The 69,327-nt window shown below is 34.0% G+C and overlaps 12 protein-coding genes across 13 annotated transcripts in view; 6 read left to right on the top strand and 6 right to left on the bottom strand.

The window, feature by feature from the left end:
• The window catches only part of LOC107185760 (T-box transcription factor TBX3-like), a 15,002-nt gene extending 11,801 nt beyond the window's left edge, over positions 1–3,201 (bottom strand). Inside the window, exons 1-2 of the mRNA XM_015573517.1 lie at positions 3,102–3,201; positions 734–884 (exon numbers count right to left, since the gene is read on the bottom strand). Coding sequence (XP_015429003.1) covers positions 734–884; positions 3,102–3,201 — 251 coding nt within the window. The remainder of the gene's footprint in view (positions 1–733; positions 885–3,101) is intronic.
• A 14,607-nt stretch (positions 3,202–17,808) lies between these two features.
• LOC107185841 (CDK5 and ABL1 enzyme substrate 2) lies at positions 17,809–22,608 on the bottom strand. Of its 2 annotated transcripts, XM_015573611.1 has the most exons (10): positions 22,010–22,608; positions 20,712–21,089; positions 20,483–20,606; positions 20,284–20,411; positions 20,013–20,051; positions 18,739–18,824; positions 18,559–18,665; positions 18,374–18,480; positions 18,090–18,294; positions 17,809–17,976 (listed from the first exon to the last, which is right to left on the bottom strand). In XM_015573611.1, the coding sequence occupies exons 1-10, from the start codon at positions 22,429–22,431 to the stop codon at positions 17,836–17,838; spliced, it is 1,737 nt and encodes a 578-aa protein (XP_015429097.1). In that variant the 5' UTR covers positions 22,432–22,608; the 3' UTR covers positions 17,809–17,835. The 2 variants fall into 2 exon arrangements, with proteins under 2 accessions (XP_015429097.1, XP_015429098.1); XM_015573612.1 differs by lacking the exon at positions 20,013–20,051.
• Positions 22,609–24,827: 2,219 nt separating this feature from the next.
• Positions 24,828–31,507, bottom strand: LOC107185791 (E3 ubiquitin-protein ligase UBR2). Its single transcript, XM_015573551.1, has 3 exons — positions 31,361–31,507; positions 30,629–30,856; positions 24,828–30,281 (listed from the first exon to the last, which is right to left on the bottom strand). Exon 3 carries the CDS (start codon positions 30,246–30,248, stop codon positions 24,984–24,986), a length of 5,265 nt encoding a protein of 1,754 aa, XP_015429037.1. The 5' UTR covers positions 30,249–30,281; positions 30,629–30,856; positions 31,361–31,507; the 3' UTR covers positions 24,828–24,983.
• Positions 31,508–32,201: 694 nt separating this feature from the next.
• LOC107185759 lies at positions 32,202–33,495 on the top strand. The gene is made up of 4 exons (XM_015573516.1): positions 32,202–32,261; positions 32,903–33,088; positions 33,162–33,323; positions 33,394–33,495. The coding sequence occupies exons 1-4, from the start codon at positions 32,202–32,204 to the stop codon at positions 33,493–33,495; spliced, it is 510 nt and encodes a 169-aa protein (XP_015429002.1).
• Positions 33,478–34,812, top strand: LOC107185793 (polycomb protein EED-like). The gene has a single exon (XM_015573552.1). It carries the CDS (start codon positions 33,529–33,531, stop codon positions 34,810–34,812), a length of 1,284 nt encoding a protein of 427 aa, XP_015429038.1. The 5' UTR covers positions 33,478–33,528.
• A 1,165-nt stretch (positions 34,813–35,977) lies between these two features.
• Positions 35,978–37,009, bottom strand: LOC107185794 (probable prefoldin subunit 2). The gene is made up of 3 exons (XM_015573553.1): positions 36,678–37,009; positions 36,316–36,439; positions 35,978–36,222 (listed from the first exon to the last, which is right to left on the bottom strand). Exons 1-3 carry the CDS (start codon positions 36,821–36,823, stop codon positions 36,040–36,042), a joined length of 453 nt encoding a protein of 150 aa, XP_015429039.1. The 5' UTR covers positions 36,824–37,009; the 3' UTR covers positions 35,978–36,039.
• A 2,799-nt stretch (positions 37,010–39,808) lies between these two features.
• Positions 39,809–41,974, bottom strand: LOC107185853 (vang-like protein 2). Its single transcript, XM_015573626.1, has 4 exons — positions 41,646–41,974; positions 40,963–41,554; positions 40,729–40,887; positions 39,809–40,645 (listed from the first exon to the last, which is right to left on the bottom strand). Exons 1-4 carry the CDS (start codon positions 41,774–41,776, stop codon positions 39,809–39,811), a joined length of 1,719 nt encoding a protein of 572 aa, XP_015429112.1. The 5' UTR covers positions 41,777–41,974.
• Positions 41,975–42,966: 992 nt separating this feature from the next.
• LOC107185858 (SWI/SNF-related matrix-associated actin-dependent regulator of chromatin subfamily B member 1) lies at positions 42,967–44,994 on the top strand. Its single transcript, XM_015573631.1, has 5 exons — positions 42,967–43,418; positions 43,545–43,672; positions 43,738–44,050; positions 44,516–44,692; positions 44,765–44,994. The coding sequence occupies exons 1-5, from the start codon at positions 42,967–42,969 to the stop codon at positions 44,802–44,804; spliced, it is 1,110 nt and encodes a 369-aa protein (XP_015429117.1). The 3' UTR covers positions 44,805–44,994.
• Positions 44,995–45,731: 737 nt separating this feature from the next.
• Positions 45,732–47,815, top strand: LOC107185758 (putative tricarboxylate transport protein, mitochondrial). Its single transcript, XM_015573515.1, has 4 exons — positions 45,732–46,015; positions 46,435–46,869; positions 47,329–47,549; positions 47,633–47,815. The coding sequence occupies exons 1-4, from the start codon at positions 45,868–45,870 to the stop codon at positions 47,813–47,815; spliced, it is 987 nt and encodes a 328-aa protein (XP_015429001.1). The 5' UTR covers positions 45,732–45,867.
• Positions 47,816–49,790: 1,975 nt separating this feature from the next.
• Positions 49,791–57,454, top strand: LOC107185909 (tetratricopeptide repeat protein 28). Its single transcript, XM_015573685.1, has 15 exons — positions 49,791–49,858; positions 50,266–50,523; positions 50,586–50,988; positions 51,073–51,630; positions 51,723–52,018; positions 52,101–52,566; positions 52,640–53,047; positions 53,133–53,510; positions 53,588–54,368; positions 54,453–55,120; positions 55,191–55,693; positions 55,766–56,128; positions 56,207–56,444; positions 56,518–56,736; positions 56,814–57,454. Exons 1-15 carry the CDS (start codon positions 49,835–49,837, stop codon positions 57,452–57,454), a joined length of 6,204 nt encoding a protein of 2,067 aa, XP_015429171.1. The 5' UTR covers positions 49,791–49,834.
• Positions 57,455–58,140: 686 nt separating this feature from the next.
• Positions 58,141–59,061, bottom strand: LOC107185910 (peptidyl-tRNA hydrolase 2, mitochondrial-like). The gene is made up of 4 exons (XM_015573686.1): positions 59,056–59,061; positions 58,757–58,937; positions 58,416–58,601; positions 58,141–58,323 (listed from the first exon to the last, which is right to left on the bottom strand). Exons 2-4 carry the CDS (start codon positions 58,928–58,930, stop codon positions 58,141–58,143), a joined length of 543 nt encoding a protein of 180 aa, XP_015429172.1. The 5' UTR covers positions 58,931–58,937; positions 59,056–59,061.
• Positions 59,062–60,018: 957 nt separating this feature from the next.
• Positions 60,019–68,785, top strand: LOC107185911 (myotubularin-related protein 13). The gene is made up of 21 exons (XM_015573687.1): positions 60,019–60,576; positions 60,963–61,048; positions 61,108–61,395; positions 61,646–61,865; positions 61,941–62,182; positions 62,268–62,573; positions 62,662–62,839; positions 62,933–63,137; positions 63,215–64,816; positions 64,893–65,086; positions 65,164–65,568; positions 65,641–65,857; positions 65,973–66,174; positions 66,248–66,393; positions 66,483–67,328; positions 67,388–67,535; positions 67,611–67,756; positions 67,841–68,067; positions 68,139–68,345; positions 68,536–68,618; positions 68,693–68,785. The coding sequence occupies exons 1-21, from the start codon at positions 60,477–60,479 to the stop codon at positions 68,783–68,785; spliced, it is 6,141 nt and encodes a 2,046-aa protein (XP_015429173.1). The 5' UTR covers positions 60,019–60,476.
• The last annotated feature ends 542 nt before the right edge of the window (positions 68,786–69,327 follow it).

The raw sequence follows: 69,327 nt of genomic DNA, 5'->3' as shown, positions 1-69,327 counted from the left end.
GTTTTTTTTCAAGAATATGAACCAATATTGAATATTGAATTTTCCCCTAAAATTATAGTGATATTTATAATAAATTGTATGAAATATTCAATATATTTAATAAACTAGAAGTTTAGGTAGAAATTGATTTGGTAAAATAAAGAGCTGCAACTATGTAAGTTGTTGCCAGATGATGTAAACGAGAAACAGGTATTTGTCGAGGAGGTAGAAACTATTGGAAAATGTAGAAACAATTCCAGAACAGGTCACATTTTTTTCAGGTGCAGACGTCTAAGGGTTCTCTACAGCGACAGAGGGTGTGGTCGCATGGCGCCTACTGGACTATTCCACCCCGATGGAATTCGAGGTAAGAAAAAAAATTTTCGGCAGCGACTCGTCAAAGGAACGATGATTCCCTTGCAAGTTACGGTCATTATGATTCTTCGAAAATTCACAGAGACAAAAATAAAAACTTGAAGATACGTTCCACCCATTAACAAAATGACGTTACCATTATATACAATACTTATTTTACTAAATTCAACAGGTAAATCTGTCGATTTGACAAATTGTGATGATACTAAAAGATTACATATGTTTAGTTTCTGTAACTTTCAAGTGAATTGATTTTCCAAACCCCTTTTTATGGTATAATTTATAGCTTTTGCTTCTGAAATCTTTAAGATCGTCTTGTAGCTAAGTTCCTAACAATGATTAGATTTACACGAGGATAAATTGTGATTGATGCACTCACCGGCCCAATTTCGTGATTATCATTTCCGTTGTTTCAGCGTGGAATTGCCGCCACAACTCTCGATTCTGCAGCTCAACCTTCACCTCAGGTGGTAGAGGAGGTCCTCCACCGGGGGTGGGTATTGACCACGTATTCGGATTCGGTATGTCTTCTGCAAATTATAGAAAGAAATTCCTAATAAATACAAGGAAATGTTATTCTACATTATTAAAATACCAGAAAATCATTGTATCTACTTTGTACATTAACACCTACAGTGACAACTTTCACTTTACTTTTACTGCAGCATTATATTTCTGTGTAAACGTGCATTAGTATATGTATATGTGTATTTGCACGCGCGCGCACATACTCGCGTGAATTTATGCATTATGTTAAGAATTAAGTATTAGTACTTCTACTTCTATTTTCTTTCTCTCTTCTTCTTTCCTTTAATTTTAACGTTAAATATCATTAAGTTTAATTCTCTTACAATAAGTTCTTTCTATTGTATGAATGTATATTGGGCTATTATTATTATTATTATTATTATTATTATTATTATTATTATTATTATCCCCAAAGACAGACGAAACGAGTAGCCCAAACAGTATCGTTGAAACAAGGGATCATGTTTTTTCACGACCCAGGAAAAGAACGATGAACGACAAGACTAGCCCCGCTGTTGTCGCAAGAAGAGTTTTGTCTCTTCCCTGATGGTTATCCCCCGTGGGGTGATTCACCTAGACACCGGCCGGATAAGCCAGAAGGAGGACAAGAAATTGCGCGGATGAGGTAACACGAATGCCGGGAAGAACACCTTTTGCAAGTGGATCTATAGGAGCCGGGCGTCGGTTCGTCGCATGAACGGATTCGTCCAGTGCACTTGTCTCGCGGTTCTGCGGTCGGAAGGTTGGGAGGGGGAGCATTATGTCCCGGGCTAGGATAATTGCGGGCATCGGCTCGTCTTCTTTCTCTTCCTGCCGAGAGGACACACCGGTGTATACCCCGAAGCAGCCATTCTATGGGGGCCCAGATAACGATTGTCCGCTCTCGACCCGAAAGTCGGCGCCTTTCATCTTCGACGGTTAGAAGAGGCTCGCGCGGATCTATGTCGCCTCCGCGGGAACTTGTCGCATATTACACCGCAACCCTCTTCTACTAGCCACCCCCACACACCCCCCTTCGTCACCCCTCCCCGTGGGAAAACAGAAAAATGGAAAGGTTTCCGTATATGAGCCTGACCAGAGACCAAAGTGACGGACTCCATTTTTTTTTAATTTTTTTCTAAGCTTCGCGCCAACATATTTGATTGGTGTTTGATTGGTTTAAATTTGAAATCAATTTTTAAGATAAATTTTGTGGAGTTAATCATTTTGTAAAATTAACTATCAGTCAGGGTAATCTTGTCCCAAGTCAGAAAATTATCATTTTCGATTTACAGCATATGAGTACATACTGTTTGCTGTTGTTACAATTTAGAAAGACAACTGTTCGAAGTGTTTTTCAAGCTAAAGATTGAATTTTGCACAATTAACACGAATTGCAATGGATGACTTATTCATTCATTAGAGTCTATGCTGCGGTGTATATGCATTCATGGCATACGCAAATGTATGAAACACCTAAGCAAATAACATTAACGAACAACCCTGAAGTTTTTGGTATAGTTTTTATATATTAACTCTTGAAACAAGATTTTCATCGATTTTGATCTTACTGAATTGATCTGTGGAATTGGATACTTGCATTAACATCAACAGGTGATAGATATAAATATTATGATTAGTCATACTGCTACATAAATTTAGTGATACAATAATTACCCAAAGGTAGAATTTCTAAGAAAAAGGTATCTACATATATTATACTCAAATATTGAATATCTTTTGCAGCATGTTTCAAAAACGTAGTTGTTGGAATTGAAATAAAATTTTATATTAATCGAGATACGAAACCAGTCTAAAATACCTTAGGCTAATTTTCTTTCTCTTCAAAAAGTGAGTCAAGATAATAAATATTGCATTCATCACAAAATGTATTGCTTCTTTTATGCTTTAAAATAAATGCAACACAAATGAGAATGAACGCACGTTAAAAAAATAATTAGACTAAATTTTCAGCATCACAAAAACAGTTTCCGAAATCTTCGGGTTCTATCACCATCTCTAAAACCTTTCAATTAATAATAATCATATAACAAAAGCATTCACCCTATCTCGCACAAAAGAATAGAAGTTAAAACTGTCAAGGACTGTCAAACAACAATAATTAAAAAATGAATTGAACCAAAACGTAATACTCCGGAACAAGATTTAAACAAAAATGTCTATGTTAAACTAAAGCAGAAAAAAGTTCAGAAAAAAGCTACGAAAGGAAAGATACAAACCTGGTCGGTGTCTTCGAAGAGCAATTTGCTGTTGACGGAAGAGCATTTGTTGGTGCAGTTGCAGCTGCAATTCCATCGGCATCGCCATCATCGTGTTCATCTTGGGAACGATGCACTGCGGGCGGTCCAGCAGTTTTGTGTCACTTTGTCACGCGATCTCACTGCAAAAACGTACGCGCGAAAATCCAGTGGAAATGTGTACCGGCCCCGACGTCTTCCGCGTAACAGTCTGGTCACGACTGAAGATGCGTTCGCGGAGTTGCAGGCACCGTCTCTGTTGCAAGCAATCCATCGCTGCACTTGAGGGACTCTCTCCTCATTGGTGGACGCCTCGTTCCCACCACTCGGACCGCCGCGCCCACGCCCGGCCCGATTGGTCGCTGCGATTCCGGTTCGCCGACAAGAAGCGGACTCCGAAGTTGCGCTCGATAACGATCGAGAGTAAACGAAAAAGAAAAAAAAATATCGGAAAATTAACAGGTCATTACAGACGCAGCTTGAGGCACCAAGAACCACGGGGTACATCTTCGGAAATTATTTACCGAAGAATGATTTCGAAAGAGGGTCGTTTAGATATCCGTTTCCCAAAATGGTGAAACGTGGAGTTTGCGTGATGCGAAGATCGTATTGTTTATTTCGTGAGATTTATTGTATTTTTAATGTTTTATTTGAGGTGGTAGGTTGTAGGAATATAGGGTTGGAGATTTTAACGATTGTTTGGCGATGACTGGTAGGGGTTGACGTTAACTTTAATTCAAATTCAGGAGGATTAATATAGGTGTTCATTTAATATCGTTTGCCAATGACTGACATGACAGTATTAATTTTTGTATAATATGTTGTGTTATATAACAATTTTTCTATTACATTTGTTTATAGCATGTACACTTCTGTTATATTGAACAAACCTTAAAATTCAACAAATAGGGTCCATACTTTCAAGGTTTGTTAATTTAAGATTCACGTGTCTAATTCATACTTTCTACACAAATGTTTCTTTAATTAAAATCTTCTTGAGTTATTATGACACAATATAATGTCGAAAGTGTTTCAACCCCCAATGGAATAAACGCTTCGAGCACTATAGACGACAACTACATCCCAGTATCTCTGACAATTTTAACGTTTTGATGTCGAGGAACCTTCAGACATCACATCAGTGCGAATTTACACCAGCGAAGCATCGTTTCGTCTGTAACATTCTATCTGGCTAGCATAACGGTTTCAAATTTTCATAGTTAAAAAATTATTTCTTCCTTTGCAACTACTACCATTAAATTTCTGAAAAAATTACATCCTAAAAAATACGTTATTAGTTCAACTTGTATTCTTTTCAAGTTCTTAATCGTTAAAATTAAAAATCCCAATTCGCACTAGTGCGGTGTTTCGGTATGCTGGGACGGGGTGTGGTGTGTGGGGGTCAAATTTCAAAGCGGTAACGTCCTAAAAAATATCCGTTCCAATAAAATTCTGGCCAACTGTGCCTCCACTACCCCACGTCCGCCAATCATGAGTCGCCTAAAGACCAGCCTAATACGATCCATCCCTGCCACGGTAACGCGATAAACGTTTCCTTCGCGCTAGAGTAGGAAAATCGCGTGACAAGATCATACAGATCGCGAGCCAGCTAGACGATCTGCCCGGATTTATTCGTCGGCGCATTTGACGTATGTCGCGACGCGGCACACGATCGCGTTAAAGGAACGTACCGCCACCGTTTAGAGAGAGCGTTGGGCATAGCAGTGGTACAAGAGTGGAGGAATCGTCACCATAAATTACGGAATCAGCCGAGGCAGACGGCCGTTAATAGTTTGTTCTCGAGTCGAGAGACGAGACGAGGCGAGAAGATAAAATCAAGAATCCGTCCGCGGTGCGTCGGCGGTCAAAGAGAGAACTCGTCGTCGTCGGACCGATGCGCAAACGGAGGAGATCGCAACCGAGGAGAAGCGCCGCGAGATACAAATCTACGCTTTTCTCAGCTCCCTTATATTCTTTTTCTCTCTTTCTCTTGTTACCACCACTCCAGTCGTCGCATCTTCTTCCTCCACCCTGCACCACCTCCACCTTTTTCTTTCTTTTTTTCTTTTCCAAGGGGGTAGTAAGCGTCCCCTAGCCGCCTACGACGGCCGGTCATCGCACCATTGTAGTGGGTTCCGGATTGCGGATTAACTGTAAGCGATACCCACAACAAAAGCGCGCGCGCTTTTACCTGACAGCTCCCTAGGACTACCTGTATTCTACTGCTTTACGGCGGCATCGCTAGGCAATGCCCACCCCCCTATGGATCGTGTCATCGTGACCGCTACTCGTCAGCATCGTCGAATTCTTAAAGGCACCACCATTGCGTCCCGTCGGTCTTATCGATCGATCGTTTCATTTGATCCGTAACGATAACACACCCCCGTTCCCATGACATGCCAGCCGGTTGTTTTTTTCACTCGATGGCTAATCGACACGCGTACGATGCTCCTTAACGAATGATGCTGCTTATTGGTTGCGGGTGAAAATTCGATTTGTAGATCGGTGTATGTGAAATGGCAGATTTTTTTACTTAACGGTGTCCTATACCGGTGAGGTTTTTCTTATCATAGTTTGGACTTTGACACTAGAATTAACAGCTTTGAATGTATACTAAATTAATAGCATAATATATTATAAATATACTATATATGTAATGTAGTATAGCACAATTTGTGTAATGTACAACATATAATAAGCTAAACCTTGTGTAGGCAACCAAAGTATTCATGGGTATTGAGGAATCGGGAACACTCCTGTTCTGACAGATTAGACAAACATAGACAATTTTACTTTCATACTTTTCCGAAACTCTAATATATCAAATGCTGTTTTAGACAAGAACATAAAAAATTGTATTTTTACATTGTACTTTTTTTACTCTGACAAATTTTTTTTATTCTGACAAATGTTTTCGGACAAAAACTTTTTGCTGTATCAATCGAATTGGGAATACTATTGATGTTATATTCAGTAATCAACGCCTGTACTAACATCGAAACACTTAATAATTATACCTGGAGGAAGTAGAATCTCAAAAATGGGTGGTCGAAAAAAAAATTCTAAAGCGACGCTCGAAAATTCGCCTGTATACGGCTACATAAAGTAAGCCTTCAAATAAGGAAAGCAAGGAAACACTTTCGTAAAGAGACACAGCTGTTTTTTAAAATGGGGCAGAATCTCAACATGACGGAATCTCCAGTTTACCTACCCCTAACAGAACAGCGTTCTCTCGCAAACCAAAAAACACAGACGAGACTTTTTTTTTCGTTTCCGTTTCTCTGGAAAGATAAACGCAAAAATTAGTTGATCTTCCACATTCGATAAGACTATTACCTACTTGTAAACACATAACAAAACAAAATTACGAATTACGCTCTTCATTTTGACTACAATATTCGTGTACATAAAGAATTTAAATCTGTTTTTTTTTGTTTATTTCTGTTTTAGAATAGTATAAATAGACATATTAACGAAAGGGCACATGATTTATTTTCAGGGTCACTGTTCGATTTTAAACAAAGTAGGGTTTGTGTTACAATGTTCCATATACTACAATTTCGAATTCGAGATTACACAGAAACATACATAATAATCCTATTTCAATTATTGTACTGCTAGACAGTAGGCATTGTTCCGTAAACTTAAATCGGTCTTAAACCGACGCTCGGTGCCCAAGGGAATTATTTAGGTAAACGATACCATTATTAATATCATCACGAAAAATACCATAATCTCTTTTCAATAATAAAGGCTCACGCCTGCTGGCAGATCGGTTTCAAGTTCCGTCGATGGGGGGTCCCAAAGAATTTCAGTGTCCGCCGCCGTCCAACCATTTACCCTCGACGATTAGACAGACTGTTAAGACTATTCTTAGTTGCCCTTCTAATCCTAAGTACCAATTAGGTGTCAAGCGTTATTACCCTAATGAAGAAGAGTTATGAGCGGTTTGCAAGCTGAAATGCGGTATGGATCTCCGTATTTTCTGTTCACGTACCCCGGTAAATATAGTACGAACAAATTTCATTTGCAATTCCTTTAGTTTTAATGTATTTCGACATCCTATCCTAGTCGATGAGCTCGCTTAAACTTCCAAACACCTGAACTAATTTCAAAGCGTGGAATGATAAGTTCCAAGAATCCCTATTCGACTGTCGTTTCATCGTTTTACAAAGCAATCGTGTAACCTAACACACCATAAATTTTCATTAAATGTAACATTCGAAATTCATATTAAGTGTACTTGCACGTAGATCACTATATTTTATCAAATTTCATACGAATCTTTAGAAAATAAAAAGCCTGTTTTGCTTTAATAAAAGTCCTTCCTGTTTCCCAGCATCATCCGCTATTTTCACAAAAGAGCGCGACTTTCAATCGTTTTAATGATTTAGTAATAAAAATAATAAATTATCCATTATTACAGTTAATATGTAAATTATTTTGAAAATGTCTTCCCTTTAGTACGTAATAACTCAATGAATTATTTACTTCTACTTCGACAGTGTATAAGACAACATTGTATTGTTCAAATTCTTGTCTAATTTGTAGTCATTGGGTTTATAAGGAACTGTTAAAATATTAATTACATCGAATGTAATATTCTACAGTAGCACTTCACCGAGGATTCTCGAGCGACTTCCGTTCGACGTCCTGCAATTTATTTTATCGGTGTAAATCGTCGTTATCCTTGCCACGGGTAAAGATTTTTACGCAAACCAATGGGAACGTGCGTAATCCAACGGCGGAGGCTAAAGCCTGGAGGCTTTCGACGAGGGGAAAGAGGTACGGTTATGGGGGAAACTGGATAAGGAGAAGCCGACAAATAGGTTTTACGGCTCACTTCCTGTCCGTCGCACGCGACAGTTATGCGCCCCATAATAAGACGATGGTTACTTTCCAGGACAACTACTTGAATTACAAGGAAATTTAACTAATATCATACCGTTTACCATTATTTGTGCAAATCGCTGCACGATTGCCAACCAAAATTCCAGGATATCTTTCTAAAATCATATTTATCAAATCAACCTAGTTTAACAATTATTTTTTACTTATATACACGAAACATTTTTTTTTACACGATTTGAGAAATACAAAAAAAATGCAACGAAGATTTCGGAGCAAAAAGATACAAGTGAAAAACTTTTGGTACTCTGATGCAGTGGTTGCTAAGTATGTGCCTACTAATGAATTTAACTATTAAGTAACGACAGGGTGGTAAGATTCTATTCGAATAAGGAAGCGAAGCAATAATTCATAGCTGTTATTTTGTTGTTACTTTAATAATAATAGTCTACAGAATCCTTTTTCTTTGCAGTTTAAAATTTTCATTCGAGGTAAGAAGGGTAACATATAATTAATAGAATGAATGTCTGAAGTGTTACGATAGTTAATCTTATTAATATTCTATTCAACACTATAAAGATTAAAAATAGTCTATTATGAGAACAAAAATATAGATTTTTCCAAAGTGCACGGCATCCGTTAACCATCGAATGTGACGTTCCGAAATACTCTGAAGGACAATACTTAGAAGAATACCAGTAGCGAGGACGCTCTACCTTACTGCTTCGAAATAATTGAGATTATTTTCTTAAACGACAGGATTTCGAGGACTTCTTAACATCTCGCTCAAGTGTCCTCCGCGCAGGATTCCCTGCTGCAGAAGCCTTTCCGAGGCAAGGGATAAACAGAAGGAAGGATAAGTAGACTTTCTCTCTTGTGGTGCTAAGGGACGAACGCGAAGACGTTTATTTTCGAGTGGCCACTCTTGCCGCGAATGTTTGTACATTCGAACGGAAGTTCTGTTCGATCATTCAATGGCTACTTATTTACTGGTCGCGATGTAAATTCTCGGGACAAGAAGAGGCCATAAGAAAACTCGGTCACGTTCTTCATTAACCTTTAGAGGACAGGCAAGTTTTTTTATGACTTTTTATATTTTCAAGTTAGAATTTTTATGTATTTGTTATAATATTTATACTCCGAAAAATGAGCTTATAAAAATAGGCTTCCTGTCCTTGAAAAGTTAACAAATGCAAAAACTTAAATTGCATTCTATAATATTTTACAAATATTTTTCATATGCATGGATATACATAACGCTCTTTACTTTGTTCGTATTTCGTTAACGTTTCACAGGCTTTTATCTTCAGAAGATCGGGGTCCTGCGAGCATATGTTTCGCATGAACCTCGAATCACCGAATCTGAAATCGCTATACATTAAATAAACTGTCAGATAAGCTGTGACTGTCCGCAGAAGCGGTTAGTTAGAGGGTATTGTTATTTCAGGACAGTTTGAGGATAAACATGTTCGAGACACGAATTTTCTGTTTCGAAAGACGAGATAACATGTCATCCCGTGAACGTACAACGCACACGCGCGACGAAACATCTGTGGCGTAGGCCTGCAGCTACTGCAGCCGATAATTCTGTCACGATTTTCTGTACACTAATTGTCGGTCTTCGAAGTTTCTACATATTGTTGTTCAAGAAGATGAAAAAAACATTCACTCGAATAATCTAAAAAATAAAATTATATGATAGAGGAGATCCGCCCGAAATTGGGTATTTACTTAGGTAATATCGAAATCTAAGTATTATTGTTAACACGGTTTAAAAATTGTCCCACATTGTTGCAGTTAACAGTATATTTTTAAAATTACGATTTAACGTGCGTATCAATAACATTCTAAAACACTTTTGCCATGGATCAATATTACGTGAGTGAAAAGACTATATTAACACTAGAACAATATATTTTGCAGGGATCGAAATAAACAGTTATCTTTCGTTTTTAAACAAATCTTGTTTGAACGTTTTCATGGTACGGATATTTTAGAATGTATAATAAGAGTTCTATAGAAACTAGTTATTTTAGAACGTTTATTAAAAAAGATTCCGTAAGATAAATAAAAGTACCAAACTATTAGGTAGTTTTATTTAAGAATATAATATCATATTATTAATATGTTAATTTAATAAAAAGTATAAAAATTGTGACATAAGTATTTAATAGTTTCATAAGAAATATTGAACAGAAAAGAGAACTTGTCAAGAATAATACCTAAATAAGATTTTTTTATAACTGAAACGAATTGAAATACATAGAAATTCTGTAATACAATATATAATTATGTATATTGTTATAATAGAATATGTGAATCCTTTCAAAAACTTTTATCTATTCTCATAGGAACTTATAATATCAAAATATTTTTTAAAAAAGTTCCACACTACATGTTTTAAATAGAACCAATTAAAAATTTCTATAACGTTTTCGATCCCTGCTATTTAGTGTTGAATGTATACTAAAATAAATTGTATAATATATAATATAACATAACATAAATACTATAATCTAAAATGTTCATAATAAATTAAAGGTCAACATAAATTCCAACAAAAGCACCATTGTGATTTCGGTAATTGCAAAACGAGAAATTTAACGTCCGTCATTTCGACGGGTCTGGGTGGCTCTGGTGTTAATCGCGAAAGTAAAAAAGATTCGCTGCCGGTTGGCACGTCAAAGCGAGCGCAAAGAAACTTAATTTCTTGACGATCACGTGGAGAACATAAAGTGCCGTTTCCGGGCGGATTTTCGCGCGTGGGCATCGGGCACGCTTTGAACACTCGCATCTGTGCGCTTTCCGCTTCCCATGTTCGCGCGTTCTTTTGACGTACGCCGACTGCGATTCACGCGTCAGATTCGCCATCATCTTCCGTTCCCGCCAGGAATTTTATAATAGCCCCTTGTTTCCTGTGCATCGATCGCGATTGAATCATTAAAACGTGTCTGGATCTCATGGCCATCGGTGAGGAAGGGGGAGGGGGATGGGGGCCATTATCGTTACAATTGAAAATTAAAAAATTCGGATCCCAAAGTCTTAATCCAAGATTACATTCTACTCGTAAATTTTTCGGGAACTAATGAAAATTATCATATTTCAAGCTAAAGATGAGAAGCTCTATGAACTTTACAATCGTAAACTCAAAGAAAAATGGTAACATTAGATATACTCAACGTCAAATGAATCTAATCTTTAATACGGAAAATGTAAGTTATTAATTGAGGGTTTTTATTGTAAGAAATCTCTCTGTAGATGCTGGACAATGAAAGGACCTGTTGTGAAAACAACGAAAGATTGAAGACAAGGGACTCAGAGTGGAACATTCGAAATAATAAAAAGATGAGAATTGAACTACCTATTACCAATTCAAAAACAGCATATAATAATGAATATGATTAACCTTTAGATCTAATTTTAGTTCACCTTTTTGGAAATAGCGTGTAGGATCTCTAGAAACGTTCGGTATAAAATCCCTGGAATTTCTTTTTACACTTTATTTGCATATATACATTCTCTCTGCCATTTTACTCTAACAGATTGAAACAACGAAACATTCGATATGAAAAACGAACCGTATACAAAGTGTATTTGGATCGCTCTTTGTAACACGCATTTAACGCGATAGTGTATTATTTTTCGTTTTAATTGACAGACTATAGCACAGTAGTGTTGCTGTGAACTCTCTCAGTGTTCCATCGAATATATACATATACATTCAAGATTCCTTGTATGAAGTCCAAATGTCTACGAAATATTACGAAATTAACACGTTTACTGCGATACGGAATAATATACAGTTGATACAAAGAGTATTTGTACACCAAGTTTCGCCATAATAAACCTATATCAAGGTGGATAACGAATGGTTAAAAATCCATTACTTGAAAGCCTAATGCTATCGGGGTAATTTATAGTCATAGAAAATTTCTCAACAAGACTCTAAAAATATTATTATAAGCACGTAAATAGGTGTAAATACTTTTTCCCATCACTTACGCGTTGTACCGTCACTTCAGGCGACTCTGACTTCATTAACACATTCACCGCCGCGTCGGTTACCGGTGACCGACACAAATCTTTTCGTTCACGTCACGTCGGACATCGGTGACCAACACAAACCTTTTCATTCACACGTTGTCGGTCACCGGTGACCGTCATGTAAAAACAAATTCAAATATCAAATACTTTTGCTAAAACGTGATTCGTCGTGACCAAAAATGACTAAAAAAGAAAAAAATAAGTGTCGGTGGAATACTTAAAAATTGAACAACGAATGTAACAATTTCACACGTTTACCATCAGTTGCTAAAAATGTAAATCTAGTATTTAGGATTCAACTGATCCGTCGTCGTCCATAAAAAGAATCGTCACACAGTCGACGTGTTAATCTATTCTGTTACACTCTCGAAATGCCTAAAATCTATAATTTAGTAATCGAACAATGTCCGGTTTCAGCAGGTTCGCAGTTCGACACTGAAAGAATTCGCAACGTGTGGGGTGGTACCATCGCGATACGAAATCAACGAAAGAAGCAATTTTGCACATTTAGCAAAACTTGCAAGCGAGATTCGTTGAGATCTCTGGTAAAAGTCGCAGTGGGGATCGATCGCGATTGTTTGGGAAAGCGTGTACACCGGGATAATATAGCACATTGAAAAATGATCGCATCATGGTGTCGGGTACGTTGGTACGAATAGCTTACAAGTGTTACATGAATAAAATCGGTATCACATAATATCCGAGAACTAGTTTTTACATAGCTACGTATAAACCTCTCATGAGCAGGTAATTCCAAATCATCGATCTCGGGTAGTGATCGAATCGTGATTCTTCTTCTTCTATCAAATCGCCGTTATAAATGTGTTTCGTATCAAAGTCCGTCCTCCTCTATTACCATTCTGACATCTATCGGCTAGGATCGAATCGGGAGAATAAACGAAAACTGATATCGGCTCAAGTTTTCAGCCATCGTGTGTCTCCTGTACAATACATAGTCGCAGTATTATCGCACGCAAAGTACACTACAGAAAGCTCAGATGTGTTTTTGTAACTTTTTGTAACCGGGCTTCGAGTAACGAGAATCGTTAGAATACAGTACCAAGGTATCAGAAATGGGCAAAATTAATATCTGTAAAGTATCGAACAAAGCATATGAGAAATTCCTGATTGTAAAATAAATAAAATAAGATTTCGTTGTACACAAGTAGATATACAAGGTGTTCCATAACATATATGACAGACTTCAATAGTGAACGAAGAATGCAAAGGCAATGAGAAAAGTTCATGCGAACATTCATCATATTTTACCTTGCTTTTGCTGTGTTAGAGACACTTTTGTACCACTAATACTTCTAAATGACAAACTGATTCCATGGAGCAGTTTGTATTGTTCACTCAAGTATGTTCTCTTTTAGTAGGAATTTTCTAAAGATTGTGAAGTATCTACACGATGATATACTTCTGTCGAAGGCGAAGGCGACCATTTTGAGAACATCGGGTGTTAGTGCAGTAGAAAAATGACTACAACTCAGAAACAAGATCGAGTAAGGCGAATGTTTATACGACCGTTCATCATTGTCCTTGTATTATCCTTTTATCACTCAATTGGGTCCCGTATCTTATGAGCAATTTTCTACATATGTATAAATCAGCCGTTCATAGACGAAAGTGACTAACTTGATTGTTTTAATATTTTCAAATTTCAATACCAAAGCATTTGATCGGTGCTTAACTTTTTCTATTTAAAATAAATTATAAATAAATAAATTTTAAGTTTACATTTTATCGAGTTAATGTCAATTTGGCAAATGAACGACTCAAATGTCAAAATTAAAATTGAAAATTGTGCCCATCTCTGCTACACAAAATACAGATTTGACGTGAACAGTATTGCCTTCGCAGCCTTGTACAAAGCGGTCCCAAAGTATGAGGATAGGTTACGCGACAACTCGTGGGATTACATTACCGTAATACATATTTGAGCGGTTCGCAATTACGATGAGTGTGTGAAGTTTCCCTTCGAACAGTATCAAAGGAATCAAGTTGAAAATATTAAACAGCGATAATCAGTTGGATTGATGATCCTTTGCAAATCTACACAGAGTTACCCTGAATATCCTATTTTATTTATATTTAAAGTCATTATTAAACTGGACACGATGTTGATGGTTCTGACACAATTTATACGCAGCAAACGCTTCCGATCAGGATGAATACTTAATCTCTAATGTTAAGAAAGTTTTATGTACAGTATCCAAGTACTTTCTCTAAGTTGTATAGAGGTTCCTTGATAGAACACACGGAAGTACTTGAAACATATGAATCATATAATTAAGATATTAGAATACACTAGATTTACAGCTCCACCACGGTTTCGAGATATTACACGAACTTGTGTACTTGATTCTTTATGGCACCGGATGAGAAATATTCCTGATAAATCCTAGGAAATGATAGAATAGGAAAGAAATATGAAACTAATCCTTCCTGACCGTAAGATACTTGTACAGACGTGACGTAGTTATATACACCCATGTTCTAAGTGCTAAAATCTCACTACGTATATGAGTTCGCCGTATAAATCACATTCAGCGCGTTGCCCATATTACAAACAAGAAAAAGGATTCATTTTTAACGTGACAGTTGAAGTTTAATAATTATGAATCAAAGGTTTCTAGGATTTATACATTGACTATAAAAATTACAAATCCATGGTTCTTGTTGGTAATGCTTTGCTGGATAACCAAATAATGTACAAGCGAAAATTTCTGTGGGGGCTGTATATAAATAGTAATGTTATACGCTATCAAACGTTTTGCAATAATCACATAACAATAACTACAACTCACTGTCGGCGGTACATGAACGTATATATCGTATGTAGCAAGTTTCCTAAATGTACATTTTAATGCCGATAACTCTAAATGATTTGAGCAAAAAGAAGATCTTTATATAAATGAACATAAACCACTAATTCATTTAATCCGTTTAAAAAAACAAAGTTCAAGTAAACCAATAACATCAATATGCGTATAAATAAATCTTTATGCACACAGAAAATTAAAAAATTATTTCCACTAAAAGCCTATAACTTATAATGTTTAATAACAAATTTTGAAATCGTGCAAACAATATGTCCTATGTTACAGCTCTTAGATATCTTGGATATAAAAAAAATTAAAAGATGATAAAGTTTAAGAAATCTTTATCTCTGTTTTCTTTCGGTGTTACGATGACGTTTGTGACTTATTAATAATTATCCAATTAAAAGTGTTAAAATAGTACCTTTTATATTATCTTTAATGTCGCGTTGCTAATTTCATTACAATATACTAATATGTACAATAATAAAAACAAGCACGTGTCTCCGATAAAATTTCACAACATAACGCGTTAATATAGAACTCCAAATTAAAACTTAACATACAAACGTGATAAATACTGCCATCGATTTCTGTACACATATTTTACAAAACACGTAAGTACGTTTTTTATATTACTTAGACATCGCAAAGTGTTAAAAAATTAAGATCACGAACAAAATTTTACGGACGCCACTACAATATCATTCTTTTATAAATAATATCTGGTATATCCAAAATTTATGTTACCTTTTATTCGAATAAGTAACAGAAACGAAAATTGAAACAAAAAGCAATATAAAAATATCTGTTTAAGTTCTTGAAACATTCCTCTGTAAATTCTTTTATATTATTTATGAAGTACGATTACGGCAATTATACCGGTTATAAGGAATCAAAATTTACACTATAGCACCACACACTGGTGTTTTACTTTGGATTTTAAAGAATACTTAATAATATTCATGTACATACAATTTTTCAATATATTACACTACAATTTTTCGAGTTTTTTCCATTTGGAAACAGTGTCACAATCATTTTCAATTATTTCTGTTTCAATATCTTGTGTGGTTTCACTTCCCACCGTATGTATTTTTCAATACCACAGATACAATATTATTTTTAAACTACCATGAAACAAATTGTACAATGCAAACACTTTATGACAGTGATCAATTTTTTTCACTTTAACCAATGTTCTTACTAACCACACATATAAAGATCATAGTAGCACTTTAAATACGTATATGCATCAGGCAACTGTAACTATTTTCTGTTCTACTTCGATAATTCCAACGCATACTGAAAGTTCGAATTACGTTTTTATCTTGACTAGATAAAAAAAGCAGAAGAGAATATAATTGAATCTACACGATATTCGGATAAATATAATTTTTAAATATTCATGTTCTGATAACTTTATGAGTATTTAATTATTTCCTCTTCCGTTATTCCTATTCTTAGCCAAAAGGTATTTTCCATTTAAACATAATAGCACAAACAATTATACGATAACTTGATAAAAACTAACAGGTAACTTAATTTTGTAAATTGTTATATAATATACAATTTCACCGTTTTGAAGGTACATAATACTCAAAAGTAAATTATTGTAAACTAGAAAAAAATAAGTACTTAGTAATAAGATTTTTAAATACATTAATCGTTATTTTCTAATACTTGTTCAAACAACTGCCTGATATTCGTGCAATGAAATAGGTGCACCTCTTCTTTTTTAACTAGCAAACGTCTAAACAAAATAAACTTTCTTTTAAAAAAGGAGTAGCGTAGAATAAAAAGTATTGTACCTTGCAATAAAAAAGGAATGTCAAGATAAAACGGCCAAAAGTATCCCTAAATCAAATTGGATTTACAATAGAAAAATATACAAAAATAGCAATCATTAGACAACCAAAATGTGTATTTCTAGATTAAAATATTTTTAAAATGTTTTTAGATCTCTATAAGAAATCAGTGTTTCTTAACACTTTTTAATGTTTTTTTTATGTTTGACAACTAGGATTTCTAACCGAAAACTCAAAAAAAATGCCCGAACGTGTATTACAAATGCCTTGATTTGCTTTATAATTTGCTATGCAATAAAATAGGAGAAATAGAGCTAAAACAGAAAATCACATTTTCTCCTACTACTACCACTGTGATTAAGATATAGGTTTCAAACTTGGTGCAAATCATTTTTTATTGATAAGATATTGAATAGTTTATTGCAAGTCCAATTTAGTTTAGGAGCACTTTTGATTGTCTATCTGATTATAGACTTTAAATGGTAGCATAAAAATTTTGAATACAAATATTTACATGAAGTAAAATCAATTTCTTAGTGATGTCCGCAACGACTATAATGTTCGCTGTTGCCATATTTCTGTTGTGGCTGTTTCAAACTATCTAACTCTGAATGAGTAATTAAGAACACGTTATTTCCATAAATCACTTTTTCTTTAGGAAAAGAATTATTACTTATAGTAAGTACCTATTCATAAAAACTGAATATATTAAAGTCATTGATTAGAAAAGTACTCAAAAGAAAAAAATCTAACTTTCTAAAATATATTAAAAGTACATACCGATATTTGAAATCCTTACAGCCTTTTGCACATGGGATATTAGCAAACCACCAAATTTTGCTGGTTGTACAGTTACTTCTGTTATGAATGTTTCAATCACTAATATTATAGAACATAAAATTAATTTCGAACAATGTTAAATAATTATATAAATAAACCGGAGAATACCAGCTTATCCATGTAATTCTTATTTATCGAAACATCTGTAACTATTCCTGATACAGACCTTCCGATTATGTTATAAAGTAACGAATTATCTATTAAATTTCAGATTTTTTTGTTGTTTATAACTTTGTACGTTTTTATATAAAAAAAGAACTTCTTCGCCTCGTACTTCACATAATTGTTTAGAAAATTTCATCTTTACAATGAAACCGTTCTGCTTCTGTGCAAATGAAACATCATAAAAGAAGATCAAGACTCATAAATCAATCTCTGGTAATGCGGAAATATTTCCCATGTTGGGAGATGTAAACCAAACTCTAAGGCTACCAAAACAGCAAATTCAGATGTTATCAAATCCTTACGATTTAAACGAAATACGCTTTCAATTCTCTGGAAATCATTTAAAAATTACGTAATGTAACATTATATTTTTCTGTGAAATTCCTTTACACAATAAAATACTATAAATTAGTAAAAAAATACGTAATATTCTTAATAAATACCTCCAATAATGATTTAAGTACATCACCCTTCACATCATTCAGTTTTGCTGCCAGAAGTAAGCATGCACCAGCACATAATTTTCGTGTTTGTTTGGTGACAATATTTCGAAGAATAAGTTTCTCAAAATATACGTAAGCCATTGCTACTGTCAGCAGATCAATACCATACTCTATTTTTGCTATTTTCCTCATCTCTCGTTTCAAACTGTATAAAATATTATATTCTTAATTTATGTATTATAAATGTAATACACACAACATTTATTACCCCTTTTAATGCTGACCTTCTTAACTTACTCAAAGTAAGTTGAATATGTGGAAATTTTTCTTTAAATTTATCATTTAATTCCTTCTTCAAATCAGATGGTCGTACATAATCAATCACTGATGCCTATACAAGAGATGATAAATATTTAACAGTCAAATAAATTAGTATTATTGTTAATGACAAGTTTATAGCAGCATATACCATATATGATGTAAAAGTAAGTAATGTTCTATGCTTGCCAGCTATGAGTTCTGGATCATCTAATAAATTGGGATTGTACTGCAGTGATTGTTCATCCCAATCATATGCTAAAGTATTAAAGGGATTATTTGCTATATATCTTGCATATTAACAGTTTTATTTTATTACATGATTATATACCTTTAGAATCAGTACTAAAAGATAGTGGAGGAGATTCAGGTGTTAAATGTTGAGCACGATGTGTGGCTGTATCGTAAGACAAGCACCTGTAACAGATTACTTTATACTAAAATACAATAGTCAATTTTCCATTTAGAATAGCATGCACTAAACAATTTACTTTGTCATGATTTTTGATATCAAATATATAATACTAAATAAAATTTTATTTTATTATATGAAGTATGAACATAGACATGTATGTGTATAAATGAAAATGTGATAATGTATGTATGCGAACGATAATGTTTGAACATTTTATTTATACACTATCGTTGAAGTTATTGACTCATTTTGAAAAAAATATTACTTTGACTCATTCTACGAAGCATATCGATAATTCTATAAATTATACAATATCCATCTCCTACAAAGTTCTTTAATAAACATGTAATTAATGTCATAATCAATCCCTCAATTATAAATTTGTTTCTTAAGTAGCAAAATATATATTCATTTATATCTCGACTTGTTTATGTCAATAGAATAATAAAATTACAATAAACAAAACTTTATACATAAACGTAATACTAGATCTACATAATACAATACACAAAATAAATCACGTAAGATTAGAACTTAAAACATCCCAATTACTTTTAATATTACAAGGAAATGTATAAAAAAGAATGTATTCATTTCATAAGGTCAGGTCCTGTGATAAAGTTTTTTTTTCTTGAAGTCATATTTTCTGAGATTACACGATTTATTTCTGTAATATTGTAATTGTAGCCGATATATATGTTGACATTCAAATGACCGCAAATTGTCTGGAAATAAGAGACAATCATCGATAAGCATGCACATCACCTTTATGTATTATATTGTTTCATACAAATTACTTCTAAGAAATCATCTAAATTTAAGGATTAACATATACATCGATGAATTTGTCTTTTCAATGGCTACAATACCACTATAAAGAAAGTATGTCAATTTACTTTAAAAAAATGTAAGTGACCTTGCAATCTTTGAAAATACGGCCTTGCTCCTTCAAAACGAATACTTTTCTTCCTTACACATTTTCTCACAATATTAAAAGATATGAAAATATTTTATATTCTAATCTTATGTGACTCAACTTGTGTATGCAATCAAAATAAGAAATGTATACCTAGTTGTATTTACTGAAATTTATTTCTCTCAAAATAAATTAAAGCATAAATCATAATTCATATTTTGACAACACATATCTATGTGAACCTTTTTTAATACAATATTGTTACAGTTTTTACCATTTTGAGTGATCCACATTCCAAGTAATAGTTTTTGTCCTGCAAAAATAGGGTTGAAATATTTTGTTATAAAATAAACAAATAATGTAATGCATTTTCTGTGAAGATATAGTAATGAAATACGGGACATATGAATGAAGGTAAAAGGACAATGTATAATGTAAAAATTTGTATGAACTATGAATAATAAAATCATTTTATCATTTTTTAAGATGTTATAATCCTCTTGCATAATAATTTATAAATAGATGTAAATCTTTGCACTGTGTACCTTGAAACCATAGGATGCTTGGTAGGTATAACATGTGTAAACTCTATTGCCTCGTTATCGCTAAAGTGTAATTTTTTATCCTTTTGAAATTGCCTGGATGGAACAAGCAATTGTCCATAAGATATTTCCTAGAAGAAATATATTAAGCTTATTTACGGTGTTAAACACGAAATGTTATTCACTTATTTAAATTCGATACCTGGCCGTCTTTAGCGCGCTCTATTCCTAACAAACCAAATGGATCAATATTATCATTGATTGCAGATAACGGTCGCTGCGAAGAAATATTTTTTCTTCTTCCCGTATCTTTACGCAATTCAGACCTGAAAATAACAAAGACAAAACTTTGTAATGACAAATGTATATTCATACCGTTTAAAACATGTATCTAATAAATTTCATAACAGAATAAACATGCTTTAACATACCAACTAGATCTTTGTCCTTTGTTGTATGGAAGAGCAGAAAATACTAGGAATGGCACATGTTTATTAGAAACCAAAACCAGTCTATCATCTCCAAATTTGTAACCATTTATAGGGTGTTGCATTAAACGCAACTCCCGCGTGACTTCTGGTATTATACCACTATTTGTACATCCAGACTGTGTATTGTTTGATGCCTTTGTTTTTGATTTTGATGATTGCGATTTAGAACGTAGAGAACCAATACTCTCATTAGAACTATTATACTGATGCTTAATATCTTCCGAAAGTGTAGATGTTTGATGAGTTATACGTTTTTTATATTGCAAGGAACCCACACGTCTTTCAGGTAAAGAATATTCACTGCCAGTAGTGCCGGTACTAAAGAACAAATATATACATTATTTCTCTGTCACCTATTATATAGTAATTGTATAGTAATTATCTCATAAAACTTGAATATTATATTTATTCTATTACTGGCTCTTCATTACAGAAATTAAAAAATTTCAGTTATAACTTAGTTAAAACACATTTTCTTCAATCGTGTAATTACTAATTAAATCAAAGTAATTTCAATTGAAAGTAATCATATACGTTCATAAGTTTAGTAACTATTGTGATTTTCTATAGTATAAGAGTTACATCATACAATAGGTAATACACTTAGTGTATTAGACAATGTCATTAGTACTTCTCTTCAATTGAATTAGTATAATTAGATATATGTATTCATTTAAAAGAAAAATATTTGTGATATTGCTATTGTCAACAAATAAGCTCTCATTATTATGTGTATAAAACATTATTTAAATGCATATATATATGAATATACATACATACATACATATATACATATATTGATGACACCATGGCTTTTATTAGATTCAACGATATTAAATTCAATAATACATGCAATATAAAATTACACAATGATTAACAGAATTATAGAACGATTTATTTTTACTAGGACTACGAAGAATTTTTCACAGAGTTCATTATTGTGTTCACATATGAAAATTATTCAACTCAATAGTAACATGTATATTAAAATGAACAATATAGTCTTAAAAATGCAAGTATAAAGAATTTTCTGGTATTTAAAACTGTGATCTTATATTAAATTTGCTTTGCTTTCTACTTTAATCAAAAGAAGTAACTGTTTACATGATCGTTACAAACACAAACAATGAAAACAGAAAATTACAAGAAACAAGAAGACAAAGCTTTTGTCAAGAATTTTACAAAGTGGAGCAAAGTATATCGTTCATATAACCTGTGGCACTAAAAGGACTGTTTACCGTTCTCTGAATGAACTATGAAATCCAGTGGGGATATGTGGATAGCTTCTTTCCTGTTCAAGAAAGGCAGCCACTGCTGCTTTCGCAGGAGTCAATACCCCATCAGAATTTGAACTAAATGAATTATGTTCAGCATTCTTCTGTACCAGTTGTGGTGAGGATGTCTGTTTGGCAGATGAATGGATCAAGCGGTCTTCTGTACTATCATCAAGAACTTCCTCACTGGAAACGTCTAGATCGGTTTGACGAACATCAGCCTGATGAGCTTGACTGTCGCTGAGGGTACGTGTATGAGCAGGCCCGTTTCGCGATAGAACAGCTAACTTGGTGTCGCGGTGGCTGCCATCGAGGGAGATGTTCGAAAGAAAAGTTAGGGCGGCCAACCTTCTGCGTGAATGATTCTTTTTTAAGGCTGCTGCCATTCCACGGTTGACTGTGTCGATAGACCGGTGTTACAGAGTATAAACGTAAACAACCAGGAAAGGAACCAGTGCCCAACAAGGACCCTTTTATCAAACGAGGAGAACTACTAGGATCACAATTCATTGTCACCGCTCGTACACTTAGTCCTGACATTTTCCATTGACGTGCCCGCACAGTGCACGTACCATCGTGAACCAGTCACACTCGTCATCGTACCGTTTTCTCTCATAAGATTAAAAAACGAATCCTGATACCAATGAAACAATCTTCCTTCCTACTACGCAACACTGCGACCCATCCTCTTCACGACGGCCCGAACGATATCTTTTATCTCCTGCGGCTGCGCATATTCATACGTGCATTAATTCAGGATTATATAGGATTTTCCAGAAAATTTCATCCTTCTATTTGATAAATCAATCGAATTTTCCCCAAGAAAAGATTCTTCTGCGTACTAAATATGCTTTTCTAAATATGTAAAATTTACGCATACATAACTGTTTTTCGAGGTTAGCATGGCAGTCCAAAATTAACTATGTACGCATTACGCGAATCATGTCGAGTTTTCCAATTCCGTACATTGACATAGAGTAGCATTAGTTTATGCTACTTAGTAATTACACTTCCACGCTGAATGTTAATATTTGTTTGCTTTTAACTACTATTTTTACTATTTAAATAATTTATGGAGGGTGTTTAAAAATAAGTCTGTAGAGATTATTAACCAATGAGAATTGATAATGTATTATCTTCAATTCATACAGCTTCAGTACAATTATTATTTTATGCATACTCTTTCTTAAATATAATGTATGTATGTATATAAATAGATACATACATGTATGTACATATTTCATTGTTTTACTCAGTTTTACTAACTCTGATGGTATTTGAGATTATAACCAACTGTCGGTAATATCGAATTTCATAAATTATGTATACATACATAGTGTGTACATACCATACATATGGACATATAATAAATAGGTACATCATATACGTACGTACCACAGCTGAGCCTCGTCTGGATTGTATGCATGTGTGCATGTACTATGTATGACGTATATATTTAAATTAAAATTATATCTTTTAATAGTTAAACACTTTATTTTATTTGGTAACAGTTTTTTCTTTTATGCATGTAGGCATTCAAAAAAATGTTTTAAAACAGTATTTCATTTCCTTCGAAATGTTTCTTTGTATCTACTTACATACACATAGAACATATGAAAACAAAATTCAAATAAGCATGCAAACTTTTTTAAAACTTTTCATAACAAATAATAAATAAGAAACAAATATTTTAGTAGTATATTAAAATTCTCAAATCACATTCTATTTAAATCCACTTGACAACAATTTTTAAAATTATAATAAAACAGACAAGAAATACTGAAAATAATACGTAAAAACGAACAGTATTTTCACATAACACTGGAAATAATTAAAATACAAAACGTATGAATTTGTTTGAAATTTCATTGCATTCTATTATTATTCATTGACAATGTCTGAAACCATTTTTTTTAAAACATTTTACATATAATTATTCCATTATAAAGAATTAGTGTTATTATTTATCAAAATGTGTCACACATAAACAAGGTTGAAAGTATGCATGCTTTTATAGTGATATAAACACGTTTAAGTTTCATAAATTGATAGGGTCATATTATTTACATATCTTTCTGATGGTGTAAATCTATATGTAAATAATCCTATGTTAAATAACTACACAACATACAAGTTAATACAATGCTGTATTAAAAACAAGAAACTAATCTAATTGATATAAAAATGTTAACATTATGTGAGAAAAAAGTATCAATCATTTAAATACTTTGTTATTTTAATTATATTGAACCAAGAGACTAGCAATTAGAAAACAAATATCGTGTCACATTATTCATTTTAATTTTTAAAAATTATTTTAATTTTTATGTCTTTCCTTTATGTTCATATGTTACTGTTTACAGATTTCTAAAACCAAAATTGTCCACTTACTGTTAATGCACCCAAGTATGAAATCTTATGTATTCAGATTATGACATGAAACATTTTCAACGTCGTCTATAGTATTTGTGTAAAATAATAAGAAAATTTATATTAATAATAGTACTTCAAAACAGTTAGGACAAAAAACTTTATCATTCACACAATTTGAATTAATCATATAATCCTAGAATTCCTCAAACAATGTGACAATCAGTTGAATTACATTAAAACTTAATTTCTACGAGCAACAAAGTTCATACCACATATTGTTAATAAAGAAATTTATATTTAATTTACATAATAGTAATAGAAAATTCCGTAAACTCTGAAATAATCTAAAACGATATCGCAACGGGGATAACATCCAATCGTTTTAAATGTTTTAAAGCCATCTGCACTGTATTCTCAAAATAAATAATTTTATCAGATTTTTGCGATGATCAAACAGTTTAATTAACAGTTATAATATTAGCTGCTATAGTAGCTTATGCTAAGTATAGATTTAGTATTTTCAACTAAATGTCCAGGCTAGATTGCATAGGAAACCCTAAGATGGTTATAGATGTTGCCATCGTGTTGACATAAGACTATTTGATGATTCGACAGCTCTTGATATGGATTCATGTAGTCCATGTCCCAGCCACAGTTGATTCAACTTTTTGTATTTTTCATGACATAAGCGAAGCGGATTTCCTCTTCGTAAACCTTCATCGGTTTCTCCATATTCATCAAGGTAAGGTGGACAAACAAACGATCCTCGATTTGGACTTCTCAAGAACAGAATTTCACATTCCCGTATTCGTAAAAATATCCCGATTCCCGCGCCGCATGTACTCGCGTGATATGTACACGCACCAACCGTCATCTTGTTTAATTCATTTTGACAACAGTAACTTTGAGAACATAACATTCGTCCACATACCAGGCACATTGTCGGATTCTTAGAATGCTCTCGTTCATTATTGGCACATGTGTGTTTTAATGTCATATTTATCATTTCACTATAATCTTCTGGAAGCTCAACCAATTTATTCACTTTCAAAGGTTCCCTTAATACTACGACTGTACCAGCACCAGTCAAATGTGCCTGAACAGAAGGATGACTTTTCCAAACATTTATCAATTGCATAATAACATCTAAATTTGGCTTCACTAATTCATCACACGTCGTTGGTAATCCCAAATATGCACAGATATTTTCATATGTAGCTTCTCCCTTTTTAGTTAATTCCTCTGGAGCTGGAACATCAGTTATATAATGAAAGTAAAGAGCACAACATCTAAGGAAGGGCATAGAAGCCTCCTTGACTCGTCTCCATATTTCAGAAACTGATTGTATGCCAATATTAATGCCTAGGGCTTGAATCAACATCAAGATCGATTCAGAGGATGTATCTTGAGTTACTTCTTGACTTTCCACGTCCATTCCTTCATTGAAATCTGATGTCAATAATATTTTCACTATTAGAGACAGAAATATAAGTTGCAAGGCGTAAAATTCACCGATTCCACCTGTAATGATTAGTGGTGATCTATCAAATTTCGTATTGAAGAGAGTTGGCAATGAATTGATTAATGGAATGAATATTCCAAATGAATCCCAATCTAAGATACTCGATGATTCATCCGAGTTATTTAATAACGCCGTTAAATAGGAAAGAGCATAATTCGCAATGTTTTCTTTATTCGCCCATAACACATTTGGACCGGAATTAATCACACACGTAGATCCCAGAACAGCTGAAATTCTAGCAAGACCCTCAATACTATCCCTTTGCCTAGACGATAGAGCACCTAATAATGGCTTATCCATATCGCGTAGAAGAAATTCTATGGCATGAATAGTATATGCTGTTGATTTCCATACTGATAATGGGACCCAATCATTGACTTCTTGTAGTTCTTTTCCACATCCCTTTGTATATGTTGCCTGAGCGAAAAGATGTATCTTTAATATTAAATTTTCGGAGAAAGTTGGACCATGTCCATCGTAGATTGCTTGAAAGGCTTGTGCCGTTGACTCTCCAAGTTCATTAAAGATTATGCCAGTAGCCATTAAAGGGCATGAATACAATCTCTGCTCCAGGGAAGTTTCGCGATGCATACATTCCGAATTATGAATGTAAAACTCTTCCAAATTCGATTCTATTACTCTTAAACCTTCCACCCATGTACTAAAATCAAGCTCAGGTTGGTTTTGAGACGTTGGTTGTAATATTCCTAAAGGTGGTAAGAGAGGTAAGACAGTATTACTAAGACATTCGCAAAGTGGACAAAGGTACTCATTTTTTTCCACGTCAAAACTTGCAGGCTGTCGTAAGCGGAAAGGCCTTCTATTCTCTTTAATAAAGACGTTCTCAAAGTACTCCTGCCAACAATTTTTATGCATCACATGACTACAAGTGCTGGTATGTGGTGACGCGCCTAATTTTGCAGAAAGATACAATAGATCAGGTTCATCGGGTGAATCGCCTCTATATTGACACAATACTGTAGACTGTTGAACAAACGCGGCTAATACCATTGCTGGACCAGACGCTGTTACAGTTTGACTTTCCTGGCATAAAATGCAAGTATAAGTTTTCTCTTCAGACATTCTTGCTGTTTGTCCCACACCAAGGGCGACGCGTGTTTTTGGGGAACATTCACGTATATCTACAGTAGAATCTCGATCACTGGACTTGTTCGCGTCTAAAGCAGTTACTTCAAAAAGCTCAGAATTCTTCTTCATAAAATGTTTCTGCATAGCTGCCATTTGGGCCATTATTTTCGCACGTTTCTGGGCTGCCATATTTGCTCTCCACTCTTTGTCATTCTTTTTACTCTCAGTATCACTCGCAGTTTCTACATCGACCGGGACTACCGAATTACTACTTTCCGCAGTATTACCAGCAACTTCTCTATACTTCAGTAAAACCCATGTCAATAAATCTTTATGAGCTTCTATACGTGGACTGTTACGTAAATCTTCCAACAATTTAAAAATGTTCCATTTTGCCGCTCTCGCGGGGAAAGCAAGAAAAGGATAGTAACCAGATTCTTGTTCTTGGAGAGCATATCCAATAAGATGTAAAACTTTGTGCACTTGCGGCTCTGAGAAACTGCGAGCCATGAAATTAAGTGCTCTTTCCAATACAGTTTTCATAATATGTAACATAACATCACATTGGAGTAAATTCGCTAACAAGCTAAACACTTCTGTTAATAGAGGAAGTTTAGGAGGTGGACAACATTCTAATTCTCCCAAAGCTTGCTTTCGTTTTCTCTGTGCCTCTTCAGATTTGCTTAATTCCTCTTTTGTATAATGATAGAAGAAAACATTATAATCGGAATAAAATTCCGGTTTCAGTTGATACACTCCCTTTCCAACTGATGACTGCGAAGGCTTCTTGAAATCTGCAATTTCATGAATTACCTTTTCCATTCTATTTTGTAAATGTAGATTATCTGGTAATGTTTTATTAATCTCTGAATGAAAAAGCGGTCTAATACATAATTGTTGAATTATTTCTTTCTTTGTACGGTCATCGGCGGTAACTTGCCCAACTCCAGGTACATATCTTTCTCCGATTATGGTTATCAGCAGTCCTAAAAATTCTTCAACCAAATTAATAGTCTGTCTAATGCTGTCTTCTTCAAGATTTTTTAAAGCATTTGCTTCAAAATCTGGGTTCGCCCAATGCAGAAGATTGTATTTATTCAAAATGTGAATCAGGAATTCATTACTTTCTATTAAAGATGCTCCAGCTTGTAACAAAACAATGTCCCTGTCTAACATTTCTGAGCGGCATTTCACATTATGGTAGAAGTACAATTGATTCACCAAGGAATATCCATTTCTTCTCCACATACCAGCATATACCTGTGAAATCATTACTTGAGCGGCCAACACAGGTTCTATTATCCGTTCTGGTGTTGGTTTCGTTTGATTAATAAATTCTTCGCACTGGAAATGCAAATTATGCTTTTCAAGGTGCAAGACAAGACCAGCTAAAAATCTGGAGAGCGGAAGGTGTATAGACACCGGTTCAGACGACACATCATATTGGATACATGTTGCACTGTGATCTGCTAATTCTCTCACTTGAGTCGGACCAAACTCATGCCCTGGTTCTTCGTATAATTTTTTTAAAACCATTCTAATAGACTTTATTAAAACAATTCGATCTGAACCACACCATTCGAGTATGAGACCAATAACTGGAGATAGTCTGACATGTAAATTAAAAGCAGTTTCCCATTCAGGTTCATACTCCATATGTTGACCAACTTGTCTCAGCACCGCATCCATGCATTGCATACCACAAAATAAAGTCAGTAAAAGTGGAAGTCCTTGCAAGAATGCATTTCTCAGATCATCATTCCAAACATCTGGTTTAATATTCAGCAAGTACCGTAAATCAAAAAGTATATGTTGAGCTCTCCTAAAAGTAGAATGTGGAGGTTCTCTGTCAAACTCTAACTTTCCTGCTGCATTACATCTTCGTAGAATTTCAGAAGTAAATGTATTCAACAAGATAAAAAACGCATCATGATGTGCAATAAGGTGATGCGCCAATGTTGGAACAGTGAATAACTGCACCGACAGTGAAACAATAGAATAGATATGATCATGATCATCCCTTATAAAATCTTTCATAACAGATCCATAATTACGAGTAAAGACAATCGCTAATGCTTTCTTGCTCTCATACTCTGTAAGCATTCCAGACATAAATAATCTGTGCCATGCTGTTCTAGCAGACTTCCACAATTGCGAATCTCTCATAAGTATACCGTCCACAATGGAAATATCCGGTAATTTCGTATTCAGCGCAACATTACTGAAAAGCACTCTGAAACCTTCACAGAAATTTATAAATTGTTGTAGCCAATTCAACAGTTTCATGGCAAATGTTTGATGAGCAATCACAAGATCATGAACCACAAGGACTTTTAGTGCTCGGCTGCTCTGCCTCGAAGTATATCTTTCAATATCGAATTTCAAATCTTCGCAATCCTTAAACCTAGAACACTGCACGACAGCTCTACCTTCTCTATCAACATTTGTTACAAATTCTAATGCATCTCTCTGCGAGCACTTCATAACACGCGTAAGTGTATTGATCACATGGTCAAATGTATGTGTCTCGTCATTAAATAGGACTGTACAATAATTGTCCGAAATAGAGAAAGGATCATTATCTTTGTCTTTGACTTGCAAGTCAGCGGGTACACTTAAGTGTTCTAAAGACAGCATGTCGTAGCAATACCTTAACACTGCCTCAAAAGTTACTACTGCTCTTTCTGCAATATCACCAGGCAACTTGTTTCCACGAGATTCTTTATTCTGCGTTCCAGGTAAATGTAAATTACAAAATGGATCTCTTTTCCAAGCTTCTATGTCTCCACAATCACAACATCCTCCACCGCTGGATGTGCCCATTTTATATTTATGATGACGATGAACCGATTGCTTAAAACAGTCCACGCACCAAACGCAAGTTATGTCATTAGCACATTCTCTGCAAGAATACGTAGGTTCTCCCGACCCGAATACTTTACCACATATATTGCTATCTATTTGACTTAGATGTTTCAAAGCAGTTTGTGGGTCTCCATTGCAAATAAATTCTTCTAGCGTGTAATACAGTACTTTTTGTGCTTCCTCTTCATCAAAGTTCCATTCTAAACAATTCCTGGTCAGCTTTGGACTATATATTTTTGGAACCCAGATTCTCCAATGTTCTTTAAAATGAGTACCTGACAGTATGCCTTTATTCATTTTTTCCATCCATGTAGTAACACATGGCTGACTATAACTTGGTGGCTCGTTACTCATTGTGGTAAGTTTAAGTTGTCAAAACAATGTGTACTGAAATAATGAACATTACAAATTAAAGCCTGAAAGTTGTACGTCCTAACATTAAACATTCTTGTACAGTGACAATTTTGTTTTTTAATTATTTGATAAATTGTTCTACAAAATAAAACATTTATTCAAGCAAATCTTTATTTTCTCTTTAATTATGAAATATCTGCAATATCAGTTATTTAATATGCAATTATCCCTAAAAAATATAAAATCTTTTTTAACATAATTCTTGTATCTTTTCTGCATCTTTAAATATTATTAATGTCTTGTAATTTATATAATACTGCATAAATCATCATATATATAATCTATAAGCATAAATATTTAACGAAGATCATTATACTAACCAGAGTTATACACAGGATCAACACAGTTTTCAATTTAGTGGACCAATGGAAATCAAATACATCTCAAGATACTTCTTACATCGTTGCTTGACCTATTGTATGACTGTAAAATACACCAGAACTGCTGGTGAAATTTTATTAAACAAGAGCCTTTAGTTTATGTAAATTGGAGGGTTTTATGCAATAGCTTTCACTTCACGCATATTGCCTTCACTCTTTTTCAATCATCTGAAAGTATTAAAAATATGTAATATTATAATATATCCTGTTTGATTATGAATTACATGGTTAATGTGATGCTTTTGTTGTATTTACATATTTGACTTGTATTGTCTGTGTTCTCATATTCTACTTGAAATAAACTTAATTAAAATTTTACATCTTCTATCGTTCATTTTATTACCATAATAATGTCAAACCTTAACAAAAATTTAGAAAGAATAACACGTATACGTGACGTGACGATACATTTATCTATTTCAGCTGAAAACGTTCATAATAGCATACATTCGCAATCATTTCGCTGCATCAAACAAAACATTAAAATGACGTTTCAAGAAGCAGGAAGCAGATTCGAGAGTTTCGTAAGAGATAAAAACTAAACGTTACATTACGAAACCCGATATCTTATACAGATCGAGCAACATTACAATTTGGAAAACTATTTCATAAGTACGACAGTCTTTTCGCTAAACTGAACTATTTTTAACTTCTTCGGAAGACGATACTTACTGTTATGACGACCAGGCCAAGGTTAATAAAAGATATTGAAAAGTTCTTTGTTTCACAAAATTTGTGGATGACTCCGGATTACGTATATGATAATGGTTTAGGAACGTCTCTTCGTATGATGATTGCACATTCGTAACAGAAACGCGTACATTGGACGACAACTATCAGCCAAGTTTTGACACTTCGGAACGAAATGATAAGTAATATTTTCGCACAGCTGCTCGAACAATGCACAAAATGGTTATAAAGTTTAGAGTCTGAAACTATACGCGTATTAGATGCATTAACGTGTTGATATCTGCTACTGATTGCAGCGCCAAACCAGTGAATTTTAAGCTATGAATGTTACCGAACATCAAAAAGCGCAAAATATATAATGTTGTATTTAAATTAAAAAAAATGTATTTTACTTAGTACACATGTGTTTTTCGTAGTATCTTTTGGGAGACAAAAATGGGATAAACATTTATTTTGTTCGGTGGTGTATGTTTTTGAATTCGGTTCACATAAAGGCAATGTTACACAATGGTGATATCCTATGAGGCTTCATGCAATTCAAATAGCTGTTAGTGCACAAAAGTAGAGGGCGCATGTATTATGAGTACCGTGAGTATTAAAGTGCATTGAAGTGAATGGCTGAGTTTTTTACTTTTCCGAATAGAAAAACAAAAAGGATAGAATTCGGGAAGGGTATAAGATATGAGCAAATATGAGTTGTTAACGCATACGTATAATATAATATATACCCGGAATTCACTGTATTTTATTTAACGGTTGAACCATATGTACTGTGTTATGTTTGTTAAATATATGTTTCTCTGCTAAGCGCTAAAAATGTGATATGGCTGGGATTCTCACTAAGTTTGGTAAACGCCAAAATGATTGTTTAGTGTCTTTCTTGGTGCGTTTATAATGCTTAAATCTTTTTATCGTACATTTCACTTTATTCTATTTGATTTTCCTAAGCGTAAGTGTTCGGTTTTATGAAACATGTCACTGATTTGATAAGTAAAAATCAAAATACAAAATTTAATTTTGCATTTACTTATCAATATTTATATTGAAAAGAATCCTATCTCATTTTAGTTCAAGATATTGTGTAATTGTGTGTTCTTACACCTTTAAATTAAGTTTTAGTAATATTGTTATTGTTTCTTGAGTTTATTATAAGGATGTTTCATATGTATATACATTTACGTATTTTCCTTATTATGTAAATCAAAATATGGTTTATGTAATTGTTTTAATAATTATTTAAAATTATGTATAACTTTTTCTGTTATAACGAGGATAATAGTATAAATCACATATTCGGTGTTATATTGATGTTTAACAGTGGATGCACATATGTATTTTTTTGTAACTTATTCAACACCCCATAATTTACACTAATGTTTAAAGTACTAAAATATCAATTACATTAACATTATTCAATCTATATTCATTATAGATAGTCCAAGATGTGCTTCTGAGGTTAAATATACAGATTATTTTGGTACTTTATTACGTAGAATGAATTTATAACATTGAAAATTATTGTAGGTCATAGGACCAGCAGAATTATGCAACAAGGTATCTGAAGGATTACATCAAAGCGCAAAAGAAAAACAATGGAACGTTATGGTGCATCAGTGTGAATGTGTTATTGAAATTGTAAAATTAAATTTCAATCTCATAGTAGATTTTATTGTTTTTGTCTTTGATTGGAGATCCCAGTCTTTAGCCGAAGTAAATATGTAGTTCATTTTAATTAATTTGAATTACAATAATTATGTTTATACAAAATTAATTCTTATTTAAGGTAGAAAAAAACATAAGTTTCATAGATGAACACTATATAATATCTGGTACTGTGTGCTTAGTAAACTGCAAGGATATCTCAAATAGTATGGGACTGATTTCCCATAAATCAGCAAAGATACGAGACAAATATAATATTAAATTTTTATCTGCTAACATTTCTGTATGTTCCTACATTTTTTTAATATCAATTTGTACTTTTCGTGTTATATTAACTTTTATATTCCTTTCAGAAACCACAAAGTTGTGTTCAATTAGGTAACAGAATATTGAACTTAGCAGAAGCTGTATTAGGTGTCGTTAGTGGATTTCCTGTTGTTGGACTTTCTATTTAATACTGTCAATGTTGTGTATTGAAGAATATTAAAATGAAAAAGACTAATAGCAAGGGTCAAACATATGCTTCCAGTCAAGAAGACAGTGAAAATGACAGTGATGAAACTGAATGTAGTATTGGTAGTAATTCAACAGCTGGTACTCATCGTAGTGATACACCTACCCGCAGTGCTCGTTACAGAAGAAAAGGTCGACGTAGAAGCAAAACTGTAAAATACAAATCTTGCATAGATAAACCCCTTTATAAATATTGCTGTAGTGTTAAAGAAGATCATGGGCAACCATTGTTTGGAGTACAGTTTAATCACCATTTAAAAGAAGGTGAACCATTAATATTTGCTTCCGTGGGAAGTAATAGAGTAAGCATTTATGAATGTCCAGAAGGGGGTAATATTAGACTACGCCAGTGTTATGCAGATCCTGATCCTGAAGAAAATTTTTACACTTGTACATGGACTTACGATGATTCTGGCAAACCGCTGTTAGCAGTGGCAGGATCACGTGGTGTTGTTAGAGTCATTAGTCCAGTAACTATGACATGCATTAAACACTACATTGGGCATGGTCATGCAATAAATGAATTAAAAGTTCATCCTAAAGATCCAAATATATTACTCTCAGCGTCAAAGGATCATGCTCTTAGGCTATGGAATATAAAAACTGATGTGTGTATAGCGATTTTTGGTGGTGTTGAAGGTCACAGAGATGAAGTTTTAAGCGCAGATTTTGATATGAAAGGTGAACGTATCATTTCATGTGGCATGGATCATGCTTTGAAATTATGGTCACTAGATAAGCCGGATATGCAAGAAGCAATAAAACAATCTTATTACTGTAATCCTAGTCGTAATGGAAGACCTTTTGATTCTATACTTCAACATTTTCCAGACTTCACTACGCGTGATGTACATCGTAATTATGTTGATTGCGTCAAATGGTACGGTGACTTCATTTTAAGTAAATCTTGCGAAAACTGTATTGTGTGCTGGAAACCAGGACGTCTCGAAGATTCTCAACTACGTAACGGAGAAACAAGTGCCACTGTTCTACATCGATTTGAATTCAAAGAATGTGATATATGGTTCATACGATTTTCAATGGATTTCTGGCAACGCACAATAGCTTTAGGAAATCAAGTTGGCAGAACATATGTATGGGATTTAGAAGTTGATGAACCTGGACAAGCACGTTGTTATTCACTTCAGCATCCTAGATGCACTGCACCTATTCGTCAAACAAGTTTAAGTAGAGATGGCTCAGTTTTATTATGTGTTTGTGACGATGCCACTGTATGGAGATGGAATCGTGAACATTAATATCTGTAGAATGTATAAAAGGGTGCCTTCATATTTATAGACTGTACTGCAGTAAGTGCTTATTCGCTTACTGCAACCTAATATGGAGAATCATAAAGTAATTATTATTAATAATAGCTTTTGGATTGATTACAAAGTATTTGTAAACTATTGTAATAATTCATAAATAATTTATGAAAAAATCGAAATTCAAGTATTTATACATACCATTATTAGTATACTTTGCTCTTCGCGACTGAAATTAATTTAAAGCAAAGTTAAACGTAGTTATCATATATATATTAAATAGATAATTGTAATTATAATTACAGAAACAATATATATTTCCATATTTTCATATACCATATTTTTAGAAATTGTATAATAATACTCATTTCAGAAAAATAAACTAACTCTGTACATGTACTTACTTTCATCATTCAATTTTTATTAGGAAATAATTTTAATGAAATGTATACAATATTTTTTTTTAAATAAGGAGGATAGTGACGTAAGAAATGTCCAAATATTTTCAAATGCGAAAAAACGAAGTTAAAAGATATTTTAATGCAAAAGAAATATTAGCTAGCGATTAATGAAATAACATTAAAAAACATTATAATGAAGAATTAAAGTACATATGTAACTCTTTTTATTGAAAGAATGAAATTAATAAAAAAATGGAACATTTCCGTTTTTATCAAGCTTATATGTAAACAATCTCTTATTAATACAAACTTTTAATTACATTTTTATCAAGTTTTTAAATATCTGTCGGAAATTTGGAGATCTATATCTGCCTTTTATATCTTTCTTGTAAAAAGAAGATTTTATAGTTCACGTCTTTCCTATCCCATATCTCAAGCTAAACTTTTTTGGAAATGCAAAATCTTGCTTTCTTTAAATATTAAACTATTAATGACATATTTACTATGAATTAAATTTGAAATTTTTAGTAAAACTATTCATGAATCACAAGTGTACACATGTTTATCTCACAATTTATAATAATAAATGAAGTTATAAAAAGTAATGATGCCAAAAGACTGAAATGATTACTCAATTTTTTATAATATTGTCTATAAGGAAAGATTGGTAAGCAACTTTTTACACGAAATATACAATCATTAAAAAAAATTGAATATTTGTAAATATCAAATACAATGATTGCTCAGAGGACTTAATAAATAAGTGCTGAAAAGTGATTTAAATATAAATGTGAAATGCATTAGAAACAAGAAACTGATTTTATGCATAGTTGCTTAACAATGAATTAACAACAACCGCGCTTCTTTTTGTTTCTTTAGGATCTTCACCCTCCTGTTGTACATCCTGTCCCCTAATTCTAATATTATGCTTCTCTTTAAATTCGTTTATTTCAACTCCTTTCTTTGTTAATTGATCATTCATGGCATCTATAACTTTGATCAGCTGCAAATCACAAGATGCATATTCTATACATTGTACAATGATATAATTGTTAAACAAATTTAATTTACAATATAAAATATCAAAAAAATTTACCTGTTCTTTGTTTGTCACTAATGCAGGCATCACATCTTCTACAGTGAGTTCGCATAGTACACCTCCTGTCATTCTATAGCACTTTCTTTTTGGATCTACATTCTTCAATGTGTCAATTACAATCCTAAAACGTTCGTATTTCATTTCTTTATGTAAAAGTCACATTTACAATCCAAGAAACAAATTTACGAGTAATAATATAATGTTTTCTTTACAGAAAAATCACATAATTTATACTGTCGCTGCTCTATAAGAATTCTGTTATATTTTAATTTTTAAATATTACTCAAAAATTGTTTGTAATGCTAAAAAACGAGTGTTTAGGAAATATAAGTGGTTAGTATAGGTTAAAAAGTTCATACTTGTGTTCATTTAATTCCATCTCCATTTCTGATAATTTATTAGCCATTATTCGTTGCTCATTTCGAAGTACTTGAAATTCAGATAATATTTCTGCATTGGATTTCGCACCTTTGGAAGATTTTCCAGATTTTTTGTCGCTGGCCATATTAGGGGTTTTACGTTACTTTCTTCTACATGCGTGAGACAGCGTGAGATTAACCAAGATCAACCAAGATTAACCAACCTCATGCGTGACGTTCCTGCTTAGATCGATTTATACGGAGTAAGGGCAAGTAGGGGTACCCAACTTTTTCAGTGGAGGGCTACATACAAATTTTTTAGTAAGATAAATGTAGAGTTGAAAAGAGTGGAATTAAAAAAGCACATTTGTGTTCTATTTATATTAAATGCCATTTTATCACCTGACAGCATACAATATGTGGCGTCCAAAAACCAAGAAATAAATAAAACAATTAATACAAATCATATTTATATATTATCAATAATTAACGTTACATGTTTTATTGGACAAGTTTTATGAAACATGAGATTTAAAGAAACGCTTAATACGACATATGCAATTGTTTGGATTCGTTAATATTTATAATATTAGGTTTAATATTCGATGTTCAATAAATATTAAAGTCATGTGTGAACGGTCATCTGTTTTAAATGATCATTATGATCAAATTTTTCATTTGCCTCATTTTAAAATAAATTTTGATAATAATAGGTATGCTTTATGTTTTGCTTAAAATATAAAATATTGTATTAGGCCTGTGAAGCACATGTTACAAAACAGTAAGGAAATAAAGAGTTCAATTGATCATTTTCGCATATCTTGTATTATTATAAACACACACCTTACATTCGAATATTTGTCGTAGAACGAGATTTACAAATAAAATTTGATGTAACAGTTTTATTTTGTCATTTTTCAGTTTTCTCCTTATGCTATTGGAATTTTATTTTGTGCGCACTATTCTTCTCTGAATATAGTAGTAACTTATAAAATTAAGATGTTCACATATATTGTGCAAAGAATTCAAGAAACATAGTACAATGTATCTATTTAGAAGAATAATATCAGAAAATGTGTATACATTAAATGTATATTTAGTTTTCCAATTAATACATTCACCACGCTCATACATAAATAAAATAAAAAAAGTTTGTAACGCTACTCACAACAATAACATTGCAAGAATGTAAAATTATTTTAAAAAAGTTCTTACACCCTCTAATTTAAGTATTCTTAATTTACTACAGTCTTAAATAATATAAGTTATAAGCAGAGGCAAGTAATATATACTTTTTATTACTATACTGTGATATGTTAAGTACTTCTTAGACATGGATCAATTTGCACTTTACTTTTCCTCATCCGAATTGAAAGTTTAAACAGGTATACAGAAATAAAAAAGAATACTACAATATTGTAATTGTTTCACATAACAAGTTCTACTGTTATACTGTTCGCCTCATTGTGTATTCAATGATGAATATGTCATATATACATACTTCAACATAAATGTAAATGGTTATTCGTATTATCCACTGTACATATATCTATAACAGTAAGCCCAGTCAGAAATACAATAAGATACTATCAGCCTTATAAAGTGACATGTAAAATAACAATGCAATACAGAAGACTTACTTTAAAATTATATAATATCAGGAATTATATTGAGTAAAACTAGTACAATTCATGTTTTTGAATGTATCAAATGACATATAAATAATACAAAACATTTAAATACTTAAAAGAGGTACATTGACTGTGGTACAGTATCCAACAATGGATATGAGCAAATTTATACATAATCACACCAAGCAGTAGTTAAGGTATGAGTGTATAAAACTGAAAAAAAGTAAATTTAATAGAAGTTCAAACAAAGCTACCACCGGTGCTTATTCTAACAGAAAAACTCAAAATTTTCAGTTACTTTAGATACTGTTTGAAACATTATTCTGTAAGTAATCATAGTCTATAACACTAAGTGTATTTTATAAAGATTGTTAATTTAAGTAGCTTTGTTAGAATCTTATTAGATCTTTTATCACAACTGCAAGCTGCTCATGTGTTTTAAAATTAATGGGCATTATTTAAGTATTTGGAATACTTACATAACAATTGTAAAGTTACGAGATATTACAAATAATCTAAAAATAACCAAATGTATAATTTATAAAAAAAGTAATTACAAAATATCAATGTAAGATATTAAAAAAACTTAATAAGGTTGACGTCATGGAAGAAATTGTATCATTGAACTGTATTAAAAAATACAGATGTGTGTTCTTACATACATGTAGATGCATCATTATGTGCACGAACAGAACATTGTATAAATACATTGCAGGAATGTAATTATTTCTCTATTCAGAATAAATACAAAACTATTTCATGAGATGAAAGTCTATATATAATAAATGTATGATAACTATTGTTGATATAAATAGTTTTAATGCACTTTTGGAACACTATTGCTTCACAATGAACAAAGCATTGGTAGTTACATATATTTCAACTGGAATAAAATTATTTTACAAAAAATTTTAGATTGATAAAATTTAGTTAAACTATACATTTATCTGCGAAAAAGAACTTAATGAAACTTTGATATTTTTCTGACAATACTGCTAAAAAAATTAATAGACTTATTTTGATTTTATGAATAGTAACATGCAAAACAATTAAATAAATAATTGTGTGCGTTTATAGTACGAAAAGAATTCGGTAATTCATCATAAGCTGTAAATGCAAGAACTATATTGTCGATTTATCCTTCAACTGCTTGTAGCAAGGGAGACGTATAAATAATTTCGTTAATATGAATAATTTTCATGATAGCATCATAAAAAACTATCTTGTGCTTTCAAAATTTCTGTTCATCTGAAAATATACTCTAAGAAAAACTTTATCATTGTTATATGTATGTATATAACAATAGTATATGCTTCTGTAATTCATTTACTTGCTTTAATAATATTCAATTCACAATACTTACAAATTTATTATTGTGATATTTTCTCAATTGTATGTACAATAAAAAACTACTCGTTTTTAATGAATTTTGTATTCATTAGAAATACAAAAATTCGATCGGCAAATTATCTCGATAACTCTATTAATTTTAAAGCGATACTAGACCGACGTTTCAGAATTTAATCTCAGTAGGAATTTATTGGATTTCGGATGCGCAAGCTGTTCTGTAAGATGAAAGTGAGGTAAGTGATATGCTGTACATAAAAGAGCTACCTCACCTTGTCTTAATTGAAATTCGCAACCGTTAGCAAGAGGTCGCGAAGGTAACTCTCCCTCGCAGACTAAGGCCCAGTTGTGTGAGCGTTTTTGTCTCTCCTTTTCATTCGAAAGTACAGGACTTGTTACAAAAAAAGGTTCTAGAAATGCACGCGGCGCTGCGTCTTGAGCTAAACACCGTGCAAGTCGACTTAAAATAGATTCTACAGAGTGACGCGGTTGTTGCCGTGTTACTCTCAAATACTTTTGCAAGGCTCTGGCCATAGATGGAAATACTGCTTGTGCAGCTTCCATAGGATCCATGGGACCTGGATTAGGAGCTGAGTCTACCTCTGAATGTAAACGCTTAATATGCGCGAATGCTTCTTCAGCGGCAGTGATTAATCTTGCTCTGCGTTTTCTAACTCTGCGTTCATAATCGTGTTCTTCATAAAAACGTTCATTATGGCTAGAGTCTCTACGTCGTGTCTGAGTAGGCATGACTGCTCTGTCACCACTACCTCCCCGTGATTGAACACCGCTGGTTACTCCACCATCAACTTCATAAAATTTGAAGCTAGATTGTTTCCTACCAGACTTAGATACAGGCAGTCGTTCCAAGTATGGGTTATAGATAGGAAATTCTGTATAGTACCTTTCCAACACCCACACCGCTGCTCGTTGTATCGACAATTGTCCAATTGCAAAAGATCGCGATTCGCCATCTGGTGATCTTACAACCTTGAATATTAACAAATCGGTACAATGTATTCAAGAAATAAAAGTAAATGACAATTAGGAAATTAAAAAATAATTTCACATACTTTAAGGTAAAACATAGGTTGCTGATGCCGGATTTCAATGAGTAATATAGCAATATAGTGTATGAACAGTAGAGTATCTGTAAGAGTACCAGCATAATTTACTAAATTTTTGTACTCTGTTATCTCACCATTAGCAGCAGTCTTAGCACTCTCTGTGACCTAAAATTTATGATTACAATATATAAATGCTATAATTAAAAATCAAATTTTAGAGTATTCGATAAAATTAAATACCTGAACAACATAAAATAACCAATAAGTAGAAATACACAAGGTGGTTAAAAGTAGTACTCCAGTTCTGAATAAGAATATACGAGGCATAGTAGCATTTCGTGAGCGTAAAAATACTGCCCAACTCCCAATACCTAGTAGCACCAACTTAAAGGCTAAGCCTAATAATTGGCCTTTACACTCTGCATTACATGATCGCAATTGTAGTTTTTGTTGCATTGTTAATACAGTTGTACAGTTGGGAAAAAATCCTAATTTAGGCATTATAACCATAGCTATGGGGCTAAGAAAGGCGCTTAATCCAATTATCATTGCTATAACAGGACCCACAAATCGATTACAGGAACTAAACGATCCGTCACTTTCATTTGGCCAATGGCTCACATCTTCAGTTGATTCTGATCTATCAGAGGTATTTCCAGTAACAGCTGTTGTATTTTCACCCCAATTCTCATCTTGGGGTAATATCTGTACTTCGATCACTTCTTGACCCAAATTATCCACACTGTCACCTCTTACGTTAACAGTTGTTTGGAAAGGAGCCATTTCGCTGGTATCTAAATTATGTCTCTCTTTTCTTTGACTGCGACTGGTCCTTTAAAAAAATATATATATGAAGGAAAAAGAATTAAACTTAAGCATTATCCTTACTACACAAACAACATTTGGTGTATATATTTGAGTACCTGGTACTTCTATGTGAGTGTTGCCTATGATGAGACTTGGAACTATGAGTTCGATGATGTTTTTGAGAAGTCCTGCTATGATGGCTATGGCTATGCTCGCTAGCCCCCGATTTTACGCTCTCAGTCTCCATTCCCCGGCAAAGGTTACCGCCCTCGAGCTACCCCATAAGAACATACCCTCTTCCACTCGTATCCGAACCCCGGCCACATATACGTACCACTATATCACGATCGCAGAATCGGAACTTTATTCGATCATAAAATTATACGCTATGGATCGAGAATGTTAAGGACATTCTCTGTACATACAATTTTTTGCACCGCCGACATTTTAAGATACTAAAGTAGTTTTCCACAAAATCGAATTCGTACCATTCAGAGATAAATATCGTGGTGAAATTGCTTAATCGGTAGAATTTTCTATTAATATATTAAAAAAAACAGACGCCGACACGCCTAACGTTTATTATTCCCACCCCCTCTGTCTTGTTACCACATTCCGGAATAATTGTTGGGGAAGAACGAGCGCGTAAGATTTTTCTAGGGATGTTCATAGAAACAATCAAATGTAAACATTTTTATACATTAAAATGTCAATGATGCAATGTATGAGATTTATATGTATTCATTTACATAGCTTGTAAAAACCTATACGTACAAATTATGTATGTCCTTAGATTAACAAAATGGGACTAGCGTTGAAAACAGATCAAACATACTGTTGCCAATACAAGTATTTGGACGCTAGGTAGTGTAGTTACATGTATCCCAATGTATCCCATGTATCTGCATGTATCTTCAAAACGTAGCTTTAGGATCTGTATTGTCATATATTTAACGAACACCACCTATTTAAGCAATAAGTAACAAAAATATTTAGACAATTGGTCTTTTTGTCTCGTAGGTACCTAAACTTCTTCCATATAAGTATTCAGTACGAATATTGATAAAATACTGTTCAATGGAACGAAAACATAGTGTATGCATTGAACCATAAAATGCTTTATGTTGTGTCCATGCTAATATTAATAAATGTGTGACAGATGAATACTGATAACTGACCGGCAAAACAGGTAGGTAAACAAATATGTAAACAATAATATTTGTGATAAACAATACTACTTACGAATAATGTAATGTTTGGTTATGAACTTGTTGACTCAGAACTATTTAGAGACTACAATTACTTAAACACTATTTTTGTCTTTTTCTTTTATTGCGATATTTTTTGTTTGTGTATTAGTGTATGTGGATTTGGTTTTACATCCTGTTTTTCATATATTCATAATACGTATTGTATGTTTTTATAGGAAACATAAACATGGCTTTGCGTACATATGGTGACAAACCTATAAGTTTTCAAGTGGAAGAAAATGGAGAATATTATTGCATTGGATCTGAAGTGGGCAATTATTTGCGCCTATTTCGTGGATCATTATATAAACGTTATCCTGGAATGTTCAGGAGATCCATTACAAATGATGAACGTAAAAAGCTAGTGGAACTTGGATTAAGTCAACATGTGCTTGCATCGAGTGTATCCCTCCTAAGAGCTAGTGAAGTTGAAGATATTATTGAAGGCAATGATGATAAATACAAAGCTGTGTCAGTACATTCAACAGAACCTCCAGCTCCTAGAGAAGGAAAATCAAAGAAATCAATGCCATGGGTGCCTAGTTTACCAAATAGCTCACACCTAGATGCTGTGCCTCAAGCTACACCAATTAATCGTAATAGAGTACACAATAAGAAAGTTAGAACTTTTCCTTTATGGTAAATGTTCTAATCTTGCATATTTTATAATTAGTACTCTTAATAAATATAATTAATAATATATTTTTGAAGTTTTATACATATGCTATGTACTATTGTATGTATAAATGTAAAATATTTTTCTAGTTTTGATGATACAGACCCATCAGCAAACTTGGAAAATGCAGCACAACAAGAAATGCTAGTACCAATTCGTTTAGATATGGAAATTGAAGGTCAAAAGTTAAGAGATACTTTTACATGGAATAAAAATGGTATGTTTAACCATGTGACTTGATTAACAATAGAATATGCATACTAAAAACCAATTCTTTTCTAGAGAGTCTCATAACACCAGAACAATTTGCAGAAGTATTGTGTGATGATTTAGATTTAAATCCTCTCACCTTTGTGCCAGCTATTGCACAAGCTATAAGACAACAAATAGAAGCTTTTCCTCAGGAAACAATTCTTGAAGACCAGTGTGATCAACGAGTTATAATTAAGTTAAACATACATGTGGGCAATACGTCATTAGTAGACCAAGTCGAATGGGACATGTCTGAAAAAGAAAACAATCCTGAAAAATTTGCAATGAAACTTTGTGCAGAATTGGGTCTTGGTGGAGAATTTGTTACTGCAATTGCATATAGGTCAGTGTTTATATATGGTTTATTCCACGCGAAATCGGACACATTTTTGAGCACCATGTCGGATTTTGTTCAAATTTGGATATGTTGTAGTCTTTAGCGATATATAAACGTATCTCGAAGGATTTTTGAAAATTTAAAAAATTGTTAATTTCACAGCTGTTTGAAATTTAGGGTGAACCTTTTTTCAATAAATTATAACTATTGAACTAACAAACTGATCGAAATGAGCTTTGCGGGTACTAACAGTGGACACATAAAGAGTACCAAATAAAAATTATGTCAGTTAAAAAAAAATATTTTTGAACCGTCAATTTGAAATTGTTTTAAATAAATGCCTTGTTTTTATACCGGGGAACTATTTAAAAATAAAAAAAAAATGTTTTCAATGACTCATATATATTTACATATTTTAGTATATGTAAGTTATAGCTATGTTAGTTTAATATGACTAAATCTTTTTCTTAGTGTTCGTGGACAGTTGTCATGGCACCAAAGAACATATGCATTCTCCGAAGCTCCATTACCTACAGTGGAAGTACCTTTCAGGCCACCTTCAGAAGCTGATCAATGGGCACCATTCTTAGAGACATTAACAGATGCAGAAATGGAAAAGAAAATACGTGACCAAGATCGAAATACAAGGTAAATATTGTTATACCGTGTATTTGTGTGTAAAACATTAACATTTATTTACAATATTTTTTTTTATTTCAGACGTATGAGACGTTTAGCAAATACTACACCTGGGTGGTAATGTGTGTAAATTACAACGTAATGATTTATAACAGAATATGGCAAGCCATACTTTACTGAGTAATTTCACTCAGGATTTTCATTCTCTTTATCTGGTTTTAGACTTTTTTAAATCATACATATAATAATATAATTTTTATGTTAAGATTTAGACACAAAATAAACCGCATTCTAATAAATATTTAGATATTTACCGGAATAACAACAGACTAACACGAGATTTTCTTTATGATCTTCTATTAAACAATTTTTCATATCTTCATATGATCAATTTCTATTCTCATATTTTTACTTATACAGTTGTATTCATTATACCTGTTACATAACGTAAGAAATAAAAACGTTCCTGATAGTATACCATACTTCAACTGCTTATGAGATGTAAGTCACACTATGATAATACAAAGAAATAATCAGAACGATGATAAGAGCTTTGATATATTCTACCGATTCAAGAATGTTCAAATGATCTAATCAAAATTTAAAAAATTGATATAAATTATAATAAAATAATCCTTCATTTTTCATGTATTTTACTTTTTCCCAATTACTGAACCTGGTTTATTTTTACGCATAAAGTACTACCAAAAATACATATTTTAGTCTTCAAATTCGTATATTAGACAAACTATTAATTTATACAAGGAAATTCAATTTAATAAAAAGTTCATAGCCGAATCACAAGGACAACGGCTTGTTAAGAATTTATTAAAAAAGGAACGGGTAATGTAAAAGCAATGATTTTATAATTAGGTACATATGACGTTGCTATTTTTCCTACGAAAATGGAAGTTCTATATATTTACATAAAAACATTTATAGTAAAAACATAACGTGTTTCGTTTACTCCGCCCATTATCGGCCCTTCGATTACCTTTACTTCCTTAATATGAAGCCTAATATACGATATTCGTCGAACATAGCGCGAGTAAAAGAAGTTATTTGAGGAAGGGGAACATTGGTACGCGCATCGAAACTCGAAACAGACGTATATTAATCGACTCCAGTTCAGGTTCGACGTCTAACGGAGTAAAGCTATAGGCGAATAGACGAAAATCTGGAAAATGGATTCCAGTTGGCTGATGTACAAATCATCACAAGAATCGGGCACAATTTCAACATTCCGTAATCCTTTTCTCCGTAGACCCTGGCTTGCAGATTCTGGACTTGCGGCGGTTGCCGGTAGTAGTAGTTTGAAAGGAATTATAGCTGGTATGTTTCTTGTTATTATTTTTTTTATAATAATTAGCAAAATTACTGAAGCCCTTTATAACGCGTGCTCGCTGCGTTTTAACCATTTATCGAAAAATAACGATAGTGTATAAACACATTTACTGGTAGTGAGAGGGACACATGAATGAGTAACGTTAGCGGAGAGAAAAAGATAGATGAACTTTGAATCAGCGCATTCAACGCGTGATAGTTTCAAAGGTTGTGAAATGTTTAACCTTGAAAATACATAGTAACCTTATTCTGAATTTTATATCTCACGTGTCGATGTTTCCAATAGTTTCCATAGTTTTACACAGGTTTGTTTAAATATATAATTTACCGGATAACAAATTTTTAATATGAACAGAATAGATTACTTACGAATTGGATTATTACATGTCTATGGATTTATATTTTAGGTGGTATCACCGGTGGCATAGAAATATGTATTACATATCCAACGGAATATGTAAAGACACAATTGCAACTTGATGGAAAAAGTGGAGCAGGCAAACAGTATTCAGGAATATGGGATTGTGTGACAAAAACTGTAAAAAATCATGGAACTTTGGGTCTCTACAGGGGCTTATCTATTTTAGTTTATGGCTCAATACCTAAATCAGCAGTACGTTTTGGTTCTTTTGAAACAATGAAAGAATTATTAGTAGATGAAAATGGCAAACTTACTACTCAAGCCAGCTTCTTAGCAGGATTATGTGCTGGTGCATCTGAAGCTATTTTTGCAGTTACTCCTATGGAAACAATCAAAGTAAAATTTATTAATGACCAAAGATCTGCTAATCCAAGGTACAAAGGATTCTTACATGGAGTAAGAATGATTATTAAAGAATATGGTAAGTAATAACATAATAATATTTCAAATTAATTAAAGTCAACTTGTTGCAACATTAAATTGTAAATAAAATGCAAAAAGAAAAACTAAAAATCTAGTTATTTCGTTTCAATTTGAGTAAAAGTGTAATAAAGAGGTCTTGAAAATTGCATGTATAATCTAGCTAATCATGACTATAAAGGGGTCAAGTTATATGGCACAGTATGCCCAGTTTACTTGTGTAATAAGATAATAACAGGAGTAAATTAGCCTTGTAACAAGATAGCAAAAGGAGTATACTAGCCTTGTTAAATTCCATAATGTCTTGTGTATTTTCTGCAGAATTACACTATATAATACATGTAAAATTATATAAAATGTGTGCACAAGTAATAAAATTCTAAATTATAATTTTAAAAATAATATTTTCATATAGTTTAAAAATATGATGTAAGTATTACATGTAATCACTGTTCTTTAGGATTCAGAGGTGTATACCAAGGATTAACACCTACAATTTTAAAACAAGGATCAAATCAAGCAATTAGGTTTTGTACTATGGAAACTTTAAATGACTGGTATAGGGGTGGAGACAAAAATGTAGATGTACCCAAAGTAATTGTTGGGATATTTGGTGCATGTGCTGGTGCATTATCAGTTTTTGGAAATACTCCCATTGATGTTGTTAAGACTAGAATGCAGGTATGGATTTCAACTTTAAAGCAGTTACAAAATAATAACTTTTGTTTTATAAGATGAAATTATTAAATGTGAATCATTTTTAGGGCTTAGAGGCATCGAAATATAAAAATAGTGTAGACTGTATGATTCAAATATGGAAAAATGAAGGTCCAACTGCCTTTTATAAAGGAACTGTGCCAAGATTAAGTAGAGTATGTTTAGACGTTGCCCTCACATTTGTGATATATAAGTCCTTTATGGACTTTTTCAATCGAGTTTGGACATGAAGATTGTTCATTACAAATTAAGACTTATGTATTTAAGAACATGAGTCCATATGTAGCTTTCATACATATATACATTTTATATTTGTACAGTACATTTGTAGCAGTACATTCCAAAAGTATTTTTACTTCGAATGTGATACATAAATATTTTATATTGGATACTTTAAATTGATGAAAATGAGAAGAAACCATAAGATTGTACCAAACATTTTCGTTTTGGCATTGGTTAATTATAATATGGAAAGCTACAGTAGTTGCATTATCTAAAGATTCCGTTATGTAATGTATATTTTTTCTAACAAAAATGTTTATTGAATATATAATTTATGTGGAAGAGAACATTTTAATGTGAATTAAATTCACGGCCATTTAAATGTTATTTAGAAAATTTTTAGTTCTGATGTATCAGTTCTTCAAAATGATTTATTATTGAATATTTAACATTCCTACACATTCAAATGATCGAATGAGTGTTTATATTTTGATAACGATTTGTAAATGGTATACATAAGTTATGTAGATTGATTTTTTATGAATTTCTTTCAGTGATTATTATGTAGACAATAACAGAATTGAAGTAAAAGTACAGTAGGTACTGAAAATAATATACAAAGTTAGTAACTATCAGCTATTAAAGAGTTATAAATAATTAAATATGTAAATAACATAATGTGATTTATACATTATTTATACATAGAGAAAAAGAGATTATGTACCACTGTAAGCATTATACAGTATATTCAGATACCATAATTTATCACAAAATTAGTGTCAAAATGTTACTGTAGTGGCTGTGTCATTAAAATAGACAGATTTATAGAAGTTGCTTCAAAATAGAGAATCTTATAACATACACAGAAAGTTTATTTTATTGCGTGTTCATTATAGAGATACATTCCACAGTAAAATTTGTAAGCATTTTGTACTGGCAGTTGTGTATCTTAGACATTCCACAAATCTACAATATTATAATTGTAATTCTGTACACAAGAAGCTATTTACATTTTTGTATATATCTGTGAATAAAATAAATGACTTTGTTATCATATTCAAATGTAAATAATTGTGACGTAATGTACAATAAAATATTTTTAACGTTTACAAATGTTTATTAGTTTTCATTCTGTGAACTAATGTATTATATCGTATAATACAAGATGGTTAATAATGTAATACTATTTCCTATAATATACATCATACATATTTATATAGAATGATAATGTATAAAATACTAAGAAAGGAAGTCTACAATCAGGATTAAATGCAATTTGTAAAGTATGATACACATAAACTAAGTCCAAATTGCTAGCTGCTAACACTTATCCAATGTTATAAAAAATGACTAAACATGTTACGACAACCGCGCTTACCTCCACTAGAAAGAGGAGGTATTTTCAACTTTCTCAATAGCCGAAGTGGTCCTGGGTCCTGGACAGCCGTCCAGGAGGCCTAGATTCTAATCCTGATTGTAAACTATCACCTTGTAAGAAAAAGTGTGTAAGGTCTAAATTTCTGTACGTTTGTTTTATACGCGCCAGTTCCCCATTTTTATGCATGGTTCATGGGAGAGAGATACACGTGTAAAATATATGTCAGTATATGTGCATGATGCGTGTGAGGCCCAATATGCGAAGGGTAGAGACATAGCAGTGCCGGCCCCACTCTGGGCCTAAGGGGGAACCCGGGGTCACATTCCAAGATGGCTGTGCCTGAGGAATGCAGTGGGTGCCCCCCTAAGACGCCTTCCTCCCTCCCTTTTTATTAATCGAACCAATTCACTCATCCTAGCAAATACTCTGATTACTAGGACGAAGTAATTAATGTCAACGTCTATTCGGTGAATAACGTTAAAATTTGAAAGTAGTACTTCACGAAGAATAAATGTGAGTGAGAAAAAGGAAGGTGATGTGGGAAGTCCTAGAAAGACCTTATACTCTAAAATGCGTGGCCTTATCTAATGGAGCTCCCTCGCCGCAGATAATGCTCATGCAGGAGGATGCTACCTGCTCGTCTTAAGCAATGTCTCATAGGGATATCTCTGAGGTAATATTACGAACCTTTACGGTATATGTCTCGATAAGTACTAATATTATTATGTCTTACAAGTGGAAAAGTTTTATAAGTTCTTATACTTATTATTTTTTTTTATGTATTATAAAAGTTTTATCGAAAATGTCTTCTTGCAATCATGTTTTATATTATCATAATATATATTACTATACATTTATGATAACAATGAATAATAATTTATACTTTAATATTGAAAATTATAAAATGGATAAACAGTAAATGTATGCGTTTTCAAACATTTTTGGTGATATTGTTTAATTAATCAAATTTTAATTTAACATGTATCATTTACTGTAACTGTTTCATATTAAATAACATTATTAAACATCTCTTAAGTATAAATAATAGTCTAAAGTATTAATTTATTGTGAATACTTAAGGTGGAGCCCGAAGGTACGTCAGCTTTGGCTGCTGGATCAAGATCTCTATTTTTAGAGACAGTACGCCGTAGCAATGCAGCTTGTCAAAATGGTGATTATGCACTTGCTGCAAGCTTGTATACAGAAGCCCTTGTCTTGGATCCACTCAGCCATGTACTGTATTCAAACAGATCAGCTGCTAGGCTCAAAATGGGTTTATTTGCACTTGCTCTCCAAGATGCAGTTAGAGCAACCGAACTTAGTTCTCAGTGGCCAAAGGTAAAGAAATTATTTATATTTTGTCTGTCATATATAATTAATGAAACTTCTTTTCCGTGTAGGCATATTATCGTCAAGGAGTAGCACTACAATGTTTAGGAAGGCATGGGGAGGCCCTTGTGGCCTTCAGTACTGGTTTGGCACATGATCCTTCCAATTGTCAATTATTATCTGGTCTGGTAGAAGCATCTTTAAAATCACCATTACGCGCAACATTAGAACCAACATTTCAGCAGTTACGTGCAATGAAACTCGATGAATCTCCTTTTGTTGTTATCTCTGTTGTTGGTCAAGAACTTCTCGGGGCTGGACAGTACAAGGCTGCAGCTGGTGTATTGGAAGCTGCGCTGACTATTGGCTCTTGTAGTTTAAAATTACGGGGTTCTGTATTTTCTGCTCTATCCAGTGCATATTGGGCGTTGAATTCTTTGGACAAAGCAATTAATTACATGCAACAAGACTTAGGCAAGTAATACTTTAGAAATTAATAAAGTAATATATGTGTATCTGTCGAGTATTTCCTTAAATTATGAATAAAAATGTTTTTAGGTGTAGCACGATCACTAGGCGATACACAGGGTGAATGTCGGGCTCATGGAAATTTGGGCTCTGCATATTTTAGCAAAGGCAGCTTTAAGGAAGCTTTAACAGCACACAGGTATCAATTGGTTTTAGCTATGAAATGCAAAGACACTCAGGCTGCAGCTTCTGCTTTGACGAGCCTGGGTCACGTTTATACAGCTATCGGCGATTTACCAAATGCACTTGCTTCCCATAAGCAATGCGTACAGTTAGTGAAACAAATGGGAGATCGACTTCAGGAAGCACGAGAAATAGGTAACGTGGGAGCAGTTTATTTAGCAATGGGAGAATTCGAAAGTGCTGTTGACTGTCATACCCAGCATTTGAGAATAGCAAGACGTTTAGGAGATCGTGTAGAGGAAGCAAGAGCATTTAGTAACTTGGGATCATCTCACCACTATAGACGAAATTTTGGTCAAGCAATGGCTTATCACGAGAATGTTCTAAGAATAGCTCAAGATCTTGGCGATAGAGCGATAGAAATGAGAGCATATGCTGGATTGGGTCATGCTGCAAGATGTGCAGGTGAAAAACTTATTCGGAACGAAAACTAATGAGGAAACCGACGAAGAAATGAATCTTATTGTAAAATTTCTTTCAAATATATCCTTATTTAGGCGATCTCGCACAAGCCAAGCTGTGGCACCAGAGACAACTTGACGTTGCATTAGCTACAAAAGACAAAGTAGCTGAAGGACGAGCATGCAGTAATTTAGGAATAGTTTATCAGTTACTCGGTGAACATGAGGCTGCACTTAAGTTGCATCAAGCTCATTTAGGTATTGCTAGATTGTTAGGAGATAAAGCTGGCATGGGGAGAGCATATGGAAACATCGGAAATGCTTATAATGCGTTAGGATATTACGAACAGGCTATTAAATATCATAAACAGGAATTAACGATAAGTAAAGAGGTAAATTGTATAAGGTATTTAATAAGAAATAATGTTCACATACTTCTACTAAATAAAAAAAATATTTTATATTTCCATACAGGTAAATGATCGTAGTTCAGAAGCCAGTACACATGGGAATTTAGCAGTTGCGTATCAAGCAGTACAGGGTCACGAAGCAGCCTTAAGGCATTATAGGGCACATTTAGCTATAGCTCGAGAGTTAAAGGATACAGCAGGTGAAGCGTGTGCTTTACTTAATCTTGCCAACTGTTTGTCATCTCGTGGCAGATTCGAAGAAGCAGTTCCATATTACGAAAATTACCTTATGCTATCACAAGAGCTGCACGATGTCGAAGGAGAAGCAAAAGCGTGCCACTTCTTGGGCTACGCTCATTACTGTTTAGGTAACCATCGTGAAGCTGTTAGATATTATGATCAAGACTTGGCATTAGCTAAGGATTTACAGGATAAATCGGGAATGGGAAGAGCTTACTGTAATTTAGGATTAGCGCATTTAGCTCTTGAAAATTTAGATACTGCACTGGAATGCCAAAAATATTATTTAGGTAAGAAATTAAACCGTAATTTATAACTGCAGTAACAAAAATCCCGGGGTACATATTATTTTTCTGCGTATAGCTATTGCACATATGACTAAGCATTTAGCTGGAAAATTTCGAGCATTGGGGAATATCGGTGACTGCCTCTTGCGTCTTGGTGAAGCTGAGGAGGCGATAAAAATGCACCAACGACAGTTGAATTTAGCGCGTCAGGCAGGCGATCGGAGTCTAGAAGCTGCTGCCTATGGAGCATTAGGTATAGCTCATCGGACGATAAAAAATCTTGATAAGGCTCTAGGATTTCATACTCAAGAATTAACTTTAAGACAAGAAGCCGGGGATTTGCGTGGCGAGTGTAGAGCTCATGGAAACTTAGGTGCGGTACATATGGCATTGGGTCAATATACTCATGCAGTTAAGTGTTATCAGGAGCAACTTGAAAGAGCAAAAGAGTTGGCTGATTCAGGAGTCGAAGCTCAAGCATTAGGTGAAACTTACTTATATAGAGTTTCTCTATATAAATTTCAATTTACAGATGTGAGTTTTATTATTTCTGTTTTCTTGTTGAACAGGAAACTTAGGGATTGCTAGACTTAACATGGCACATTACGAAGACGCAATTGGATACTTTGAACAGCAACTGGCAACTTTAGAACCTTTGACCACGGGTACAGCTCTGTTGGACAAAGCGAGGGCTCTTGGTAATCTGGGTGACTGTTATGAAGCATTAGGAGATCCAGAGGAAGCTATTAAGTGTCATGAACAACAATTGGCAGCTGCTACGAAATTGAAAAGTATAAGAGAACAGGAAAGGGCATATCGAGGGTTAGGTAGAGCTCGAGAAGCGACTGGAAATTTGCAAGAAGCATTGGTTTGCTTCGAGAAGAGATTGGTAGCTGCTCATGAAGTTGACAGTCCAGAATCAAGAGGTGCTGCTTACGGAGATTTAGGTATACATTGGTATAATATTTTTAAATACTTTAATTCTTCTCCGCACCCTACGAATTGGCTAACATTAATGTTATAGGCAGAGTGCATGCTGCATTAGGTAATCATGAACAAGCTGTTAGTTGTTTATCGCATCAACTTGCTCTTGCCAGAGGCCTTGGAGATAAGGCTGGTGAAGCAGAAGCTGCTAGTGGGTTAGGAGCAGTTCATTTATTAATGCATGATCCAAATTCTGCTTTGCGTCACCACCAATTGGAACTGTCGATCGCCGAAGGTTTAGACGCAGCTGGATTACAAGCTAGAGCTTGTGCGAATTTGGGCATAACCCAAGAAGCATTAGGGCAATTTGAAGAGGCCATAAGATTGCAAGAACAATCATTAAGTCTTGCAGCAGCAGCTGGTGATCAGCCAGCTAGGGCAGCTGCATTTTCTAGTTTAGGACGTCTTCATCATTTATGTGGTGACTTGTCACGAGCCTTAAGTTACCTGCAATCTGGGCTATCATTATCTGAAGGTTTAGGAAGAAGAGAGGAAGCAGCTAGATTGAGGCACAGACTTGGACTTGTTCACTGGGAAGCTGGTGAAGCGTCTATTTCTGTAGAGCATTTGGAAAAAGCGGCAAATTTATTCGAATCATTAGATGGAACCTCTTCTGTCCTTATTTGTGGACAACCGGGCAAGTCCGAATTGTTATCAGAAACGTATAGAATGTTACAAAAAGTATTGATTAGTTTAAACAGAGCTGAAGAAGCTCTAAACTGGGCAGAAAGATCGAGACGTTCTAAAAGTAACTGTTTGGATGATGCTGCACATTATTCGGAAATCATTGATAGGCAACGTGGAGTTATATTGTATTATAGGTAGATTAAATCAAACAACATTGACATAATGAATTATTATAATTTTATAATACCATCGATAAACATAATATAATAATATTTCAGTGAAGTAGATTGCGAATTACATGCTTGGTGCTTAGCTCCTGGTCGAGGTTTGTTGCGGTTTCATTCTACTACTTTGGATGATGGCATAGGATTGGAAAAACGAGTTTTGCAAGCACGGGAAGCTCTCTTAGATGAAACGAGTGAACTTGTCGAAGAAACAAAAACACCGTCACGAGGACATCTTAACGCTAGTTCTTATAGCTTGAGTAGTTTATTTAGCGTGGGTTCGGTCAGTTCCCGAGCAGGAAGTGCTCGATGGGGACGAGGAACGAAGGGACCAACATGGCAACCCCCACTGCCGATTCAAGTACTGTACGATTTACTTTTAGCCCCATTCGAAGATCTTTTACCGCCTGCAAGGAAGGAATTAATTATGGTAGTGGAGAAATCGTTGTATTTGGCACCACTTCCAGCGTTACAATCGAATCCTGGAGAAGATTATCTGTGCGAAAGATTTTCCTTATTAGTTGTACCATCTCTTGCAGCTTTGAGAAAACGATCAAAAACACCTATGCCAGAGGGTGGCGCCACGGTAGCCGCGTTAGTTGCAGGAAATCCTATACTTTCCGAAGAACTCAGAGAAGAGTATGGGTGGTCTGAAAGCGTATCTTCTACCGAAACAGAATCTGAGATTGTTGCTGAACTACTGGAAGCTCGTGCAATAACTGGTAACTATTAACGTACTATAGAACATTGCAAAATTACTCGCTAACAAATTACTTTGTTTTCATGAATTAGGGGCAGAAGCAACTAGGTCAGCTGTTCTAAGATCTTTACCGGACGCAGAATGTGTACACTTGACAGTACCAGTTTTCTGGAACTCCAGTAGTCTGGTGTTAACTGCCGATCAATGCGAAGAAGCCTCTGAAAGGCCAGAGTATCTATTAAGTTATACAGATATTGCAAAGTTGAGAATATCTGCGCGTTTAGTGGTCATATCCGGTGGCCACTGTTGGAATAACACAGACAATACAAGTGCTACAGCAGACGGTGTACAAAATTTAGCCAGGGCTTTACTAAATGCCGGAGCACAGTGTGTACTTATTGGAATGTGGGCTGTTCCACCCACGGCTGGCAGTATTTTATTACGAGCATTTTATAGCGCTATGTTACAAGGCGCTCGAGCATCAAGAGCATTGGCAGAAGCGATGCAAACAGTTCAGCACACAAGGCATTTCGCTCATCCTGCAAATTGGGCTGGTTGGCTACTCGTTGGCGGGGACGCGAGATTATCGAATAAAGTATACAATCTCTATATTTAATGTAATTAATTTATTTATATGCATGCGACTGTTCACAAATTATTTATTCAGGTTGCTCTAATGGGACAAGCACTTGCTGAACTATTGCGTGGTGGTCCTGAACAAAGTCGTGATGCTTTACGTGTAACACTTCACTTAGTTGAAAAATCACTCCAACGAATACACCGGGGACAGAAAAATGCTATGTACACAACTCAACGTAGTATTGAAAACAAAGTAGGTGCAGCTACAGGTTGGAGAGAACTTTTAATGTCAGTGGGATTTCGATTTGAACCAGCCGGAAACGGGATTCCGTCCTCCGTATTTTTCCCGCAAAGTGATCCCGAAGAAAGATTAACAAGATGTAGTGCTAGCTTGCAAGCATTGCTAGGATTGGGTCCATCATCTTTGCATGCACTTGTCAGGCTATTACAAGTAATTGAGAAGAGTCTGCTCATTGCGATAGAGATGATAATAATGTACTAGACTAAAGATAGTCTTTTCATTTCATAGGCACCAGAAGCTGCAGAGGATGTTATCGCAGCAATGAGAAGAGCTAGTTGTGCAACAGAAGGTCAAGAAGTTACATTACCGGTACAAGTGTGGAGAGCATCCGGCTCTCATGAATTGTTCGCGAGTTTAGGTTTTGATCTTATGGAAGTTGGACAGTCTGAAGTGACATTGAGAACAGGAAAGCAAGCATCACGAAGAGCTGTTCAATTCGCTCTTCAAGCTCTTCTTGCCTTGTTTGGTAAAACTAAGTTAATTATAAAAATAGAAATATTAGTAAAACAAAACGTATTTATTTATTAATGTGTTATCAGATACGCAAGAAGCACCCAAAAGTTTAAGCTTAGACTCTAGCAGTTCAATGGAAAGCTTAGCTTCTGTTGCTCATACTGAGAAAAATGTCATAGAACGGCCTCGTCTAGGAGGTGCGTTTGCGAATTATGTTCGACATCGAGGTGAACCGGATGGAAAAACTATGGAACCACCAAACGTTCCTATTCCTACATCTCGTCAGCCATGTCAAAACGGAGGAGGTAAAAATGAGTTCTCTTTAAAAGCATATATAACAGGTAATGCATATATAACATTAAAAATGTACCATGTCTTATAGGCGAGTCGGATGTTGCTTTTACTCCCAGTCCTCCTGTAGCACTCAATTTAAATCACCAAACGCACATTAGAAACCTTTATCCTGATCAAAGCATAAGACCTGGATCTAGTTCAAGCAGTTCAGTAACAGACTGGGATAATGGGCATGCGACTGTGTTAAGACGGCAACCATTACCTCCTTTACCAGCGACTATCTTAGAAAGATTAAGTGTTAGAACAGAAATTGGATCTAATTCTCCAAGGAAACCGCGTCACCCCACGACAACTGAAGATATTTGTTCTCAGTCTGACACCACGCAACCTGCGGAAACGCATAATCAAAATCTCAGGAATGTGGCGACGTCTCTCACAAGTCTTACGCGTGAATTAACGCCGACAATTTCAGAAGTGTATCATGAGCGAAATTTAGGATTAGGATTAGCGCCATCTTTGTCAAAATTACTAGAGGAAGTGGGTTCTGTTCCGGACAACGAGGAAACACAATCGACACAAACAAGTCACAATCAGACTCAACATTGGATACAAAATGAATCTGAATTGTGTCGACGTGATGAGGCAGATGGTAGATCCATTGCTGAATCACAATGCAGTGCTACTAGCTCAAACAAAATCCATCGTAAAGCACCTCCTCCTCCGGTATAGATTATTTATATAATATTTATAAGTATTAAATAATATTTTATGTGGATAATAGTACTGGGTACCAAAGAATGGAAGATATTTTATTGGAAACTAATTTGCAATGTTTTGTGATCAGAGTTGGGAATGATTCATGGTAATTGCATACATGATAACAACATAATTCTATCCACGCTATCCCATTTTATGTTTATACGGCAAGATTTTTTTAACATGACATTAGCTATATCTACTTACATCGATAATTAATAAAATTTAATATTAAGAGCATACTGTTTACAATAACACCCAATGCTATACCTGTACTTGTTAACGCAAAAATGTATTATATTATTATTAAGACGAACGTGTAAGATAATGTTGTGTTGAAATTTAATACTAAAAACATATACTACTATGTGCAAAATGTTATTACATAATTAAAGCTATACATTGCAGACTGAGAATAAATTTCAAATTACAGAATGTATTTCAGCAATCTGTACTTTTCCACGTTTTATAAATATATTATCACTTTTTAATGCTTTGGTCTTTTTTTAAAATAAAAGTCTGTATTTTCAGTTATAATCAAGATACAATGAAAGTTTTATTGATTATGAATGCAATGAATCTTTAAAAAATGGATTTAGTAGACATTATGAACATATAAAACCCAAATAAGAAAAAGAGTATCTTTGTTTAAAATTTTATTAAAACAATTTCAAATGACCAGTTACTTGATCTATCAGTGGAGCTGGACCTGGACCAATTGCACATACAGTTCTGCTTCCTGGTGCTATTTGGGTGTGCCCAGCATCTTGTATTACATTTGATAAAAGTCCTACAGCTCTTGCTTGTTTTGCGATTTCTTTTAAAGCATCTTCACTGTCTACCTGCAAATTTTTTTAAACAGTGCCTCAGTTTAATACAGAAATTCAATCTGAATAATATTGAGTTTATGAAATTTAATAAATAAAAAACGTACTTTGACAGTAATTTTGGCTTGCCCACATTCTTCCCAAGATTGTAAAATTTTTGGATGTTTTATGGCTGCTTTATATGCTGCAACAGCAGCATGAGCACATTGTGCCGCAACTTTTCCTTTTCCCATTTTTAAATCAGTTCTGATTACCAAAATAAGCTTGTAATTGTCATATTCATCTGTGTATACCTATTTGAAAGAAAAAGTCTTAAAAGTAATATTCCTTTATTATCTTTCTGTTATTATACATTATTTATTTCCATTATCCTGTGCCTTTCGGCTTTGGAAAAATTTTTCTTTTATGGAAAAATGTAATTGTACAACTTTTAATATTTTTTACTTACTACATTGTTTGTAGACTCATTGAAATCCTCAGGTTCTTTTAATCTTCTTCTATTTGTTATTGCTATTATTCTATATAAACAATAACCTATTATTGCTGCAATAGTAAATCCCACTTTTGCATCTGCAGCTGTTTCAAGAAATATCTGAGATATACTCATCGTTTCAGAACTCATTTTGACTCTGTAAAATTTGAAAATTTCTGTTTACAATTACATATATGTATGTTACAAATACATATGTACGTACCTTTCAAACCATTTATGAAGTATTTAATTATTCACAAATGAATTGAACGTACCTGCACGGGAACAACTTTAGAAAATTCTCTACTTTTTATTGTGTACTAATTTTTCTTTTCCGGTAGAACGAGTTCAATTTATTCCACGTGACAACAATCAACAAGGTTAGTTACATGGTTATCAATTAAGTATACATGGTATATACATATATATACTTTCAGCAACTATAGTATTTCTTAGAGTTCATTCGCACACGAATCAGAATATTAATAGGAGCGGTATGTAACACAATGTGTACTATTTTATCATAATAAATTAAATTGAAATAATTTTACATTAATTCTTTAATAATTACCATTTGATTGTACTTCATTCAATAAAGCTATTTTACACACATCGATTAATTTTCTAAATAATTTAAGGTTTTACTTGTAAGGTTTATGTTCATGTGATATTATTCGCTCAAAAGGCTCAAAATGATCTTCCAGTGTGTTAACATTTTATGTATGTTTTCCGAGTAGTGTTGTTAAAATGAGCCTCGAGACCCCAGCCTTAAAGCTCGAGTTTCGAGCCTCGAGCCGCGAGCTTCATATGATTTTAGCCTTAAAGACTGAGTCTTTAAGGCTAAGCTTTGTAGCTTCAAAGACTCGAGCTTTATACAACACTATTTCCGAGACATTATATTTAAACCGGGCACATTGTATACGTATGGTATAGTGTATAATACGAATCCGTTTCACATGCACCTATTATGCAACGATTTTATTTTGTATACGTATGGTATAGTGTATAATACGAATCCGTTTCACATGCACCTATTATGCAACGATTACTATGAACGGACCAGAACGGGCTATAAAGTTGTAAGGAGTAACATCTATAATAATGCGTATGTTTTCAGATTTAAGGTGCTCACAGTAGCTCGAGCAGAAGACAAAAAGGAAACGTAAAATTAAATGCGAATTATAGCGCGTTCGTCTCCTCGTTTGTATATCTGTGGCGCGTTTTCGTTCATACACTGTACAACGGTTCAACAAACACCCAATGTGGCGCTTGAGCTTGGAAGGTTATGAGTTAAAGCTTTGGGGTGTGGCATCATATTGTGACTTATAAAATAAATTACAATATCGCAGGTTTGTAATGACGGCCGAGTTTGTCTCTTGAACTCGACGAATGCAAAGAACCGCCGTTGAGGGGCGCGTACGGTGTCTTTGTGATCTCAACCACCGTCTAAAATATTGTTTCTGGAACGAGACAAAATTTTTTAAATGAATTCACAACGGCGTAACATTTTTCGCCCTTCACACCGAATTATATTTGGCGTCTAAATGATAGAACAGAGATCCCAAAATATTCTTGATATTCCTCGATCGATTTCCATATTGATGCGTGTTTACGTGAAACGTTGACACAAGGTAGTTGGTCATTGCTTGGTAGGATATACGGTCCATGAAATCACGTGTATTAAAGTCTACGTGGGATGTTGGGCGCTATCACCCCCACGCAGTCCCACGAGTACACAGAAATGTCTCGGTTAGCCGACTACTTTGTTGTGGTCGGCTACGACCACGAAAAAGAGAGTAAGTTCTTAATTTATTCGAATACTAGTCTTCTAAAGTCACAATAGTTCTCTTGATGTACACTGTTGATACAAATTTGGTACATGACAGCAATTGAACATTGGTACTGTGGAATGTAGTGCACATAGCAAGTTTTTAATATTCTTTTGCTTGTGAGTACAGTAACCACACGATTCTCTGAAAGGATGTACCAACACTTAATTTGTTCAATTCACACTATAGTATTAGTTAATATTATCAAATATTCAAACTGTCATTTATTTCAAGTGTTTATTTTTCATTGAAAGAATAATTCTTATAAAGAAACTGAAGTACTTTTATTATAAAGGACATATAAGAATTATTAACTAGAGTAGTGAACATTACATGTGTTTGTTTTATTATAGGAGGAGGTATAAGTAATGGAATTATTTTACAAAGGTTCCCAGAAAAGGATTGGCTAGATACACCCTTCATTGAAGGAATAGAATGGGTAAGATTTCACTTTGTTAAATTGACATTCTTTATATTTAATTATCTACCTCTTTGTAGTTTTGTCAACCACAAGGATGGGCTTTGTCTACAGAAAGACAAGAACCACGGTTTTTTGTATCTATATTAACCGATATTGATGCAAATCGTCATTACTGTGCTTGCATGTGTTTTAATGAGACAGTATCGATTGTACCAAGTAAGCCTGTAGATGAAGAGGAAGATCCAGTAGATGGTGATAGTCGTTCATTGGTTAGAACAATACCTGCAATTGCACATCACAGCATTATGTATGCACCTAAATGTCTGGTGCTGGTTTCCAGACTTGATTACATCGAAACTTTTAGAGTATGCAAAAGTTTATTTACATTAAACAAATTATTGTATTTTTGTATATAGGGTGTCTGTTTCAATTCGGAATGGTAGAATATCTCATAAGGAATGGAAGGTATAAAAAAGTTGTTCTTACAACAGGTGTTTGGTATGGAGTGGGACATTACATGGTAGAAATAGTTTTTCACTTTCTTATGAGATATTGCAACATCTCCAGTTAATACAGATACCCTCATACAAATATATTTTTTCATTATCATTTCAGAATTGCCTTGGTATAATATATACTGTATACGTAGAAAACCTTGGCATACCACTAGAAACTTTGGTAGGAAACATATTAGGTTGTATACAAGTACCACCTGCTGGTGGACCACAAGTAAGATTCAGCATTGGCGCGGGCGATCGTCAAGCACTTCAACCTCCAATTAGTCCTTCTCTTCCAATCACTCATACTAGTGTAAATCTTTTGTTTCAACAGTTAGGTAAGAATAAAATGATTCCCGCGTCTAAATGTTTCTGTTAGAATTTCATATTAATGCGTATTTTCTATGTTGCAGGTATACGTAATGTATTAGTTTTGTTTTGCGCTGTTATGACGGAGCACAAAATACTTTTCCATTCTGCAAGTTATTCGCGATTGACTGAAGGATGTCGTGCACTTACCGCACTAATGTATCCATTTAGATACACACACGTTTACATTCCTCTTTTACCAGCTGCTTTAGTTGAAGTACTCAGCACACCTACTCCATTCATCATGGGTGTGCACAGTTCACTAAAATATGAAGTTGCAGAACTTGTAAGATCTGTTTCATATATATTGGCAATATTATTGCTTACCACGTATTAGTTATTCTTTTACAGTTATTGTATCTTTTTTATAGATGGATGTAATAGTTGCCGATTTGGATGGAGGTTCTATCATGGTTCCAGATGGAGTTTCACTTCCATTACTCCCAGAACCACTTCTTTCACAGACACAAGATGCATTATCTTTAGTATTACAGCCAGAATTGATTTGTGCAGATTACGCGTTTCCACCGCTTGCAACAAGAGCTCCTCATTCGCCTATGTTAGACAAAGAATTAAGAGCAGTTTTCATGAGAACATTTGCTCAATTGTTGCAAGGCTACAGAAGTTGTCTAACATTAATCAGGATTCATCCCAAACCTGTTATAACATTTCACAAGGTTTTTTCTTATTACTCAATTTCTTTTCTGAAAAATACATAAATATGAAACGTTAATAAAAATTCCTATTTTTTTTTTTTATTTCTAGGCTGCTTTCTTGGGAGAACGAGGCTTGACAGATTGTGATTTTACAACCAGAGTTTTGGATTGTATGTTTTTTACTTCCTTCATTGCAGAAAGGGGACCACCTTGGAGGCCTTGTGATGTATGGGATGAATTGTACAGTAATTTGAGTGACCAATTAAAACAGGAAGCACAAGACCATAGTAAGTGATAATAATATAACAGTTAGTAATAATAAGACTATATAAATTGCTAAATGATCAATTAAACTATTTCTACGATTATGTTGTTGCTAGGACTTATTTTAACTCATATTCAAGAGTTAGCACAACACTTATACACAAATGAAAATCCGAATCCTCAGCCATATGTACAAAAAATCTTGAAACCACCCGAAGGGGCATTTGCTAGAATACATCAGCCACTTTTGCCGCGTATCAATCCAGAGCAAGTTCAAGCAATTATAGATGAAGGTCTGGCCAAAAATAATCTCAAAGTTAGGTTTGTATTACACGATGTTACTACAGGCACTGTTATTTCGAAACATTTCGTATTTAATTTTAATTTATTGTGTACAGGTTATCGTCATTAAGGCCGTCACAGCCTCGCATCGTACCTATGGGTCCACATATTTCATTTGTCCATGACACTAGACACTTGGTCAGTAATTCTGCACGTAGACTCGAGGTTCTACGCAACTGTATAAATTGTATATTTGAGAACAAAATATCGGATGCTCGTAAAACATTTCCTGCCGTGCTGAGAACATTAAAGAGCAAAGCTGCCCGGCTAGCGCTTTGCATGGAATTGTCACAGCATGTCGTTGGAAATAAAGCGATGTTGGAGCACCAGCAGTTCGATCTTGTAGTTCGTTTAATGAATTGCGCATTGCAAGATGACTCGTCCATGGATGAACACGGGGTTGCTGCTGCACTTCTACCTCTCGCGACAGCATTTTGCAGGAAACTTTGCACGGGAGTGATTCAGTTCGCTTACACTTGCATCCAGGAACATCCTGTATGGCAAAACCAACAATTTTGGGAAGACGCGTTTTACTTGGACGTTCAGAAAGATATTAAACGATTGTATCTTCCCGGGGAGAATTCTCCTCCGCGGCTTATGAACGATGGTATCCTGAGTCCAATCAGCCCGCGTGAAGGCAAAGAATTCCCTTTCCGTGATCGATACTCAATTTATCAAATCCAAGAACCGTCTGCTCTTGAAATAGCCGCGGAACAAATGAGGATTTGGCTGATGATCGATCCCGAGAAACAAAAGGAACTTATTGCGAGCGAAGAAAGTACTATGTACAGTCAAGCAATTCATTATGCGAATAGAATGGTTTATTTATTAGTTCCGTTAGATATAGGAGCAAAGACTCATCGGCAGGATAACGTTTACGATGACGAACGAGCAAGTAATAGTATCACGAATAGCGTGGCTAGTGACAGCGGTGACGCGGAATCCGGGTTTGAAGAAACTGATCCTGGAGAAACTGGCAGCGCCGTGATCCGCATGGTTTCGCGATTCGTAGATCGTGTTTGTACGGAAGGAGGCGTAAGCTCCGAACACGTTAGATGTCTACATCAAATGGTACCCGGCGTTGTTCACATGCATATTGAAACCCTTGAAGCTGTACATAGAGAAAGTAAGAGATTACCGCCCATACAGAAGCCTAAAATTTTGACACCCAATATGTTGCCCGGCGAAGAAGTTATCATGGACGGATTACGCGTTTATCTTCTACCAGATGGGAGAGAAGAAAGTCCTGCCGGATTGCCAAAGATACCACCACTCTTGCCAGCAGAAGGAGCAATATTCCTCACGAATTACAGAATTGTATTCAAAGGAATACCCTGCGATCCATTTGCCTGTGAACAATTAGTAGTTCGAGCCTTTCCTGTAACATCCTTGACCAAGGAAAAGCGAGTTGCTGTGCAACACTTGGCACATTTAGATCAGTGTTTGCAAGAAGGCCTTCAATTACGGTCTTGCACGTTTCAATTAATAAAATTAGCCTTTGACGAAGAAGTTACACCGGAAAATATTGAAACATTAAGGAAATTGGTTCATAAAGCTCGATATCCTCCACATATTTTTCATCATTTCGCTTTTAATGGCCAAGTATTAGTCACACAGACGGCACACCATAAAGGAAAAGAAAAGAATGCTACTCTTAAGTAAGTCAGCTGTTATTCATACACATTCTTGTATGTCGATAACTGTAATGAAACTGTTCCCTTTTTTTGTTTCCAGAGGATTTGCTAAAAAAACACTTCTAAAAACTGCCCGTAAGGCTGGTTTTAAACCAAAGCAGTCGTCTAAAAGACAAAAGTATGTCTTGCCAAATATGAATATAATTACTAATAACAAATTTATGACGTCACCTGGTCGAATGAGTTTACCAGTAACAGATAACAACGACTTAAGTCACGATGACGATCTTAGTGGTGAGTTCAAAATGAAGATACATACAGGTAGATTACTGTTATATTTTAATGTTTTTTGATACGTACAATTTTTATAGTAGATGACTTCGAAATTCCGAGTATTGTAACTCAACCACAACCACCAACTGACGCAAAAACCTTAGAACGATTATCTGAACGTAGTTACGTCAGGGATTGGTATCGTCTGGGATTATATTCAAACAGCCCACATAGCAATCGTAGGAACGAACCGTTTCGATTATCTTCCGTGAATTGCGCCTATATGATTTGTAGGAGCTATCCTGCACTCCTTATAGTTCCCTCAACAGTATCGGATGAAAGTATCCGTAGATTTTGTCGACTTTACAGACACAATAGAATTCCAGTTGTCACTTGGAGGCATCCAAAAACAAAGGCACTTCTTATCAGGGGCGCGGGATATCATGGAAAGGGTGTTATAGGCATGTTAAAAGCTCATCCAGCATCTGCTGGTAACTTGAAAGGTATTACTTCAAGCAATTTTTCTATAGTTTTCCATTTTGTTAGAATACCTACATATCTTTTTATGTTAATAGCGACATCTTCCGAAACAACATCATCTCTGGAACAAGAAAAATATATAATGGCTCTTGTAGCTGCGACTCCATTATCTGCTTTGAGACAAGGTTCTGCTTGGGGAATGTCAGACAGTTCGCTCAGTATTGATTCTTTGTTACTAGTTGCTGAAGATCGTAATGCTACTCCCGAACAATCACGACGAAATCCGTTTAATAAGGCTATTGGAACATTAAGGTCTGGGTACATACATACTTCTTATTATTATATATTATAATATACTGTACCTAATATATAATTATATTCTACAATATAAAGACAAAATATATCGCATTTTCCATTTTTTTTGCAGTTCATCGGGCGGTAAGGGTCCTAAAAATTTTGGACGTTGGGGTTCGTTGAAAGATAAGCGGCATAATTCTCAAGCCTCTTTAACGTCAGTTCATCAGCGTGGAACTGTGAGACATTCTGCTGATTCAGATAGTGGTACAGAGTGTGTTCATACATTCCAGCGAGCGGCATTATATATTCTTGGTGAAAAAGCGCACATGAAAGTACGATACTGCACTTCAAAATTATTTCAAATAATATAATTTTATTATAAATTATTCTCCTTTAACGTTAAAGGGTGTTAAAGCGGAGTCAGCGCCAAAAACAGACTTCATTCCAGTGGAATATTACGATGTAAGACATACTAAAGCCGCATTTAAAAAATTAATGCGAGCCTGTGTTCCTAGCACCCTAAACATAGAGCCTGACCAAAGTTTTTACAAGTACGTACAATTTATAAACAAAAATATGATTTTTGGTAATCAATAATTCGTAATAAATGTGAAAGTACTTAAGAAAATAATAATTCCAGATTAATTGAAAGTTCAGAGTGGTTACATCAACTTCAAAATTTAATGCAGTTAGCTGGAGCTGTTATTGATTTAATGGACGTACAAGGCTCGTCGGTCACCGTTTGTTTAGAGGAAGGTTGGGATACCACAGCAACAGTTTGTTCTGTTGCTCAAGTATGTCTCGATCCACATTATAGGACTATCGATGGATTCCGAACATTGATCGAGAAAGAGTGGCTCGGTTTCGGTCATAGATTCGGACGTAGAAGCAATCTCGCTGCGAATTCTCAGACTTCAAACTTTACTCCTACGTTTCTTCAATTCCTCGATATAGTGCATCAAATTCAAAAGCAGTTCCCGTTAGCATTTGAATTTAACGAATATTATTTAAAATTTTTGTCGTACCACTCGGTTTCTTGTCGTTTCCGTACATTTTTGTTGGACTGTGAATTTGACAGAGTGGAATGTGGTATCACTGCCGTAGAAGACAAAAGGGGATCGTTGACAAGTCATCATAAAGGTGTGGATACCGGAAGTGATGATGAAACTATTTACCCTGGCGGCAGATTGGCTGGGACAAATACGGGCTGTAATCTCGGTCAAAGTATATTCGATTATATTGAGAAACAGCATGCAAGATGTCCGTTATTTTATAATTTTATGTATACCCCTAATACTGAACACACAGTGTTAAGACCTGTTTCACATTTACCAAGTCTTGATATTTGGCAGTATTATTTAGAAGAAGAATTGGCTCATGGGCCTGCATATGACTTAGAAGTGTTGCAACAAGATTCACAGCAAGAAGAAGAAGCAGAAGCTGCCGATGGTGTGGTTAAAAGTAATCGAAAAGTGGTTACGCAAGGGTAAGTGTATATTTATTTAGTTTGCTTCATTGCCTCATTAAGGTCAACGTATATTGCAGGTATGATGGCGTGAGTACAATGGTACCCGATCAATTTTCTCATCTTTTAGAAGAAATTCATAAATTAGAAACAGAATTGGGTCATTTGCCACAAAAATGGAAAGTTCTTTGGGATAAACTTGAACTGCCAAACACAGATTCTCTTGCTGTTAGTAATCAATATTAAATTATTGAAGTAAGAGATATTTATATGTAAAATAAAATATTTCTATTTTTAATATAGCGACACGCATCATTTAGCACTGCATTGGTCAGATACCATGGTCGATTAATTCATAAACGTTCTACATTAGAATTACTTCTACGAGGTAAACTTGCTGGTGGAAGTACTTCTGGAAATGATGATTCCGTTTATGCACATCCTCATAGGTATTAAATCGCAGTCGTTATGTCAATTAATTAAATATATAAAAATAGACGGAAAGCTATTGTTTATAAATTCTATTTTTATAGATTTGAAAGATTAGACTCGGCCACACCAACTCATTGTGATGCTTGTTCTGGTGTCTTATGGGGTCCTGTGAAAGCCGGTTTGCGATGCGTCGATTGCGGTCATGTGTGTCATGACAAGTGTGCTGATGCAGTACCAAAAAATTGCACAAAATATAAAGCAGTGACTGATAATTTACAAACACACACACTCACAAGAAGCGGTGGTGACAATGGGAGCGTAAATTCAAGTAGGAATTTTACATTACGTTGTATCATGTACTTGAAGCTTTCCGATAATTTCAAAATAAATAATGTATAGGTGTAGCGACGATACAAACCTCTTCGCAACAATATTATGAGCAATTCTCTAGTAATGTTGCGGAAAATAGAACACACGAGGGGTATTTATATAAGCGAGGTGCTTTGCTTAAGGGTTGGAAACAGAGATGGTTCGTATTAGATTCTATAAAACATCAATTAAGGTATTACGATGCCATGGAAGATTCTCATTGCAAAGGATACATAGGTACGTAAAATATATAAGTAAAGGGTTGGTTTTACGCATTTACAGTAAACCTGAATTCATAGAAAACAACGAAATGAAAACCTTGATGTTAAGTTTAATTAATATTTTTTAATATTAATCGTCTGCAGTTTACTTTGAAGGAATATACAAAACATGTAATATAAAAAGATTGATTTACTCCATTTTACAGATCTAGCTGAAGTTGTGTCCGTGACTCCAGCTGCGCCAATGCCAGGACCACCAAAGAAAACAGATGATAAATCATTCTTTGATGTAAATATAAAATGAAATTTTATATTGCCATTTTTTCAATTCATACAAAATATAATCGGTAATTATATTTACAGCTGCGTACAAACAGGCGGACATATAATTTTTGTGCTGGCGATGCTGCAACTGCGCAAGAATGGATCGAAAAAGTTCAAGCGTGCTTACAGTAGCTTGATTATACCTCTAATTTAAAATGTGCAAGTGACTGATAGATTAAAACAGATTTTAATTTTGTTACATACTATTGTATAGTCTAATAGTACGTATCATAGATTGCAATGATTTTGCTTTAAATATTTTAAAACCAACGGTTGTTGGACTGAGAACGGTATCATAAAATTGAATGTGATGTACTCATATCCTTGACATAGCATTATTATATAAATGTATATTGTAATTGTATAATTATGTTAAATTCGTATTATTTCAGCTGGAAGATGAAAGATTGCTGCATACTCAATTAAATGTTAAAATTCTTTTTTATTTTGTTTATTACATTTTTTATTTTAAACGAATACAAATTGTGCGTAAAATATGTTGAATGTTGAATGCGTAATCTGCGAATTATTATCGTATTGTCATCTTAGTATAATTATAATTTTAATCAGATAAGTCGCGATCTCGCTTGTTACGAACGTGAAGCATGAACGCAAACAAAGAGGTATGTTTTTTCGTCAAATACTCATGTAATATTTGTTCGATGATTCTGCTA

Source organism: Dufourea novaeangliae, unplaced genomic scaffold, assembly GCF_001272555.1.
Source record: "Dufourea novaeangliae isolate 0120121106 unplaced genomic scaffold, ASM127255v1 scaffold56, whole genome shotgun sequence".
NCBI lineage: Eukaryota > Metazoa > Arthropoda > Insecta > Hymenoptera > Halictidae > Dufourea > Dufourea novaeangliae.
The sequence above is the reverse complement of the archived record's forward strand: the minus strand, read 5'-3'. Positions and strand labels throughout refer to the sequence as shown.

What these genes read in the sequence shown, in the direction of transcription:
- LOC107185853 (XM_015573626.1), bottom strand. Translation starts at nt 41,776, where the DNA reads ATGGAGACTGAGAGCGTAAAATCGGGGGCTAGCGAGCATAGCCATAGC. An exon ending in GGTTATTTTATGTTGTTCAG is followed by an intron (nt 40,888 to 40,962) that starts GTATTTAATTTT and finishes CATAAATTTTAG; the next exon opens with GTCACAGAGAGTGCTAAGAC. An exon ending in AACCTATGTTTTACCTTAAA is followed by an intron (nt 40,646 to 40,728) that starts GTATGTGAAATT and finishes TTAATATTCAAG; the next exon opens with GTTGTAAGATCACCAGATGG.
- LOC107185759 (XM_015573516.1), top strand. Translation starts at nt 32,202, where the DNA reads ATGGCTGGGATTCTCACTAAGTTTGGTAAACGCCAAAATGATTGTTTA. An exon ending in ATTGTTTAGTGTCTTTCTTG is followed by an intron (nt 32,262 to 32,902) that starts GTGCGTTTATAA and finishes AAATTATTGTAG; the next exon opens with GTCATAGGACCAGCAGAATT. An exon ending in GATCCCAGTCTTTAGCCGAA is followed by an intron (nt 33,089 to 33,161) that starts GTAAATATGTAG and finishes TTCTTATTTAAG; the next exon opens with GTAGAAAAAAACATAAGTTT.
- LOC107185793 (XM_015573552.1), top strand. Translation starts at nt 33,529, where the DNA reads ATGAAAAAGACTAATAGCAAGGGTCAAACATATGCTTCCAGTCAAGAA.
- LOC107185909 (XM_015573685.1), top strand. Translation starts at nt 49,835, where the DNA reads ATGTCTCATAGGGATATCTCTGAG. An exon ending in GGAAGCTCGTGCAATAACTG is followed by an intron (nt 55,121 to 55,190) that starts GTAACTATTAAC and finishes TTCATGAATTAG; the next exon opens with GGGCAGAAGCAACTAGGTCA. An exon ending in AGCTCTTCTTGCCTTGTTTG is followed by an intron (nt 56,445 to 56,517) that starts GTAAAACTAAGT and finishes ATGTGTTATCAG; the next exon opens with ATACGCAAGAAGCACCCAAA.
- LOC107185841 (XM_015573611.1), bottom strand. Translation starts at nt 22,431, where the DNA reads ATGGCAGCAGCCTTAAAAAAGAATCATTCACGCAGAAGGTTGGCCGCC. An exon ending in CATAGTTCATTCAGAGAACG is followed by an intron (nt 21,090 to 22,009) that starts GTAAACAGTCCT and finishes TTTGTTCTTTAG; the next exon opens with TACCGGCACTACTGGCAGTG. An exon ending in TACTTAAATCATTATTGGAG is followed by an intron (nt 17,977 to 18,089) that starts GTATTTATTAAG and finishes AATGATTTCCAG; the next exon opens with AGAATTGAAAGCGTATTTCG.
- LOC107185758 (XM_015573515.1), top strand. Translation starts at nt 45,868, where the DNA reads ATGGATTCCAGTTGGCTGATGTACAAATCATCACAAGAATCGGGCACA. An exon ending in TTTGAAAGGAATTATAGCTG is followed by an intron (nt 46,016 to 46,434) that starts GTATGTTTCTTG and finishes TTTATATTTTAG; the next exon opens with GTGGTATCACCGGTGGCATA. An exon ending in AATGATTATTAAAGAATATG is followed by an intron (nt 46,870 to 47,328) that starts GTAAGTAATAAC and finishes ACTGTTCTTTAG; the next exon opens with GATTCAGAGGTGTATACCAA.
- LOC107185911 (XM_015573687.1), top strand. Translation starts at nt 60,477, where the DNA reads ATGTTGGGCGCTATCACCCCCACGCAGTCCCACGAGTACACAGAAATG. An exon ending in CTGTTATAACATTTCACAAG is followed by an intron (nt 62,574 to 62,661) that starts GTTTTTTCTTAT and finishes TTTTATTTCTAG; the next exon opens with GCTGCTTTCTTGGGAGAACG. An exon ending in GTTTATGCACATCCTCATAG is followed by an intron (nt 67,757 to 67,840) that starts GTATTAAATCGC and finishes CTATTTTTATAG; the next exon opens with ATTTGAAAGATTAGACTCGG.
- LOC107185858 (XM_015573631.1), top strand. Translation starts at nt 42,967, where the DNA reads ATGGCTTTGCGTACATATGGTGACAAACCTATAAGTTTTCAAGTGGAA. An exon ending in GTTAGAACTTTTCCTTTATG is followed by an intron (nt 43,419 to 43,544) that starts GTAAATGTTCTA and finishes ATATTTTTCTAG; the next exon opens with TTTTGATGATACAGACCCAT. An exon ending in GTTACTGCAATTGCATATAG is followed by an intron (nt 44,051 to 44,515) that starts GTCAGTGTTTAT and finishes TCTTTTTCTTAG; the next exon opens with TGTTCGTGGACAGTTGTCAT.
- LOC107185791 (XM_015573551.1), bottom strand. Translation starts at nt 30,248, where the DNA reads ATGAGTAACGAGCCACCAAGTTATAGTCAGCCATGTGTTACTACATGG.
- LOC107185910 (XM_015573686.1), bottom strand. Translation starts at nt 58,930, where the DNA reads ATGAGTTCTGAAACGATGAGTATATCTCAGATATTTCTTGAAACAGCT. An exon ending in ATGAGTCTACAAACAATGTA is followed by an intron (nt 58,602 to 58,756) that starts GTAAGTAAAAAA and finishes TCTTTCAAATAG; the next exon opens with GTATACACAGATGAATATGA. An exon ending in AAGCCAAAATTACTGTCAAA is followed by an intron (nt 58,324 to 58,415) that starts GTACGTTTTTTA and finishes AAAAATTTGCAG; the next exon opens with GTAGACAGTGAAGATGCTTT.
- LOC107185794 (XM_015573553.1), bottom strand. Translation starts at nt 36,823, where the DNA reads ATGGCCAGCGACAAAAAATCTGGAAAATCTTCCAAAGGTGCGAAATCC. An exon ending in ATGGAATTAAATGAACACAA is followed by an intron (nt 36,440 to 36,677) that starts GTATGAACTTTT and finishes CGAACGTTTTAG; the next exon opens with GATTGTAATTGACACATTGA. An exon ending in TAGTGACAAACAAAGAACAG is followed by an intron (nt 36,223 to 36,315) that starts GTAAATTTTTTT and finishes TGTGATTTGCAG; the next exon opens with CTGATCAAAGTTATAGATGC.